The sequence below is a fragment of the Gossypium hirsutum genome, chromosome D01, assembly GCF_007990345.1.
Source record: "Gossypium hirsutum isolate 1008001.06 chromosome D01, Gossypium_hirsutum_v2.1, whole genome shotgun sequence".
Lineage (NCBI taxonomy): Eukaryota > Viridiplantae > Streptophyta > Magnoliopsida > Malvales > Malvaceae > Gossypium > Gossypium hirsutum.
The window spans coordinates 61,477,492-61,547,478 of record NC_053437.1 but is presented as its reverse complement, the minus strand read 5'-3'; the positions used below and the strand labels follow the sequence as shown (position 1 = coordinate 61,547,478).

Genomic DNA, 69,987 nt, shown 5'->3' with positions numbered 1-69,987 from the left:
GAAGCATGGGGCGTGGTAGCTGACATGGTGGTGTTCGGCGCAAGTGGGCAAGTGGGGGGTAGGTGGCTAGGGTTAGTGGATTAGGGTTTCTGAATGCTGAGTTTAGGTTAATGGCTGGGGTTGTTGGGCTTCGGGTTTAGTTGTTTAGGCTTGGTTAGGATGAGATGGGTATGGGGTTTAAGTAGGTTTACTTATGGGTTTGGGGGTGGCCCAAAATTGGCCTGTACAGCTGCCCCTCTTTGCTTATTGTCGTGTAACGGAATGGAGCAAAGACATAATGAAAGGCCAATTTTGCCTGGTCTTGCTGGTCTTGACTTCATTGGTGCTCTTCTAGTTCAAATAATCTTCTTCCAGTCCACTGCATCTTGTAGCTTTAGATTAAATCCACTACATCTTCTGACATATGCCTTGTAGCTTCATCTACTCCAATGTAACTTCAAGGATATGAGATTTGTGGCTTTGATCTGCTTCCATGTAGCTTAAGTCTTTCACAACTTCAATCTTTATCTCATATGTGTGATCTTGAGCCCAACTCATTTCTCGCAATATGAATTGACTCTTAAAAAGACATAAAAACAAAAACTAAAGATATCTCACAGTGAACTGAGGCTCAACTCACTTTTCAATAGAGTTGATTTTTGACAACAGAAATTGAATTACCTCAGCGTGTCCTGAGGCTCAACTCATTTCTCACAATATGATTTGAATTTGAAAAGCAAAAATTGAAATACCTCAACGGTCTTGAGGCTCAACTCATTCTCGCAATAGAGTTGAATTTTGAAAACAGAAATTGAAATTACCTCAATGTGTCTTGAGGTTAACTCATTTCTCGCATATGAGTTGATTCTTTCAAAAACAAATAATGAAAAGAAATGGAAAATACCTCGGTGTGACCTGAGGCTCACTCACCTCTCGCAATATGAGTTGATTTTTTTAAAAACAGAAATTGAAATTACCTCAGCGTGTCCTGAGGCTCAACTCATTTCTCGCACTATGAGTTGATTTTGAAAAGCAGAAATTGAAATACTCAACGTGTTGAGGCTCAACTCACTCTCGCAATATGAGTTGATTTTGAAAACAGAAATTGAAATTACCTCAATGTGTCTGAGGTTCACTCATCTCGCAATATGAGTTGATTCTTTCCAAAACATAATAATGAAAACAGAAATTGGGAATACCTCAGTGTGACCTGAGGCTCAACTCACCTCTCGCAATATATTGATTTTTTTGAAAAACAGAATCAAAAGGCTAATTGAAAATACCTCGGCGTGTTCCTATAATATGAAAAATAAAAACAAAAATTAAAAAGCTCAACTCACCTCTTGCAATATAGTGATTAAATTAAACAGAAATTGAAAATTACCTCACGTGTCCTGAGGCTCAACTCATTCTCGCAATATAATTGAAAAAAATACCACGTGGTTTGAAGTCAACTCCGAATGAGTTGATTTTTAAAAACAAAATTAAATGAGCTCAACTCACCTCCGTACAATTGAATCAACTTGAAAACATAAAGAATAAAACAATGTATCGGGTCCTGAGCTCACATTTCTCGCAATATGAGTATTTTTGTCTCAACTCTGCATTGAGTTATTGAACAAAATAAAGCTAACTCTCGCAATATGAGTATTAAAAATAAAAAAATAGTGCACCACTCATTGAATGATTGATTTAAAAAAATTAAAAACTCACGTGTCTTGAGGCTCAACTATCTCTCGCAATATGATTGATTTCCTGGAAGCATGAATTAAACATCAAAATACCAAAACCAGTCCTTTGGTAGAACTCGGGTATCTTTTCCTTGATTAGTGCGACTCTCATTCAAGATTCTTGCTTTACTGGATTACCTGTATATGCCATGCATGATGTCATCATGATATGCACATGTTGTCTTAAATGCCTTTATGCCTACATGATTAGCAGTGCTCCTTAAGCATATGTCGTATGTCATTTTCGCCATGATTGTTGAGGATCTGCGTTCATCGTTTGATTCTCGACCTTCTCTTCAGGCCTCATACCTGTCTTCGAGCTTTACGAGTAATCGACGTTTCTCAGATATCACCCTTTTGCCCTTGGTTAAACTTTGTTATTGCTTTGAAGATCTTGCACTTATCAAATTCTTATCCGGGTAATGCTTGACATTCTTTGTTTAGAGTATGTCATTTCACTATTTATCATTAAATAAACACATAATGAGATGCATGAAAATGGTCAGGTAGGGACAAAAAGGATATCTCATATCCTTTATTTCAAATGTGGCAAACAAAGAAAGTTAACCAATGAGCGTAAAAATGTCAAAAGAAAGAAAAGGTCGTATTCAACGGATACAAATGCTCTAGATATTCAACACATGAACTCTTCCACGTTCCTCAATCAATAATCTTTTCGAGCATGGATTCTTGCGTAGAAAATTTCGAGCTTTCAGAAGTGCTTCAAATACTGTAGTCTCACTACTTGACCTATTGTTCGACCGCCAGGTTTTTCATTAGGAGCCCTCGGGTTTTCATCCTAATCTTTTGTACTAATCAAGACGCCTTTTTGGGTTTTCGCCCTGATCCTTTTTTTTAGATGCCCTTTCGGGTTTTCATCTTAAGCATAATATTTCTTCACCGCATCTGAATTCACCGGATTCGGTGACTCCTTCCCATCCATTCGGTAAGGATTAAAGCTCCTCCTGAGAATGCCTTTTTTACAACGTATGGTCCTTCCCAATTTGGTGCCCATTTTCCTCGCAGGTCTTTTTGTATTGGGAGAATCTTTCTCAGAACGAGTTCTCCTTCATGGAACTCTCTTGGTCGTACCTTCTTGACATGGGCTGCGATCATTCTCTTTTGGTACATTTGCCCATGACAAATTGCCCTTAGACGTTTTTCTTCAATGAGGTTCAACTGATCATATCGAGCTCGAACCCATTCTGCTTCTTCTAACTTTGATTCCATCAATACTCGCAGAGAGGGGATCTCAACCTCGATAGGTAGCACAGCTTCCATTTCATAGACTAGAGAGAAAGGAGTTGCTCCCGTAGATGTTCGCACAGATGTACGATATGCAAACAAAGCAAATGGAAGTTTCTCGTGCCAATCTTATATGTCTCAGTCATTTTCCCAATGATCCTCTTAATGTTCTTGTTAGCTGCTTCAACAGCCCCGTTCATCTTTGGGCGATAGGGCGAGGAATTATGATGCTTTATTTGGAACTACTCGCACACTTATTTCATCATCTTATTGTTCAGATTCGTGGCATTATTTGAGATGATTCTTTCAGGCAAACCATATCGGCAAATGATTTCCTTTTTCAAAACTTGCACACTGCAGTCTTCGTCACATTGGCAAACGAAGCGGCTTCAATCCATTTTGTGAAGTAATCGATAACCACAAAAATGAATCGATGTCCATTTGAAGCTTTTGGAGAAATTGGCCCTATGACATCCATGCCCCACATAGAAAAAGGCCACGAAGAAGTCATGACATGAAGGGGTGAAGGGGCTACATGAATTTTATCGCCGTAGATTTGACATTTGTGGCATTTTCTGGCAAAATTGATGCAGTCACTTTCCATTGTCAGCCAATAATAACCGAGTCTCATGATCTTTCTGGCCATATTGAAACCATTGGCATGCGTTCCGCAAATTCCCTCATAGACCTCTTCAAGTATTTTTCTGGCTTCAACATCATCCACACATCTCAAAAGCATCTGATCCTTTCCTCTTTTATACAGGATATCCCCATCAAGAACAAATCTCGCTGCCATTCTTCTAATTGTTCTTTTATCGTTCTCATTCGCTTGTTCGGGGTACCTTTGATTCTTGATATATTCTAAGATATCATGGAACCAAGGCCGTCCGTCTACTTCTTTCTCAATGCTACAACAGTGTGCAGGGACCTCGTATATGCTCATTTGAGGGGCATTATTTCTGCTTCTCTACTTGCTTTGACCATTGAAGCCAAAGTGGCTAGGGCATCAGCCAGTTGGTTTCTTCTCGTGGGAAGTAATGAAAAGTTATTTCTTTGAATTCCTTGATCAATCCAGCCACTAAATCGCTGTACTTAATCAATTTTGAGCCCTCACTTCCCATTCTCCACGGATTTGGTAAATCACTAGGGCTGAGTCCCCGTACACCTCCAAGATCTCGATGTTTTGTTCGATAGCTGCACGAAGCCCCATGATACAGGCATCATATTCTGCGATATTATTGGTACGAAGAAGTTCAGTCTTGCAGTGAACGGATAATGATTCCCGTCTGGTGATACCAGGATTGCTCCAATTCCATGCCCTAAAGCATTTGACGCACCATCAAAGCACATCTTCCATGACTTCTCTTTTGATGACTCGGATTCTATTTTTGTGATGCACATTAAGTCTTCGTCTGGGAAATCGGATCTTAAAGGCTCATATTCCTCTGTCGTTCGAGTTGCTAAGAAGTCAGCTATTGCGCTCCCTTTTATTGACTTCTAACTTACATAGGCAATGTCATATTCCGAAAGGAGGAGCTGCCATCGTGCCATTCTTCCTGATAGTGCCGGCGATTCCATCATGTATTTTATTGGGTCCAGCTTTGAAATTAGCCATGTCGTGTGATACAACATATATTGTCTGAGTCTCCGAGCTACCCAAACCAGAGCGCAACAATATTACTCAATGGACGAATATTTTGCCTCATATTCAGTGAACTTTTTGCTGAGGTAGTAGATCGCCTTTTCTTTCTTTCCTGACTCGTCATGTTGTCCCAGTACGCAACCTATTGAACTTTCAAACACTGTCAGGTACAAAATTAATGGTCTTCCCGGAGTTGGCGGTACTAGCACTGGAGGACTGGACAAATATTGTTTTATCTTATCAAAGGTCACTTGACATTCCTCGTTCTATTCTCTCGGGTTATGTTTTCGAAGAAGCCGAAAGATTAGGTCGCATTGGTTGGTAAGTTGAGCGATAAATCAGGCGATGTGATTTAATCTCCCTAAAAATCCTCTAACTTCCTTTTGCGTGCGCGGAGGTGGTAATTCTTGGATGGCTTTTATTTTATCTGGATCAACTTCGATACCTCTTTCACTGACAATGAAGCCTAGCAACTTTCCCGAGTTAGCCCCTAATGTACATTTGGCTGGATTAAGCTTTAGCTGAAACTTTCTCAGCCTTTTGAACAACTTCTTGAGGTTCATTACATGCTCTTCTTCTCCTCGAGATTTAGCAATCATATCATCGACGTAGACCTTTATTTCTTTATGCATCATGTCATGGAATAACGTCACCATAGCCCTCTGATATGTTGCCCCAGCATTCTTTAACCCAAATGGCATCACCTTGTAAAGAACGTTCCCCACATTGTTATGAAGGTAGTTTTCTCCATATCCTCAGGGGCCATCTTGATCTGATTATACCCAGAGAATCCATCCATGAAAGAAAACAATGAATGTTTTGTTGTGTTGTCCACCAACGTGTCAATATGTGGCAAGAGAAAATTATCTTTTGGGCTTGCTCGATTCAGGTCATGGTAATCCACGCACATTCGTACTTTTCCATCTTTCTTTGGTACCGGGACTATGTTAGCCACCCATTCTGGATATTTGGAGGCTTGTAGGAAGCCAGCGTCAAATTGCTTCTTGACTTCCTCTTTTATTTTCAACAGTATTTCGGGCCTCATCCGTCTTAATTTTTGCTGGATGGGCTTGCATCTGGCTTTAATGGGAGCTTATGGACCACTAAATCTTCATCTAGCCCTGGCATGTCCTGGTATGACCACGCGAAAACATCTTTGTATTCGCGGAGTAAAGTGATCAAACTATGCCTGGTACTTTCTGAAATAGAAGTCCCAATCTTCACTTCTTGTTTCCTCTCTTCAGTGCCCAAATTTATTGTTTCCACAGATTCTTCATGAGGCAGAACCTGTTTATCCTCTTGTTCCACCATTCTTAACAATTCAGGAGACGAGACATAATCTTCAGCATTTTCTTCGGCTTCAAATTCTGCTAAGCAAACAGCCTTCTCAAAATCAATTTCAAGATTCGTAACGGGCTTATTCATGTCGTCAATATCTGAGCACCTGAAAGTTGAATGGAAAAGGAAGCTATCGGGGGACATCCAAGTATTGGAAACAACAAACAAAATGTTATGTCATGGCAATGAGGCAAATGTAAGGATAGGCTATGAAATGAGAAAATGATTATGAAATTAGTGATAATGCGAAAAATCGTGACAAAATGCATCTTCATTGATATTCACTTAAATGATAAAGAGCGAATGCAAGCTCCTACAAAAGAATTCCATTATATCTAAGGACACAATAGAAGGTTGATGTTTAGCATTACTCTGAAGGCTTATAAACTACAAGAAGCTCCTCAGCAATCCAATTGTTCAACATGAAACCAGGAGGGCAATGGCGTATCCTCGAGACATCTTTACTTGCACCAGCTTCTTTGTCAATGACATTTCTACTGACATTCTGAAAATCCCTTTCAATTAATCCCAGCATGTTTCGTGGATCATCTTGTCCAGGGTACATCATTCCCGCAGATGTAAATATTTTTGACAAAGGAGGGTACTCTATTGGTTCCCATTCTGGTTCTCGGCCCAAAGTTCTTGCAATTCTTCTCTCTTGATCCTTCTTCCACTGTCTTCTTCTTTGGCACATGTCAGGCTGGAACCCCAAACCGTATCGGGCCTTGTGGTGCACTGGCTTTAAAGCCCTCACTATTCCTTGCAGATGTCTCCCTAAACCTCTTCTCGCACGAGCTCCCCTTTCTACGGTCAACTTGATACCCATTCTGGTATTTCTCGACAGTTTTGGCATCGGAATTCTATTTCCCTCAGCGACGAAAGTGGCATTGATGAATTCAAGGGATCGAAAGGAACATTCCACTGCGTCCTTGCTTACTTCTAGGTATGGCGCATCAGCAGAGATAGATGCGACGATGTCTTCTTCGCCCTCGACTGTGACCAAACAGCCATCCATGATGAATTTCACCTTTTGATGGAGGGATAATGGGACTGCTCCAGCAGAATGAATCCAAGGTCTTCCCAAAAGGCAGTTATAAGATGGTGTAATGTCCATGACTTGGAATTCGACCTCATAGATGTAGGGGGCCACTTCCAAAGGGATTTCGATCTTTCCCATGACTTCGCGCTTCGTCCCGTCGAATGCCCTTACCATGGAATGACAGGGCTTTAAGTAGGACAAATCTATCGGTATTCTGGAAAGCGTAGCCAATGGCATAACATTTAACGCTGACCCATTATCGATGAGTACGTTCAGTATTATGTAGCCCTTGCAGCGGGTCGTGATATGCAGCGTTTTCACCGAACCTCTACCATTTAGCGGTATCTCATCATCACTAAAAGAGATGAAGTTATCTGCATTCAGATTGTTTACCCACCTATCAAGCTTTTTGACAGATATGTTGTTGGTCACGTAAGCTTGATTTAACACCTTCAATAAAGCGTTCCGGTGTAGCTCTGAATCTAACAGTAGAGATAGAACTGAGATTCGTGCTGGCTGCTTGCTCAATTGTTCCACCACACTATATTCGCTGTGCTTAATAAATTTCAAGAATTCTTGAGCTTCTTCCTCATTCACAGGCTTTTTAGTTTCTTGCACGGGTGGAATTTCTTGCTCGACTTCGACCTCGTGCATCACTGCTTTTCCTTTTTGCTTCGAGTCACTACTTTTCTTTACCGGTTCAACTTCTTTAGAATAGCATCGTCCACTTCGAGTAAAATGACCTACCTCCCCAACATCTTCAATTATGGCTTTGGACTTTTCAACTTCCGGTGTAACGATATTAACATCATATCTCCACGGTACTGTTTTGTTGTCCTTATACGGGAAAGGAGATGGTACTTCAATTACCATCTGTGGTTTCAATGGCTCTCTCATCGCGTCGTAATAAATTACCAACGGTCGATCAGCACTATAAGGGGGCCCTGATGATTGGCTATCAGAGACGCATACTTCTCTTTCGTTGGCATCTTCACTCTTGTTAAGGGACCTTGATCTCCTTATTATCCATCCGGTCTTGAAGTAACCTTTTAAAGTCCTCACATGACTGAATGTCATGTCCAACAATCCCATGAAAATTGCAAAAACTTTGACCTTCTTCTCCAAAAATTCTATCAGAGTGACAGAGCAATCCTTTCTTAACCAATACCTCCCAGATTTTCTGCAGAGGCGTCCTTATTTCTGATACACATCTTCTGATCTTCCATTCATCCTCTTTCCCCACTGTGCTCACATTCCCTTCGGTATGGTTAGGGAACGGGTTCCCCGTGGCGTTACTAGCACTATCGAATCGTAGGATACCCGCGTCAATGAGTCCTTGAACTCTCCTTTTGAAAGCGAGACAATTCTCAGTAGAGTGCCCTTGGTTCCCTGCGTGGTATGCACAACTAGCGTTTGGATCGTACCACTTTGGGTATGGAGGTTTAAGGGGTGCCATGTAATGGGGAGAAATTAGCTGTTTTTCTAAAAGTTTTGGGTACAATTCCCCATACGACACAGGGATGGGGGTAAATTGCGGTCTCTCGGGATTATGCCTTGATGGTCTTGGTTCGTTTCTGGGTTGGCTTTGGGCGGGTACCGTGTTTTGTGAGAAAGTGGTGACGGGTCTTTGGTTGTTCGTGGCGTATACGGGGCAGGACGGATGTGGTGCTTGGTAGTAAGGGGTTTGAGGGGGATAATAGAAATTCGATGGTGGATAATTTCGAGGTCGGGGTTGGTTAGGATACGAATTGAGAATGTAACGACTCCCAGTTCCCACCATGTGGGCTTCTGGCTCTTTCTTCCTTAAGGGTGCTGCTTTTCTTGAGCCTTCTGATCCTTCCATTCTACCGCTCTTGACGGCATTCCCTATGAGTTCACCAGATATTACAATATCCGCAAACTCTTTCGTGGCACTTCCCACTAATTTGTCATAAAACGGCGCCTTTAAAGTATAGATAAAGAGAACGATTATCTCCGTTTTTGTTAATGGGGGTTCCACTTGAGCTGAGACGTCTCTCCATCTCTGCGCATACTGTCTAAAAGTCTCTGATGGCTTTTTCTCCATCATTTGCAAGGTCATACGGTCTGGCACCATATTCGATACATGCTTGTACTGCTCGCAAAATGCTGACGCCAAGTCCTTTCAGAATCGAATCTTTTTTCTACTAAGTTGATTGTACCACCGAAGAGCTGACCCTGTTAGACTATCTTGAAAGCAATGTATGAGTAGTTTATCCTCATTCACATAACCGGTCATTTTTCGACAGAACATAATGAGATGTGCTTTTGGGCACCTTGTCCCATCATACTTCTCAAAATCAGGCACTTTGAACTTCGGAGGCAAAATTAGATCAGGTACCAAACTAAGTTCCTTGGCACCTAGTGCGGAGAAGACTTCAGTGCCTTCTATTGTTTTGAGTCTTTCCTCTAGACTCCTATATTTTGCGTCATGGTTATCCAATTTCAACTTGGCTACCTCTGCTGGGTCATCCAGATCTGGAACTAGTGGATTAGCAGGACTAGCCCCTGGGTTCGATGCTAACATTCCTTGCCCCAAATTAGTGGGTGGAGCAGGTGGCATAGGTCGATGTTCCAAGCCAGTGGGTTCCTCTTGAGTATACCCTCTTTGTATTGTATATGCGGGCGGTGGAGTGAATCTCGGGGGATAGAGTGGATCCTGATCATGGTGAATTCTTGATTGAGGTTCCATAACATCGGGGTTCTACATTTTTCCTTTGGCCAAAGTTGTCATCATCTTCATCATTTTAGCCATCTGATCTCTTTGCTCGAGAGATTCCTCTCGAGATCTCACCATTAGGTCTCTCGTCTCTTGTTGCGATTTGGCCAGTTGCTCTTGTAATTCCTTTTGAGCCCTTTCCATCCTTTCAATTCTCTCATTGAATTCATCCTCCATTACTCTAGCTTGTCGGCGCGTTTTATACGGATGACGTGGTTCCAGTCTTGAAGTCTTGCAACTGCGAATTGTACGTTTTAACCTCAGCGAACGAGTATGGGATATGCAATGAATGAATTGATGCATGAATGAATGCATGAATGTCAAATGAATGTCAGTTATGAATGAAATGCAAGAAATTGGTGTTGATTTCAAGATAGCCCCATATTTAGGCATTTCATTTATCAACATAGTCTATTACACAAAGTTCTCATTTTTCCAACAGTTACACAAATTTCCTAGCCACATTGCCTTGTTTTTTCACTTGCTCTAAAAACTCTGATATGCTCGATCTTTGGTTCAGAGGGAATTGGCAACTGAGAACTTCGGCTTCATCTGATAATTGAACAACTTGCATAGCCGCTTTACGAATTTCATTGATCAAGAAGTCAAGTTGCATTTCTTTTTCTTTGAGAGTTCCTTCATACGCGTGAATGTCCCTATCGTACTGCTCACTCTTTTCTTCTAGAGCCTTCAAGAGGTTATCTAATTGTTGTTGACGAGATTGCAGCATATTTTCTAGATCTCGTGTTTTCCTTTTTAATTCTTGATGTTTAGACTGACTATTCGCCAATTTTGCAGTCACTATTTCATACTCGGCGTTCTTCTTTCTTAACTCTATCACAGCGCGCGCAGCCTTTTCCTCCACTTTCTTTGCTTTTCCCTTCCAAAACTCCATTCCTCCCTTGATATTGCTAATTTCTTCCTTCCATTCTGCTGTCGACTTGCCCAACCCACTATTCTTTATAGTGTTTCTTAATTTCTTGTTTTCCAAATGAAGGTCCCTTAAGTCGTTTCTCACAATCTCGGCTTCTCTTTGTACTTTTTCAGTCCTGGACCTTTCAACCTGAACTTCAATCTTCAGTTGATAGTTTTCTTCTTGAAGGGCACTAAGGTCTCGAGACATCTTGGCCTTTTTTCGTTCGAATTCTTGTCTTGCCATTTCTAGCTCAGACGGCGTTTCCTCCGAGAAAGAATTCTGGATGGTGTAGTTTGTTGATGAGATTTGCTGACTATTTACCCGTTGCTTCCTCCATATGTCATAATCTTGGGTAAGGGTATCAGCATACAAAGCTAATTCCATGAAATGAATTTCCTTCCAATACTTTGCAGTGTCTCGGACTCTCTTCATATATCTTTCACCCGCGAAAGTGAACTCGAACTGTGCTAATCCTCCAGTTGCGGGGAGGAATTGTCGCGAAGAAAATTGCCTTTCGACTAATAGCGTGGCATATCCAACTCCTCCCCATAACCCGAGTAAAGGTACCCAATCTTGGCTTCCACATTTGTATAGCAGAACTGAAGGACGGATCCAGGGTGCTCTCCATGTTATATTCTCGGCGCGAAGATTCTGAAAAACTGATACCCAATGTTGCTCAGTGACTTCCTTCGGCCATTCTTTCTTGAGATAAGCTTCTAGCGGGGAGAATGTTTTAGAAAACATATGGAACGAAGTGCGCTCTACCTTCCAGAAGTGACTCAAAATCTAAACATTGAGCAACTGCGCGCATCCGATAAATCGTCCCTCCCCTTTTCTTCGACAACTACTCAGGGACCTGAAGGTCTCGGCTAGGATGGTCGGGACAGGGTTGATTCCTTGTTTTAACCTTTCGAAGAAATCAACTACTGCAACTTCGAGATGTCCGAGAACTTTTGGGAAAATGACCAAACCATAAATGGCCAAAGCGAATAGATTTACCCTTTTCAGCATGTCGGGATGGTTCAGAGCCAAATCTCGTAGGGAGGACCATGGAATGCAAATGGTTTCATTCTTCTTCTTTATCTGTTTCTCAGCCCATGCATCAATCATGTCTGTCAGTCTCACTAACTTTTTCTTGAAGGTCATCGGCTTAGGCTCCTTCACATATATTTTGCCGAATTGTACATTGTCGATGTGGAGTAAAGCAGCATACTCTTCTATGGTTGGAGTCATGTCTTCTTGATTGAAGGTGAAACACTGATAAGCTGGGTCCAAGAACTGAACCATGGCTTGAATCAACTGTTCGTCTACACGGATGGTGATCAGGTGAGCTATATCTCCATACCTCTCAGTGAAAATGTCTCTAGTGTCTGAATCCCACTGATTCCAAATTCGAACCAAATCCTCAAAGTTATTTTGGCGAACATTTACAGTTATATGGTCGGGAAAATTGGCGACACACCCTTCCACTAGACTATCCCCCTTTTCTCTCTGAATTTTTAGAGACCAGTCCCGAATCACGACATTCTTCTCGGTTATTTGTGTAATTGACTCCTCTATCAGAAACCCGTTTTTTGGCAACCAACTTTTAATCAACACCTTCCTAATATGATGCCTATGATGCATGATGAAAATAAAAGTAAAAACCAACAAACTTGGTTAGTAAACACAACAAATATAATTTGAAAAACAAATTAAACTACCCAATCCAATTATTTTGCATAAACAGTGTAAATGAAAGGCAAAAGGCATTTTCCCCGTGTACTTATTTTGGTGACTATAAGCGGACAGAGGTTCGGCATGGCTCTAGTTAGGTGGCTCGTATGGTTCATTATATGCGGTTTTGGTTCTAGATAGGTACTCGAATTGCCCGTACTATCATCTGCTAAGATTAACACGGAGCCTCGGTCATAGCCTATCACAGGCTTACGAGATCAATTCGAGGGATTACATTTACTTATGCCTATGCGGAGGGACAAGTTAACTCACGAAAGCGTAAGTCATATGTAACCCGAAAGTATTCACTAGCCTGTGCGGAGGAACGAGTAAACTCACGAAGGCGTAGCGTTTACTTTCTCTTAACAGGGACGGAGCCCGAGTATAGAGCTCATGTTATGCAACAAAAATGCACGTGCACGGTGTGTGGGGAGAAACTTGTAAACCTTTACGTTTTATTTAGAAAAACTAAACCAAAACTAAAATCGCAAAAATTTAAAGCTGAAAAACAACCTGATAAAACAAGTTAGAATATATACAACACGATGCAAATGCATGATTTTTTGAAAACAAAAAATTTAAGGATCACGACTAAATGTTAATTTGAACAAGAAACTTTGAAAATTTTGACAACGCGAGTTTAATTCGACTCGACTCTCAAAAAGGGTCCCCAGCGGAGTCGCCAGCTGTAGCGACCTAAAAATTTGGCGATAGGCGCTAGTCGAAGTGATTGTTGAAATTTGAAAATTGAATCTCGATTTTATTTGAAAAAGGAGTCGCCACCGATCTTTTTTCTAGGTGTGATCGGACACCTACAAAATTCTCCTTTTTTAGAAAACTTTATTTTTAAGCTTTTCTAAAAAGAGGTAATTTTAGGTTTGCGTGAAAATCCAGAGAAAATTAGGGTTCGGGAGTCGGTTACGCGCGAGGAAGGTATTAGCACCCTCGCGACGCCCAAAATTGGTATATCGTTAAACACATGTTGTCTTCATTTTCAAAAATACGAGTTCAATTTAATATTAGTCGTGATCCGATTAAAGCACGGAAATTTTAAAGCACAACAACTTTTCCTTTTTTTTTTGAAAACACAAAATTTTTTAAAATACAAGCATTTTAGAAACACAAAACTCTTTTTTTTAAAAAACGAAAATTTTGAAACACGAGATTTTTTAGGAAACACGAATTTTCTTTTTGAAACACGAAAATTTTTAAAACACAAATTTTTTTTGAAAACATAAAATTTTTGATAAAATACGAAACACGAGGATTTTTTGAAACGCGAAAATTTATGAAACACGGTCAATTTTTTTTGAAAACACGAAAATTTTTGAAAGACGAGATTTTTTGAAAACATGGAAATTTATGAAACACAGAATTTTTTTGAAAACAAGAAAATTTTCGGAATACGGGACTTTTGAAAACAAGGAAATTTTTTTGAAAACACGACAATTTTTGAAACACTGGAATTTTGAAAACACGAAGATTTTTGAAACACGAATTTTTTTAAATACCGTATTTAACACAAATCGATGATATTCACCCCGACATGGCGATGAAATCGTCGAATTAGTGTCAAACCGATTCAATTTAATATTTAATCGGGATTCTAATAAAACACGAGAATTTTATTAAAATACGAGGAATTTCGAATATTTTCGATTGTTAGAAGGGCGTCCCGTATTTAACACGAGCTATCGATATCCACCCAACATAGCGATGAATTCGATGACTCGATGCTAAATCGGTTCGTTGCCTTATGCATTAAAATATTATTATTATTTTAAAATATGGAATTAAAATATCATAATAATATTTATAAAAACTATTTTTAAACATACTAATTTAAATTAAATAAACACCATTTAAATACATTAAATAAAACAAAATAGATGAAAAAAAAATTACCAAAGCCCAAAGTTATGGGCTTGAAAGACAAGCCCTTTCCTTTTTTGCTGCGAATTGGGCCTTAGTGGGCTGCCAGAGACTGGGTCGAATCTGCTGGCCCGCTGGTACCGGTCTGCTGGGCGCAGGACTTGACTGGGACTTGGGCTCGGATTGGGCCTACTGCTTTGGCCTGCTACAGATTTCTTCTCTTCTCTATCTCTTTTTTTATAGGCTTGTTGGGTTTGGGCTGTTAAAGCTATTGGGCTGCTATATTTTTCATTACTTTTTTTATTTTCTTTTTCTTTCTTTTTCTCTGTTTTCCTTTCTCCCTTCTTCTTCTTCCCTTTTCTTTTTTTTCTTTCAAACCCAAGCCACCACCGTCGGTGACTCTTTGCTCCGTTGTCCACTGCCGCCGTCGACTCCTCCGTTCGGTGGCGCTAGTCTCGGCGTTCTCTTCTCTTCTTTTCTCTTCCCTTTTTCTCTTCCTTCTCTTCTCTTCTCCCTTTGACTTTCTCTCTTTTCTTCTCTTCTCCCCTCTCTTTTCCTTTCTCATTCGCAAGCCCGGAAATTAGAGGCGACGCCGCCCCTCTAATCCGCCGTTCGTCACTCGATCCTCTTCCGCCTTAAGTGGCCGTGGTAAGGGGTCGAGATCCCTTGCTATATTTGTTTTTTTTTTGCCTTTTTTACTTTTTCTTTGCTTTTGGTTGCTTGTGACTTTTCAGGTGGTGGGGCAAGGGGACGACAACGGTGGCGGTGGTTGAACGACGGTGGTGAGGGCTTTCGCTTGCTGCTGCTTGACTTTTTTCTCTCCTTTTTTTTTGCTTTTTGGTTGCCGAAAATGAGAACCCCCTCCCTCCTCCTACATTCGGATTTGGCCTTTATAGCCATTTCTATACAACATTTTTTAAGTTTCTGGCCATTGCTCCTTGTCGTCTGTTCTGTCTTGGTGTTTGTTTCATTTTGCAGGGTATGGAGGACCAGACGCGTGCGTGGAGAGTGGTGGTGGTAGTGCGCAAGGTGGCCAATGGTTGGCCATTGGTGAGAAGCGGCGGCTGACAAGATGGGAGCTAGGGTTTGCTGCTGAAATCTTCTAAGCAAATGGGCTATTAGGGTTTTAAAATTTGGGCTCAGGTAGTTTTAGGATTGGGATTATTATGTAAATGAACATTGGACCCTTTTTATTTGGGGTTTTATTATTTCATGGACCTAGGCTGAAATTGGCTACAGAATTGAATTTCAACAACTATTTTCAATTTAATTTAAAAAATTATATTAAAATCCAATTTAACATTGACTGAAGGTATAACTCAAACTTTGAAGAAAAAATATTACCATTTAAGAAGTATATAACAATCAAGGTAAAAAAAAGTTATTCCACCTTTTTATAATGCAAAATTAGATAAAGGATTTAGATTTTTAAATACAATAAGGACTAAATTGTAAAATTGAAAAGAATACAACTGTGATTCACAGATGTAAAGCCTGTTAACTAATTTCCTGACTTGATTTATTCATTTATGTTGTGGTTGATAGTCACAATGGAGTTATGGTTTATGGTAATCTAACTTGATTTTGGTGGTGGAATCTAACATGATCCTATATTGGGATGGGATGGCACCCCTAAATCCTTGAGTCCAACATGATCCTATTGGACCGAGTTATGGATTTAGGTATCACTTAGATGAAAATTGAAAACGTTTTGGGAAGCCATGACAGCTTAGATGAAAGAACTGGTAGGCAAATTAGATGATAGTCACCGCTGACCGTTCACTTTCATCCTCCATACGGCCATTGCTTGTTTACTTAATTACCAGGCTTGCTTCTTTACTTTCAACTTCGGCTTATTCCTGTTTTCTTTTTTTGTTGTTGGATTTCTACTCTCAACAAAATGGGTCTTTTTGTTGGATTTCTATTTTCTAGTTTTTGGAAAGCATTGATTTTTTTTAGCACATGCAGAGCATTATTCTTGGTTCTTGTATTTGGCAGTAGGGATAAATTAACTTAGTAGTTGGCAGTAGCCATGTTATTAGGTATTCTTTGAATTTAAGAACTATACTTCGATGTTTTAGGAACAGAGCTTCTTAAGGGTGCCTTTTCCTGGTAATTGGTGTGCTTAGTGAGATTGGTTCTGGCTTGGGATATATATGATCAAGGTGATTATTAAATCAATTATTATTTGGGAACATCTTTCTTTGTTATATGTATCACATAGAAAGTCTTAAAGGACGACTGTTGGGTTCGTCTTTAAATCTACTAGGGACAAGTTTTAGACTTTAAAGGATGATTTTAATTGTTCCCAAAGCTACTAAAATCCTGCAGAGGACCTTAATGTGATTTTATTTCAATGTTTCTAGTTATTATCTTTTTCATGCAATGGCTTCTGTAAAAGTAGAATGTTGGTAATGACAATATATCACAAAGAAAAAAGAAATAAAAATAAAGAACACACAGATTTTTACGTGGAAACCTTTTTGGAAAAAAAACCACGGGCAAAGGAGAAGAAAATTCACTATGTCAAATTCGAATGATTACAAGAGGAGTTTCGACTACATCTATTTATAGGTTGAAAAACTTAATTCTAATTAAAGTCAAATATATTATGTTTTTTTTTAATAAATTGACTAGGATATTATTAATAGAATAGAAACACCAATACTACAGCCCAAAACAATGCCTCAGATGTGCTGGGCTGGACTGAAAAATAAAACATGGGCTGCACATTAAATTGAGAAGCCCATTGAAAGTCAATCTAATGAAATAAACAGAAATTTAATCCTAAAGAAAATAATAGAAAAAGAACCGACAGTCATTTTCCAGTCAAATCAAAACAGCCTAGACGCCATTACTATTTCCAACTCTTCATTTCAAAAACGTCAAGTCTGTTCAGAGGATAGCAACTTCCAAGAAATTTTCTTTATTTTCTATCTTTGCCGTTTCATTTCGCCTTCAACAACTCTCTTCAGTTTGGATTTTGTGGCCATCTTACTTCTGGAGCAGTTTCGTTCAGCGTCTCCCTCACCAGGTACATCTCTTCCCCTTTTTTTAACGTGTCTTTTGCTAGATTATGAGCTTGAAGATTATCTGTTCTTTGGATGAACATAAAAACAATTTCATGAAAGCGAGATTTGTTGCTCTGGATATCTTTAATAATCACTCCAATGATCGATTTATCCCTAACTGTCGTTTGGCATTTGTTGATAACTGTTTTCGAATCCCCAATAATCGTAACTGAGTCTAAACCCATGTTGATGCCTAACTTGGTTGCCTCTAAACATGCATATGCTTATGCAACAAACGGACATGAAACGTTGGAATGAAGAGTCGACTTTGAGACTTTAATCACACCATTCTGATCCCGATCTACTATTTCTGACGCCGATCTGAAATTACTGGTATCAAAGGCTGCATCGAACTGTATCGTCTCCCTTATTGTCTCTCTGTCTTGTCCTTGAGTTCTAATGCGCGTAAGGGTAAGCTTTTTTCCTCACACTCCTTCAAGTTCCATTAAGTAGCTCTGTATTTTATGTGAGAGATCCCTTCTTGATGTGAATTTCCTCTCATGGATCATCTGATTCCGCGAGCCCCAAATAACCCATAAGGCGCAGCAGAATAATCGGATCTGCTCCTTTTCACCCTTGCCAAAGACCCAGATGAGCCATGTCCATACATTTTGATCTGCATATTCTGTTACCCACGTCATACTAAGACTAATCTATACATCAATGCTTGTAGGACATTGCCGAAACACGTGGTAGTTGTCTTCTTCTTCAGAGTAGCATCGGAGACAACTAGCATTTGTGATCACTCTTTTGTATCTAAGATTAGCTAGTGAAGAGATATAGTTCCAGGAAATCTGCCATATAAGTATTAATTTTTTTATGTTAGTTGTAAATTCCATAATTTCTTGGTAAATTCCATAATTTCGGCCTGTAATAAATAACTGTTAGGATCCAAGCTAGCCTCTTGTAATAGTTTGTAGGCGCTTCGAACTGAAAACTCGCCAGAGTGGTCACCTTTCCACACTTGCATGTCCTCACAATCTGTTCTCGCAAGAGGAATCTGCAATATTTTTTGAGTGATATCTATTTGGAAGGTAGTTGTAATTGTCTCCGTTTTCCACATCTTAGTTGTGCTGTCAATTAGGGCTGATACTAAATCTAACTCACCATTGCCTCCTCTGTTATGCCATGTCTCAGGTTCAATCCTTGGTATCCATCGGTCAGTCTAAATAGATATTGCATTTCCTCTCCCAACTCTCCAGTTTAGTCCTTTAAGAAGGAGTCCTTTCGCTGCCCAAATGCTCCTTCAGGTAAGAGATAGTAAGTTTTCCAACTATGCATTTAGAAAACTAGAACGTGGATAATATTTGGCTTTAAGAACTCTGGCTAAAAGAGAATTTGGATAATCAATCGCCAATCCTATTTGGCTAACAACGCAATATTAAATTGGCTAAGATTTCGAAAACCCATCCCCCGTTTTCTTTCAAAAAGCAAAGGTTTTTCCAAGAACACCAGTGAATACCCCCTTTTCCACGACCCTTTTGCCACCAATATTTTGCAACAATACCCTCCATTTCTTCACATAGAGGCTTTGGGAGTAAAAAGCAAGCCATTGAGTATGTCGGTATGGCTTGTAGGACAGCCTTTATAAATACATTTTTTCCACATTGCGATAAAAATTGAATACTCCAATTTTTAATACGTTGTTTCAATCTATCTTTTAAAGCTCAAAAAGATTGTTTCTTTTTTCGACCAACCATGTTTGGCAAACCTAGATATCGTTCTGGCTCATCTGAGCTCTGAACTCTCAACAAATTGACAACTAATTGTCTTTCTTCCTCTAGCGTGTTTTTACTAAAGAAAACAGTTGATTTAGCGAAATTCACACAGTGACCCGAACATCGTTTATACTCACTTAGGATCTCATTAAATGTTAAAGCTCATTTTCTTGATGTTTCTCCGAATAAGATGCAGTCGTCTGCGAATAGTAAATGTGTTACCTGTGGATCGCTTTTGCTTGCCTTGACTCCTTTTAATATTCCTTCTTTTGTAGCTATTCTCATGAGGCTAGATAATCCCTCTCCACATTAAAAAAAGAACCGAACTCAATGGGTCACCTTATCGAATCCCCCTTGTTGGACGGAAAGTTTCTCCGATACTTTCATTGAGCACAACTTGATGAGAAACAGTAGACATGCAGTTCATAATAGAAACAACTCATTTTTTAGCAAAACTCATCCGCAACATTATCTCCTTGATAAATCTCCATTCGACCTTGTCATAAGCTTTACTCATGTCCAGTTTAACTGTTATATAACCTTTCTTCCCCATTCTCTTCTGTTTAAGTGTATGCAATAATTCATAGGCTAGCAGTACATTGTCTGAGATTAATCTTCCTGGCACAAAGGCACTTTGTGCGCTGTCAATGCATTTATCAATAACACCTATAAATCTGTTTACTATAGCCTTAGCCATGATTTTATAAATAACATTGCATAAACTAATAGGCTTAAAATGTGTCATATTAGAAGGATTAATAATTTTTGGGATAAGAACAATATGTGTTGAATTAATTAAACTGACCTCCATTTCTCCATTCAAGAGGTGTAATCAAAAAGCAACAACCTCCTCTCCAATAAAGTGCCAACATTTCTGATAAAAAAGAGCAGGAAACCTATCTTCGCTAGGTGCCTTCGTGGGTTGCATTTCAAGCAATGCCTCTCTAACCTCTTCTTTTATATATTGCTCTGTAAGCTTTCTGTTATCTTCCTTAGAAACACACTGATCAATTCCTGAAAGCAAATGATCATAGTTCTCTTGATTCCCTAAAGTGAATAAATTCTGAAAATAGGATCGTGCAATACTTTCCATTTCGTAAAGGTCGTTCGTTTCCCATCCGCTATTGTTTTGTAGTTTGTTTATTAGATTCTTCCTCATTCTCTGCTTTGCTTGGCTATGGAAAAAAGCTATATTTCTAGCACTTAGTTTCAGCCAGTTCAGTCTAGCCCTTTGTTCCCAGTATCTTTCATCTTTTTCGATTTCAAAGTTTAGCTGAATCTTCATATCAATCATCTCAGCCAAGCTGATATCGTCCATTTCGGCTTCAATCAGTTGTGATAATTTTGCTGTCAAAAATTCCTTTTTCCCCTATCTATTTTTTTGTGCTTGTCTTGCCCAATTTTCTAGGCCTTTTTTTAAAATTTCCAATTTCTTCAAAAAATCTCCGGATGCCATCCCCTATATGTGTTTAGCTTCATCAACGAATGAGTCATTCAAAACCCACCAGGCTTCAAATTTGGAATGACTTACTAACCTCCGTTCATCTTCCTTATTTGTGTTAATTAAAAAGGGACAATGATCAGAAAAAGAGTACACCAGATGCTGAACTTTTACCTTAGGAAACATAGAAATCCAATTCTCATTTGCAACACCCTTGTCCAGACGTTCTTGTATGTTTGTTTCCAGTAAATTACCTCTCCCAAGTAAACCATTTGCCAGAATATTCCATATCAGTCAAATGGCAAAATTCTAAAGCTTCACGGAACATCTCCATTCTTCTTTCATCTCTATGCAAGCCTCCTTTTTTTTCAAAACCATACATAATTTCATTGAAGTCTCCACATACAAATCAAGAAATATCTTCATCCTTGTGGAGATTTTTCAAGACTGCCCGCCCATGAATCTTCTCTATCTTGCGCATATTGTGTTCCATAAAAATCGGTAAATCGCCATTTGACATCTCTTTCATTATTAGCCACCACCACGTCAACGTGTCTTTTAGAAAAATTATGAAGCGTAACGTTGATATCATTTCGCCATGCCAAACACAAACCTCCTCTAGTGCCTTCCGAATCAACGTCAATGCCATTCACAAAACTACAACTACGTCGAACTCTTTCCACCTGGTTTTTACAAAGCTTAGTCTCCATAAAGAAAACAATTTAGGGATTATAAGTCCTCAGCGAGTGCTAAAGTCTTCGAACTGTCTGTGGATTTCCCAATCCACGGACATTCCAATTTAGAATTTCATTGTGCCCGATCGACTTGCCATTTGGCAGTCGCCGATGATAAGTGATTAAGATCCACCATTCTCCTACTTTTCGCCATAATATTACCCATCTCTTCTCTTCTTGTTAAATCTTCAATTTCCCCTCTAGATCTCTTCTTCCCCTCCTCCCCTACAAGAGCTACATCCTCCAGATCATGGTCTATCACATTTGAGGCATGATTCTCCTTTCCTTGGCCTATATATGATGAACCTCCTTTCAAATTAAAACCAAGAACTGGATCAACAGGCTTCCATATTTTAATTTCTAACCCATCTTCTGTTGGTCCATTCTGAAATCTCTATTTTCTTCGCCAGTTCCTCCCTTATCACTATCACCTTCCTCACGTAACCAAACACTATTCATGGATAACGTTCTTCGATATTGTGCTCTTATAAATAAGTCTCAACCCATTTTCGCAATTTCCACTCCAAGATTCATTTTCGCTTTACAAAATGAATCATTATGGCTCAATCTTCCACAGTAAAAGTAGAAAAGTAATCATCGTTCATATTTGAAAGTAACATATGAACGTCTCCCACCAAATAAAATTTGTTTCTTTCTTTTCAAAGGAAGCCTTATATCAATTTGGGCCTAATTCGCATAAAATTTTTATTTTCTTTCCTTAGATATGAGACATCATATTCCATTAAATTCCCCAAGAAATTACCCAATTGCGTTGCCAAGTTTTCAAAAAACAGACCAATAGGCACATCATGAATCTGAACCCAAAAAGGTGTCAAAACTAGAGGGACCTGTAACGGATCCTCCCCCAATTGCAATTTGTAGAGTATCAGCAGATGATTATTAAAAGTCCAATGGGAACCCTTTAAAACCCTATCCATATCCATAGCGCGAAAGAATTGAAACAAATACCTTTTTTCCCCCAGATCTTGAATTTGAAATCCCCGAACCGGATGCTACAAATTCGCCATTGTGCTTTTCATAGCTTCTACTAAAATCAAAACCCATCTTTCATGTAAGATTGTAAGAAGCCTCTTATATTATTTATGTAAGTTTGCAATTTAGTGAAAGTCTTTCTTTCAAGTTAATAGTACATATTTGAAAATCGAAAGTCAACTTAGTACTTTTTTTTTGGGCACTTGGCTAATAAGGTTAAAATATATTGACGTGATATTGACAATCGATAGCAAGATAACAATTTTATAGTTTCCCTAACAATTAAGCAATTTCAATTATCTCAATAATTACAATAGCAATACAAGTTTAATAGTTTAATTGAATAGCATTATGTTAACCAAATTAATCTGTGTATTAAGTTATTTCTTTTGCCCAAGTAACTCTAGTAGGGAAAACCTTTAAACACACAAGTGTCCAATCGAACTACCATAATCAAATTATTAAGGAATGACACAAGTAGTAACAATGGCAATACTCTCGTACACAATAAACGTAATTTTACAAAGCCAACCAAAACATTAAATGTGCGAAACGTAGCAAAAACAATACTTCTAGATGCTCAATGTTGTTCATGCAATATACAATGAAAATAATGAGACCTTTACATTCTACAACATGTCAATTATATCCGACGAATTCTAACTAAATTTATTGAGCATTTTACTTATTAGCAATTAAGCAATTTGACGATAGAATTCCAATGTGAGCAATTAAGTTAAACTAACTAACACAAGGTAAATTTTAAATGAAAAGAATCACAAAACCGAATTTTTTAAGCATTTGATGCTTAGGAATGTTCATTTATTTCGTACAATGTAGTTAAGATTTTAGTGAAAAAATTAGTTAAAATTTTAGAAATAAAATTACTCTAAGATTTTAGTTAAACTTTTAGAAAAACTCAAGAAAAAAAATTAAGTATATATTTTAAAGAAATTTAAATTTAAAAACTTAAATTAAAAGTTGACTCGAGTTAATCAAGCACTGACCAGAGTTTCAATGATTTTGACCAACATCGAATGATGTTGATTGAGCATTAACTAGACATTGACCGCATTTCAATCACTGTTAACTGATAATAGATCAAAGTCTTGTCAACGCTTGATCAATGTCAATCAATACATGTCAAAGTTAATCAAATTATAGCCAATTCTCAGTTACTTTTATTTTTTAAAATTTTTTAAGTTTTTTTAGAATATATATTTTTATTTTTTTGAAAATTCTTAAAATTTTAACAATTTTAACAATTTTGATTTTTTAGAATATATATTTGTAATTTTCTAAAATTTTAATTATATTTTATATTTTTAGATATTTATAAAATATATATTTTATTAAATCTTAAAATGTTTAAATATTTTTTAAATTCTTAAATTCTTAAATATTTAAATATAAAATAGGGTTTTAAAGCAAATGAATGCCACATCATATAAACGTCATCTCACGCATTTTGATAGACCATGTGTCCTCTTTTTAACACCATTTTCTTCAAGAGCTAAATCACTAGGGATAAAAATGGCATAATTGGTTAAATCGTAATTAAATTATTTGTAAATTTATTTTTTATTCATTCAATTTTAAAAAATTATAAAAGATTATTAAATTTTCAAAAATTCTCATTTAAGTCATTGAATTATTTGAAAGTTTTTATTGAAGTCACTAGGCTATTATCATTTTTTAAAGTCTAGCTAGCAAGCTCTAAGCAACAATTTCAACAATCAGTACGATGAATCAGTACCCATCAGAGGAAAAACATAACTTAAATCCAAATTGGTCAATGTTGAATATCAAAGAAGAAAGTTGTTTGGATTTTGACTCGCAAATTCTTGACGTTCATAAAAAAAACTGGATTGTAGAAAAAAAATGAATGAGAGCTTTGGGTTGATACAAATGATGCGAACAAAAAAAGCTATACAACAACAATTTTAACAACCTAATGACTTAGATGAAAACTTTTGAATAGTTTAGTGATATTTTTGTAACTTTTTGAAGTTAAGTGGCTAAAACATAAATTTACTAATAGTTTAGTGACCAAGGATGCAATTTACTCTTAATTATAATCCAAACCCGAGAACCCGCTACGTTTCAATCGGGTTTTCTCTCTCGCCTACAATCCCAAAACCTGGTGTGTTTTTTAGGGTCTTATTTCCGATCGAGTCCACTGCCGCTTTCCCTTCAAAGCCGACTCCTCACTCTCGCTCTCGTTCTCAGCTTCATACGCAACCAGTAAGCTACCGATCTCTCATAATCTTATTCTTTAAAATTTCAGCTTCTTTTTCCTTTTTCTTTTTAAATTATTTTTTCATTTGATCTTCATGGTTTTTTATTTGGGTTCTTAATTCTCATTTATACTAATGCATTTTCTTTGTTGGTTTTTGTTTGGATTTTGAGGAAAGTCCTAAAAGAGAAGATCTTTTGAACATGGTGGGGTGGCAGAGACATTTACAATGTGCACTTCGTCAAGTTGGGAGAAGATTAGAACATAATTATACTCATTCTACCAACTATTCTTCTGTTTCTCGCTTAAACTCCCCTGTTTTACCTCGTTAGTTTCTCTCTTTATCCCTCTTTTCTTTTATTGGATGATCATAAAGTTAAATTTGGGATTGATACTGAGAAAAAAAACACGGTATTCTTTGTTTTATGTCGAAAAGCTGAATTTTTAACTCACTTGGCTGTTAATACTTAATATACTCAGCTTCTTTAATGCTTAAGGTTCCTCTCTTATACTTCAGTTACTTTTATTTATTGTCTTTCTATTGCAAATGTATTTGTAATGTTTATGCAGGTGAACTGCCTAGTTATCAGAAATTGTGGAAATCTCCTGCTAGTATGTCACCGGTTTTATATCGATATTTCCAGCAGTTGGTAATGCCTACTTGTTCTTTTCACTTTGATATGATTTTGATTACCGTTGTTGTGAAATAACCTGCATTTGATAATGCCCTTGTTTTGTGGTGGTTTCAACTTATTGAAGATCAATAGGATGCTTCTAACTAATGAAATAACAAATTCTCAACAATGTTATAAGCGGTCCATAAATGAATCATCTATATTTTCTTTGTCCCACATGGTTGTATTGTTGTGTGCTCTTATAATATTTATTCCAGCTGGTCGCATAAGATTAAAGTTATTTAAGCAACACTTTTCTCTGTATATCATTAACTGATCGGATCGAAAGGAGTTTATCTATCCAATAGCTTCGTTTTCTATTCTGAAATATTTGGAATTCATTGCAAACTTTTTAAAATTTCCCTTATTCTTTGTATTTTATGTTTTTGTTTCTCCTTGCTTTAAGTTGTCTTATGTTTTACTTGCATAGGGAATTTCCACTTCAAGGAAGTTACTAGCAGGTTCATCTGAAGAGACACCAATTGCATCACCATTAACCCCTGTTTTGGCAATAGATAGTGGAAAGACTGAAGAGAAGAAAGTTGTTCCCAATCGCACAAAAGTTCAAGCAGTGTTAAAGAAAATAAAACAGGTTACCTCAATAACGATTACCCAAAAATTCTAATTTTGAACTTTTTGCTTATTTCGATATTTGAAGGCAGTCTCACTTGAAGGTAAGAAAAGGGTCAGGTGATTTATGTGATGAAAATACAAAGAGACAGTAAAGTTCTGTAATTTCCATGACCAATGATCCTCTAACCTGTAATAGTTGCCAATTTTCAGTAACAACATGAAAATTTTTCCTGGCTTTGGATTTTTAATAAATGGAGCGTACTTTTCATGCTATGCCCTTTCACATGAGACTTTTTCATTTGGGAAACCACTTTCGTGAGTTATGCTTTAGAGCACACTTGAGCTGAAACAGACTTGTCACTGACTTCTGTTTTTGGTATTGTGCTTGAGAACTTATCATAGAACATCGAGGCAACTACTTGATAATTAAATGTCTTTACCAAAACTGATGGAGGCCGAATTGGAGCTATGCAAGAAATAAAAACAGAGAAACTGTTATTGCATCTTTAATATGGGTCCTTAAATTACCTTTATGATGCTACATTGACATGCTTCTGGCGTTGCTTATCTGGTAGGATTAACTTATGTGCTAACTTGACTTGTCACTGACTTCTGTTTTTGTTGTTGTGCTTGAGAACTTAGCATAGAACGTTGAGGCAACTACTTGATAATTAAATGTCTTTAGCGAAACTGATGGAGGCTGAATTGAAGCTATGCAAGAAATAAAAACAAAGAAACTGTTATTGCATCTTTAATATGGATCCTTAAGCTACCTTTATGATGCTACATTGCCATGCTTCTGGTGTTGCTTATCTGGTAGGATTAACTTATGTGCTAACTTGCTTGTTTTAGAGTCCTAAGAAGGTCAACTTGGTTGCTGCATTAGTTCGTGGTATGCGTGTTGAGGATGCTTTATTACAGTTGCAAGTGACGGTAAAGCGTGCTGCTAAAACTGTCTATCAGGTAATTCAACCGCTCTGCCCTATTGATGAAATATAGTTCTTTTTGAAGTAATTGTGTCGCTTTTGGTTGAAGTGTCTGGTCTGGAATCTAGCCAAACTCGTCCTAGTAAGCCACTATAGCTATTGGCCACTGAAGGAAACCCAGGAAAAGAAACCTAAATTTGTACCAGTCCAACTATGCAACTTGGAAAGCATTAATGGAAAAGAAAGATATAGTTTATAATTATAAAAACTTGCAATGCAGGTTATTCATTCGGCTCGAGCAAATGCTACCCATAATCATGGATTGGACCCAGACCGTCTGCTAGTTGGTAAGCAGTGAAAATGAACTTCGTTATATCACTTGGGAGTACTTGTCTTGTATTCATTCTGCATTTTTTTTCCTTTTATTTTAAACAGCTGAGGCATTTGTCGGGAAGGGATTATTTTTGAAAAGAGTTTCATATCATGGTAAAGGGCGATCCGGAATTAAAGAGAGACCCGAGTGCCGACTAACTGTTGTAGTGAGGGAAATGACCCCTGAAGAGGAGGCTGAGTTAGCCCGACTGAGGGTAAGCAAATTTCGCAAGCTTACTAAGCGCGAAAAACGACTTGTACCTCATAAACTTATCGAAACCACTCCTATTTGGAACCGCAAAGGCAGGACTCAGGAACCAAATGGTATGGCTGCATGAGATTTCTCACATCCGTAAAAGCTAGAAAGTTTTGAAGTGCTAAAAAGTTTGTAGTCTTTAATTATTTTTTCTTGGTACATTACAAATTGGAGTAGAGATGATGTTGCTAGGGTTTGAACCGTACACCTCGAGGTGCCAACAGAGACTTTTTAATCACTTGGTCCTTTGAATTGGCACATATGGGTGCTTTAATATAGTTTTCAGTGGCTGGAATTTCTATTTCATCTTTGTCCTTTATCCTTTATTTCTTGAAAAAGAAGAAAAAGAGAGAATATGGGAAGAATAAATTTTTGAATTGATGTATCTGTCGAATATTGCATTTTTTATAAAGTGAGCATACGAATATTGTATCTTAGAGCGTAATATTACAAGGATGCATGATTTATTAGAAAAGAGGTAAAATGGTAAACGTATTATAGAGGCTCTTGTATTAGAAGTTAAGAAGTTAAGATTGTATTTTATTTTCTACTTAAAAAATAGATAAATCAATCTTTATACATTTAGTTGTATAGACATTAATTATAATTATGATTCTAGTGTTACTAATAACTAATGGAAAAAAAATAAGTAATGAAAATACAAAGGGTAAATTACATCTCAAGTCATTAAATTATTAAAAAGTTTACGTTTTAGTCATTCAACTTTAAATTCTTATATCTAAGTTGATATGATAATTTTATAAAAAAATTTGAATTGTAGAAAAGAAGAGAATGGATAAGATTTGATTAGTGCAAAGAATATGAATAAAGAAAATCATTGAATAACGATTTTAAACTTAAATGAAAATTTTTAAATAATTTGATACTTTTTTATAATTTTTAAAAGTTGACGACGCTTCCAGTTATCTCTGTACTTTTTTTTAAAACATAAATGAAGAACAAGGAGATCTCGACCAAAAAAATATAAAACAAGAAGAAGAATGAGGAGGACGGTTATCTCTCTACTTCTTTTAGAAGTAGAATCTAAACGAAAAATGTACAAGACGAAGAAGCTATGCGCTCCTCTCTCCACCATTTTTCGCGGAGTTCTTCCAACAACACGCCGTTTGTCTCCTTACTTTTCAAATTCACGAATTCCATCTTTACCCTCTCACCTCCAATCTTCTTCTAGGGTTCCTCCACGCTACGCCCTCCATTTTCTCCCAAATTCAAACTTTTCCTTTCAAAATTTATGCTCTCAATCCGCCGCAAAGCTCGATTCTTCAACAAAAAGGTGTTGGAACTGCGTCGCCGACAAGACTGGAACGACGCCGTTCCTCTATTGTGATTCCTGCAGGAGCATTCAGCCCGTTGATTTATCCATCGATTACTTTCAGATTTTTGGGCTGTAAGTGTTCTTTCTTTTTTTTTTCCGCTAGTATAAAATTTTAATTTACTTTTTTGTTCCGTAATTGTTTTTTTTTTAATTTAACAGAGAAAAGAAGTATGAAATTGAGGTTGACGGTTTAGAAGGGAAGTACAAGGATTGGCAGAAGAAATTGCATCCTGACCTTGTTCATTCAAAATCCGAGGTTTGTTCATTCCAAATGAATAATTCGGCTTTGAGTACATTTTTTAGGATTATAATTATTTTCTGTATTTTTTAGAAAGAGAGAGGATATGCTGCTGAACAATCTGCTCGTGTTATCGATGCATATCGCACGCTTAGCAAGCCTTTGTCTAGGGCAATATACATCGTAAGTGTTGCTTTAAATCCTAATTAATGCGCAGTTATTTGGTTTCTGAAGTTCTATTAACACTCCTAATCCTGTTATTTTCATTTACATGAAGTGCTTGTTTTATATAGAAATGTAATCAAGATGTTTTAGAGTGAATAGTATTAGTGTTACTGAGAAAAGCTGTAGAATACAACCTTAGATCGAATAGCCTTATTGTTGAATCTTTATATTTTTATAAATTTAATAAGTTGGTTGATCTGAGTGCGTATGTTTCATGGCCCAACCAGTTTGAATTATGCTAAAAGGAAGTAATTTTTATTGATTTGGCTCTCTTTGGAACCCTTTTCTCTAAATTTTTTTCCCATATTTGAATTTTTTGTGAACTTGAGATTTGGCATTTTCATTAACAGTTGAGGCTTGAAGGAGTAGATGTTGATGAAGAACAGACGGTTTCTGATCCAGAGTTGCTCACTGAGGTAATTAAAGCTTCTTCGGAAATTATTTTATTCCGTCTTTCTTAGATGCTTAACTTTCCCTTGTGGTTTAGAAAACTAATGTATATTTTGGAGTTCTATATATACAGATTATGGAAATCAGGGAAGCTGTAGAAGAGGCTCCAGATTCACAAGCTCTAAATCAGATTCAATCTAAGGTATGATAAAGAGTTCTCAAGCTTCATGCATGTCTTATGGAATAGTTTAGCTGCATCAGCATTAGATAATCATGATGTTTCTCTCTAGCTATCACTTGGGTTGTTCATTTTTAAGCAAGATTGATTGCAGTTACCTAAATGGCAATTATTAATAATCTGTATGTTCTTAAACTATAATACTTTTGGACTACTAGAGGAAGAATGGGAGATAACAGCTAGTTCAAAAATCTTGAATGCTATACGATAAACTCATTGGTTCTTTAGATTTCCTGCATAGGACTTCTGCCTACAACTGTCCCAAAACATACTCAAATCTTTGGAGTTCTTTTCCAATATGAGTTTTGCTTTCTGCATATAACCAAATATTTGATCCGACCTTCGTTTTCTTCCTGTGAGGGGGAAAAAAGAGCAAAGTGTGCAAAGTTGGTGCCTGGCATAGGAATGCTGCTTAAAAGTGCAAAACCTTACCTTTTACAATTTTCGTTTGCTTAAACTCTATGCATCAAGCTTGGCGTTCAAACATTTTCTGTCCCATTCAAGTGCTACTTCATTGGAAATTTGTATACTGAAACAATTGTTAGCAAACTTGTGGATTTATTTCTTTTTTGGTCTTTTCAGATGGAGGAGAAACTGGAAGAATCATCTAACTCCTTTGTGAATGCATACCAAAGCAGGAATTTTGATGAAGCTGTGGCTTGTATCCAGAGGATGACTTACTATCAGCGTGCGAGTGAAGAAATTTTGAAGAAGCTTTGATAGAGGTAATTGATTCTTTTTCTCCCTTGTTTTTATGATTTGCTACATGCAGAGGTTATTGTCTACTCCGAAATTTATATGTTGTCTACTTAGATGGATACATTAAAGAAATCTCGGTCTGGGACAAAATGTCTCTTTCTTCAGGTTTTGGGTCTGATCTTCCATATTAAATGACTGAGTATTAAGTGATCATGAGATCCATGACTGAGCTATCCCTTTGAGCTTTGGTTATAAATCTGATATATGGTTGGAAATTTTGGCTCTTATCTTTGTAAACCACCATGTTCCAAGTTGTTTTGGTAACACTTCTAAGTCATTTCATGTTAATTTCAGGTTCATACTGCTCTAGCAATGTTATTATAGGGTCAACAACTTTAAAGATTGAGGCGATGACAACAGATGTGAGTACATTTTATTTTAGTTGTAGCCACAACTTGGTTTCAATATGCTCCACCTCTGCTTCTGTTCATGTTTGCTAGTTGATATGCATCTTTGTAATAGGAAGAAGGAAAAAAAAAATAAGGACTCAGTTGGCACACTTTGTCACTGGCTATAGGGTCTCATCATAGTTTAAGTTCAAAAGATTCAATCACTAATCCATTAGCACTCATCTTGCCTGAAGTAGATTGCTTATAGAACCATGTGCTGATAACTAGGTTCATGCCGCTCATCATAAACAAGAGTATTATCAGCATTTAGAATTAGTTTCTACACTGGAAATTTCCAACTCGTTTACACAAGGATAGCTGTCATTGGCCTGGCATTCATATGTTTTGCTTCTCACTTCTAATGGTTCAGTTTGATAATTGATTATTTATGATTGATGGATTTTTTCAGGTATGATTTGATTGAACATCTGGTTGATGACTCCTTGATGCTATGTAAGTTAAACACATATGCACACGAAGAAAATAAAATATAAAGGCCAGGTCATGGTTGATTGATTGCTATTATAGTGGATAGTTCAGAGCTGGACTAGTTGATTAGGTTCTTGGTATTTGTTTGGCCTAGCAAATATCCAAGTGCTGAGAAGTGCTTGTGACAGTAACGGATAATTTCTTGGAATATTTTAATGGCTTCATCTACTTTGCTTAGAACACTAAAAATGTTATTACTCCCTTTACAATTTTACTGAGCTCCTTAATGAATATGTTTTACAAGTTGATGCGTGCCTAATGTCTACTTTATCGTCTTAATTGTGTTTGTTTCTTTTAGTTTTTAATTAGTTGCTAGCGTATGGCTGAGTAAACGCTGTCATTTTAAGTAAAGGCATGCAATTGAACACTTTACATGCTTCAGATATATGCTTTGGGCAAACATGACTGCCACCATGGCCATTATTGCAGCATTATGAGTCTTCTAGCAACCGATGACCTTTGATGAGAAGCTCAAAATAGTGTGTCCAATGACAAATGTATATATATTTTTCTATTATTATTAAAGCCAAGAATCAGTTTTAAGCTTTCCTGATTCTTATGATTTAGTCATAGTGATACTTTTCGAAGTTAATTCAATTGGATAATACTGTTAAATCATAGATCTGGATATCTATAATTCAATAATTTTTATGCAACGCACTAATAAAAATCAACAACTAATAATTTATATGCAACAAACAAAATTGTAATTTAAGTATGTGTGTATGGAGAAGTTCAAACTTTAATAAATTAAAGTATAAAGAGATGACTTTTAATTATTGGTTGGTATTAGTATTATTATTAATGTCGTAGTAAAAATATATTTATTTTCATATTTAAGAGTTGAAGAGATGTTGTGGTTAATTTTAAGCAATAAAAATACCTAGACATACTATGTGTACATTAGTGACTTGTGGCTGTTGACTAATCGAGAAAATAATTAAAAATGTAAAAAATAATAAAATTATTACAAAATTATAATAATTAATAGTAACATATCTTATTTCATTTCCCCTCTTCTGTTTTCTCAGGAAAAGCACCCAAACGCTTAATCTTCTTATCTAAGTAAAGAATTTCTTCTTCGATCGATTACTCTTCTTCACCACTAACCGAAGCCAAGATTTGTTCTAATTCCAAGAGAGTTTTCAAGTAGCCAATCATGAAGGGTAAGGTTTTACAGTTCCAGTGGCTAAACCACTGATTGATGCCGTCGCTGCCTTTACCATCGCGTCGGATTTCGGCGTCTTCTCCGGTGAATAGCACCTCTTACGATTCCTCGAAGCTCAAAGCCGGAAAACCCTTGAGTTCCTATTTGCCACCATTTAGACCGCCGCCATCCGGCGAGCTTCCATGTTTTTTGCTTATCTGCCGCCATTTACATCGACTTTCATCAACTCGACTCAAATAACTCGTTGTCAGGGGAAATTGCTCCAAATGTGCTGCAATTTTTATTTTTGAATTTAAAGCTGACTTTGGTTTTGATGATAGTGGCATGAGAAGATGAATTAATACTAGCCAATTTCTTAGCTTTTTCCGAAAAATGGGTATCGAATTGGGAACATCAATTCCTTTAAAAGAATCGTTTCAGGTATCAAAGCCATAAGAACGATGGACTTGAATACTGGCCCAAGTCTTGTAGAGAAACGATGGACTTAGCAAAAAAAAAATTGTTTTAATTTAATTTTTTATAATTTTCAAATTTTAATATATATTTTTTTAGTTTTTAAATTTTTACTACTTTTTAAATTTTTTATAATTGTTCAATTTTTCAAAATGTTTAATATTTTTACAGTTTTTTTATTATAATTTTACGATTTTTAATAATTGTTCAATTTTTTATAATGTTTAATAAATTTTACAATTTTTTCTGCAATTTTGCTCTCTTTTTTTACAACTTCGTAACATGTTATTGCAATTTTTTTTTATTTTTTAGAATTTTTAAAAATTTTTGTAAATTTTTAAATAAAATTTACATTTTCCTTAATGATTTTTTGACTGATGAACGCCCAGTCAACGGCCACATCAGCAGTCAATAGCCACATTAGCGGTGTAAATGTGGCGTGTTCTGATTGGATGATGATTTTTTTCCCGCATTCAATGGAACAAAAGTTCAAGTATCAAAATGGGACAAAAAGAAGTTTAAATACCAATGTGAAAAAATGAGTATAGTTCATGGGCCAAAAGTGAATAAATCCAGAAAAATTCATTTACAAATTTGAAAATCGGGCCAATTGGTCAAAACAAAACCGGAGAATAGCAAGTAGCAAGTACGAAATTGTTGGGCCAATGCCTTTATCCAAAATCTCAACCATTCAGGCTCTTCAATGGTCCGGACCATATTATTTTTTGGGCCGGTCATCACCACATGCCACAGGGAGTATAACAGTATCGCTTTCCTTGCCGCAAAGGAAACGTAACAGCGAAATATATAATAGTAAGGTCTAGAAACAGCAACGCACAATAGAGAAGAAAGATAGAGAAAAAAAGAAAATGGGTTGGGTGTGGAAAGATGAACCAAATGACGCCGTCGAATCCACTGCTCGCGACGGTGATCATTGCTCTACCAGAAAGGTGATCCAATCGAAGTGCAAGACCGAAGAAGTCGAGCCCGGAAAGTTCGTTCGAAAGTGCGAGAAAACTGAAGAAGTTCTTAGAGAATGCTTTGGAAGGTAAAACCAATCCCAGCGTTTAACTTATCCTTTTTCTATTTGATTGTTATTGCAATTTTTTTAATGTAAAATTCTCAATCTGTTGTAATCATCAGAAAATAACCCTAATTTTACGTTAATTAATTGAATTACGTGAACTTGATATGCACAATTATTGTAATTATATGAGGTTACGTTTGAGATCTTGGATTTTAAAAACTAGCGAAGTAGTGCGATAAATATTCCAAATATTTGTGTTCTATTTCATTGTAAATTTGTTGGCCTAGAGAAAGATGATGATTTGCTTATAGGTTATGATTATAGCATTTGCTATCATTCCAGCTTTTTTATCCACGGAAGAGGAAGAAACAGGGCAGTGATAGAAAACAATGAAAAGTTAAGTATATAAGACATGTCTAGAAGGAATTATAATGATGGGTTGATTACCATATTATGTTAAGTTGATGGTACATTTTTATGTCAAGCAGCTATTCCTAGTTCAATATGAAATTGAAAATTACTTTGATTAAGAAGTTCAAGCTGTTTTTATTCTTAACTGGTTTCTATGGTCATGTTTGTTGTTCCAACTTTGGAGTTAAGACTCTGTAAATTCTAGTTAACTTTTGTCTAACAATTGCTTTACATATACCTAAGAGATCATCTATCAGAGAATGACCTCTCAACCAGTTTTTTCATCTGTTGAAGAGATGGAGGAAAAAGAAGAGGGGGGAGCAGCATGGAAATTTTAACTGTGTTTAGTTAATTGACACCTTTAATGCATGTGTACCCATTCATCTCCACCTAATTAATGATGCTTCGAAGTAGATGAAATGCAAATATCTGGTTTCTTGTTTGGTTTATTTAACTTATTTTGTGATGACAGTAGATGCTATTAGTTCGTGTCCACTACATTCTTTCTTTGCAAAACTTAATTGTTCTTTGTGGAGACTGCTGCAAAACTTCAGTGGAAATGGCTAATATCATTTTCTTTTTCTGTAGTAACGGTTAATATCCCTTTTAACTACTCCATCCTGTCGTTTATGTTATACAGGAACTTAGAATATTCACTGCAACTCTTCCATTTCCGTTTTGGATTGATCACCGAATGTGATTTCTTACTACATTTTTGTGTATTTCTGTATTAGGCCGGTCGAAGTGCTGCAATCAACCAAAGAGTATACTGAAGACGATGTCACAGAACAAATGCTAAAAGGGAGTTTCTCATCTGGATCACACGTAGAAGGTTCGTTTGATTTTCCCGGGCTACGTAGTGACATGGAGGCAATTGAACGCCAGTTCTTTGGTGGGATAAACCGTTTCTTTGATGCTGCTGAGGAGATGAAAAATAATTTCTTCAACATATTTGGAGATGCTTATGGCAGAGGATCTTCATCAGCACCATCTATAAGGCGAGGAATACCCATTGAAGATCACAAACAGAAGGAAGATTCTCCTAAACCAACTGAATCTGGGCATATTGATTTGTCGGGTTTAGCTAAAGATATTTGAAGTGGTTTCATATTTGTTGTCTTCAAAATTTCTTCATTAGAAGTAGCATAAAGAAGTGGATTTTGATGTTTTCTTATGTAGATATGGATTGGTTACAGAGGGAGTTAGCTCTGTATGCATTTGCCTCATTCCTCTTATAAATATGCATACTTTTGAGCTTTATCATCAATGGATTTAACCAACTCTGTATTTTCCCTCCACCTAAGCTGCTGGTAAGTGGTAATTTCATTCAGGCAAAATTAGATCTGTTCATGGCTGGACAGGCCAGTCTAAATAGTGAGAAGATTTAGATAAAAATATAGGCTCGAAAAATAAGTTTAGGCAAAAAAATAATATCCGTTTAAAAAATGGGCCAAGCCTTGGGTAAGACATTTTCTGTTTTGAGTTTAGCTCGGCTCGAATTCACAAAAGGACAAAAAAATATCTGTTATTTTTTTGTTGTTTCAATGCTATTTTCTTCTTGTTTTAATGTTATTCTCAATTTATTAGGAAATATTTATTTAAATATTTTTTTGTATATTTGATGTGTTATATATATTTAAAAATTATATAAAAATTTAATACGGACGAATTGAGTTCGAATTTTAACATTTTTATTTAAGTTGGACTTGGGTAAAATGTTAAGCCTATTTTTTGAGTTGGCCCAGGTTAGCCCAAAGATTTTGGTTGAACTTGGCCTGGCCCGGCCAATGAAGACTTGTAGGCAAAACCATTAGTTGATTAAACCCATATACAATTTCGAAAGAGAAAAAACCAACTCTGCATTTTTCTCTTCATCTAAGATGGTACATTTGTCGGGGCCTTGTTGTGAAAATCAGCTGTTTAGTAGCTTATATGCAATATTAACCCACATCAACTTATATGCAGGTAATAAATTAGTAAAAATCTTATCAACTAATTTTTCAATTCTAGTAAAGGAATAACTTATAATATGCATTTTAGTTGATTTTAATTATAAAATTAGATGTAAATTGTAAAACTAATTTAATATTAAAAAAGTTTTAAAAGGCCTTACAATATAGATTGGCCACAAGTAAAATTTTTTTTTATCTGATCTAATTGCATATGTAAACTTTTTATACGAAAAAAATATTATATTAAAAATCAATAGTATTACATAAAATTATTTTATATTATATTATAGAAGAAAATTTTAAGTTACATGCATGAAAAAAATAAAATGCAAAATTTGTCTTTAACGTTACAAACTTACAATGGTTTAACTTTTTTAACGCAATGAAAAACATTAATACACCAATTAATGTAATTATATCCGTTTAATTGAATGAAAAGGTAAGAAAGATACTAAATTGTTGGGTTGAATTTGAATTATGCAATGAACACAAACGAAAATCGAGAAAATTGGATATAAATATTTACGTGAAAAACCCTTTTTGAAGAGGATAAATAACCACGAGCAAATAAAACTTCACTAAAACGACAAAAAACTGAAAAGGGGAGTACAAAACAAATAAACCTTAAACCCGAAATACAAAGATTCCCTGAAATTCTCACAAACTCAATTTTGTTGTTATTCTCAACCATCTAGGGTTGCTAAAAGGCCTATTTGTAGGCTGAATTTTGTGTACAAATATTACGAAAATATCCCTAGAATAATCAAAGCTAGAATGAGAAAATATAATATAGTTTAACTAGGAGAAAAAACTCGGTTGAGTGGGGAACACGTTGTCACGTCATGACGTCGTGACGTCGTAATCGCGTCGTCAGGGCAATGACTCTTCTTCGTCACGATGTCAACTCTATTTCGTCTGAAATACGAGGCACACTTCACAAATCTCTTCATTGACTCATATTTTCGAAATATTTTTTTTCTCGAGCCCCACCAAGGGCCTAACTCTATCTTTGTCGAATGCTTATAAAGTCCAAATAATGCCTGAACTTAGAAATTGGAAGACTCTTCGTCATCATGTCTGCTGGATTATTCTCTACGCCAATTTTGAGAATCTGAACATCTCCTTGCGTGATCACCTCTCGAATAAAGTGGTACCGAATATCTATATGCTTTGTTCTTTTCTGATGCATCGATCTTTCGTAAGATGTATGACACTTTGACTATTGCAGTATACGATAGTTTTATCGTTTTTATCAACTAGCCCCTTCAAATAGACCTTTCAACCAAATGATTCTTTCATAGCTTCTGTGATTGCCATGTACTCAGCTTCGGTAATTGATAAAGCCATAGGGGCTTGAAGGGTGGCTTTCCAACTAATAGTGCAATTTTCGAAGTTGAATAGATAACCTATAAGAGATTTTCTTTTGTCTAGGTCTCCGACATAATTTGAATCTACATAGCTGACTAGACCTTCTTAACATTTTTCGAATTCCAAACAAGTATTAGAAGTCCCTCTTAAATATATTAGAATCCACTTAACATCTTGCTAGTGTAATTTGTTAGATTTGTCCATATATCTACTTACTACACTAAAAACATGTGAAATATCAGGATGAGTACAAACCATTGCATACATTAGGCTTTTGATTGTACTAGAATAAGGAATCGAGGACATGTACCTTTCTTTGTCTTCAATTTATGGTGAATCTAAAGTTAAAAGTTTGAAATGGGCAGCTAAAAGAATACTAATTGATTTACAATCTTGCATTCCAAACAGCTCGAGAATCCTTTCAATGTATTTTTGTTGTAACAAAAATAGCTTTACGGAGTGTTAATCTCTCGAAATTTCCATCCCTAAAATCTTATTGGTTGCTCTAAGATCCTTAGCCGTTCAATTTTGGATGGATCCTTAGCCGCAATTAACATATCATCAACATAAAATAGCAAAGAAATAAATGAACCATCATCTAAACGTTGTAAATAACACAACTATCATACTTATTTCGAACGAAACCAATACCTAACATGAAAGAATTGAACTTCTTGTACCACAGTCGTGGAGACTGCTTCAGGCAGTATAATGATTTCTAAATAAGATACACACGATCTTCCTTACCTTCAAGCCTGAAACTTTCAAGTTGCTGCATGTAAATGTCGTCGTCTAAATCCCCGTGAAGGAATGAAGTTTTCACATCTAATTGCTCTAACTCGAGATTGTTTGATTCAACAAGATCTAACAATATTCGAATGGACGTATGCTTCACAATCAGAGAAAAATATCATGAAAATCAAGTCCCTCCAATTGACTGTAGCCCTTTGCGACCAACCCTGCCTTATATCTTGTGTCACCTTAACCCTAACCTTCAATCTTTTTGAACATCCACTTGTAACCAACTATTTTCTTCCTGGTGAGTGGTTTAACAAGTTGTTGTGTCTTATTCTCATTAAGAGACTCCATTTCTTTTTCCATGGCAACAAGCCACTTGCTAAAATCAGAAGCTCGAAATACCTCTAAATAATTCGAAAGGTTAGCTAAATCGATGCTCTTTGCAACACTTAGAGCATATGCCACGAGATTTCCTTCACAATATTTTTGCGGTGGTTTGATCTTTCTCATTTTTCTATCTAGGACTAGCTTATATTTTTGAAAGGTCTTTGATTGGGATGAGGAAGCCTCAGAAACCTTCTGTTATATCGAGGAAACGTAGGTTTCTTAATTTCTGCCTGACGGCACGACGTGGTGATTCTCCTTGTCGGGACATCACCCCTTTTCGTTATGTCATTGCAACGTTATGCTCCATCATGTTATGACGTCACCACTTATTTTTGTTTTTGGCTCTACCTTACTTGAAACACTCGACCTTTCGATGTTGTTTTGACCCGGTGACCCCATTTTAGACAAAATCATCATTGTTTCATCAAATGTTAGAATATATCTGCTACCTCATTTGGAGACGACTGGAGCCGAACCTTATAAATCAGAATGAATGTAATCTAGGGTCCCTTTTATTCCTGTACACTACTGAATCGAAACTAACTCGGTCTGCTTCCTATAAATGCAATGTTCGTAGAAATTTAACTTTTCAACTCCAGTGCCTCTAAAAAGACCTCTTTTTCTCAAAATGGTCATACATTTTTCACTCATATGACCAAGTCACATGTGCCACAGCTAGGTTGATTTAGAATCTAAAATGAGCGAATTTTATCACGTCACCGCGACGTCAAGGAAGTCCTCATCAGGACGTGGTGACGATTTTATCCTTTCTTTCATAATTGCAACCGAACTAGACATTGTTGCACCTTGTAGAATGTATAAGCTACCAACTTTCTGCTCTCTCATCAACACTAGAGCTCCACGACATACTTTTAGTCTATTTTACTCAATGACGATTTTGCACTCATTCGAATCTAGAATACCCAAAAAGACGATATTCTTATTTAAATCGGGCATATGCCTGACATCTAATAATGTTCCAACTATCTCGTCATGCATCCTAATCTGAATGGTACTAATGTCGGTTATCTTGCAGGGTAAGTTATTTTCCATAAGCACAACTCTATGTTCAATTGAGTTGTATGTGGAAAACTAGTCCCTGTTGGGACACATATAATAGGAACACCCCGAATCTAAAATCCACAATAATGTAAACTTAGACCTTTCTGTCGTTGACACCAGAAAAAAATTATCACCTTTGTCATTGGCTACACTAGCATCGTCTACATTAGCTTTTTGCTTGCCTCTCTCGTCATTTTCGGCTGCCCTCTTAATTTTATTCCAAAGTTTATAACATTTTGTTTTGATGTGGTCCTTCTTTTTTGCAATAGCCATATTTTTTGTCGCGATTCCTTGACTTAGATCTTGCCATTGATCTTTTCTAAATCGAATCCTTAGATTGTTATCTTCCTCTAGCAACCAAAACCGAGGCTTCCCCATATGACTTGTTCTTTGAGCCTAACTCATTGCTGAGTTTATCCTTACTTAAAAGATTTCCCTCCACGTCTTTAAATGAGAGTCTCTCTCTACTGTAAATCAAGGTTTCCCTGAAAGTTTTGTATAAATAGGACAAATAACAAAGTAATAACATAACATGATCTTTGTCGCCTATGTTGGCTTTAACATTTTCAGGTCATTTAGGTAAGTTACAAATTCATTGATGTGAGCCCTAATAGACTCACCTTCTGTCATGCGGAACGTATATAATCGTTGTTTCAATACAAAGCGATTTGTGAGGGACTTTTTCATATACAGGGCTTCCAATTTTTTCCATAGGGTTGTTGACGTCTTCTCCGAAAGTACTGTAACAACTCATTTTCAGTGAAATCAGAACAATGGTATCGGGACCACAAATCTGAGTTAGAAAAAAATTTTATTTTAATAATATTACATGGTCTGCATTATGATAGGGAAGATGTATGAAAATTTTGATAAGAGAATTTTACCGATTTTATATTTAATTAGGAGGAAATGACCAAATTGCATAAAATACAAAAGTTCAATTCTAGTAGCTATATGTAGTAAATAACTATAGAATTCAAAATTTGAGGTCCTTATATGGCAATTAGACCATTAAATGTAGTTAGTAAAATTACTTGTATTTGTTCTATAAACTCTAGTAATGTTTTATAACTCTGTTCCAAAGACGGAAATGGGTTAGGGATGTTACAAGTACCTCCTACAATACATTATTAGTAAGGCACCCTGATACCAATTTCTTGGGTCAAACCCGAATTATGCAACGAACACGAATGAAAATCGAGAAAATTGGACACAAATATTTACGTGGAAAAACTCCTCTAAAGAGGATAAAAAATCACGAGTAAAGAAAACTTCACTTAAATGACAAAAACCCGAAAATGGGAGTATAAGATGAAGAAACAAATAAAACCCTGAACCAGAAATACAAAGATTCCCCGAAATTCCCATATACTCTTAATTTTGTTGTTGTTATTCTCAACTATCTAGGGTTGCTAAGAGGCCTATTTATAGACTAAATTTCGTATAGAAATATTACTAAAACATCCCTGGAATAATCAGAGTTAGATTGAGAAAATATAACGGAGTTTAACTAGGAGAAGAAACCCGATTGAGTGGGGAACACGTCATCACTTCGTGACGTCACTATCAGTTCATCGAGACGTCCATCTTCACATTATCGCGACAAGGCGTTACTTCTTGTCGGGACATCGTAATCGTATTGTCGGTATGACGACTCATCCTCGTCACGACGTCAACTCTGTTTCGTTTGAAATGCGAGGCACACTTCACAAAAATTAATAAAATTAATGAGATTTTAACTACAATTGTTGCCAAATTTAGCATACAAAATTACTTTTATAAAACGAAATCAAATTTTAAATAAACTTTAAAGGGGGCAAAAGAAATTAAAAACTAAAACAACTTTGGGGCAAACTATAATTTACTGTATTTTTATATATTTATATTAAGGACATAAATTAAATTTAAAAAAAAATTAAAAGATCTAAAATATAATTTTAAAAATTCGAAGGGTCTGCATCCCTTAATTCTCTTTTTAAGTACGAAGACAAACTAGATAGAGAGATTAAGTTTTCAATTTTTTAAAGTAGACAAATGCAATTAAATTGTCAAGTTATTGTCCTTGTCTTTGTTATTTAGGCCTTGCATGTTAGTGTGATTAGATTTAATGTATAAATTAATTTAATAACTCAAAATAGATGATTGAGTCTTAATTCAGTTAGCATCGACATTATTGTCAGTATAAGAAGATATGGGTTCGAGTGCGCTGAAGCGTATTATCCTCTTATTTAAGTGTCAGGGATGGGCTATAAATAATTCTAAATATTTTAAATCATAATGCTACACTCATACAAAAGGAAATAAATAAATAAAAATCTCAAAATATTAAAATTTAATGATGTGGAGTGTAATATGATCATGTCTTTGTCAAATTAAAATGTTGTATTTATGCAAGGTTAGTGTGATGTCACTTTCGATTAATTAACATAATAATGAAACACGCAAATTATTATGAGCTTTTAATTGAAATAAAGGATTGGACAACCATTATGTATGTCTTGATTCCTTCTCAAAATAAAACACTGCTAATAATCTCCTCATAATTAGGGATTATAAATGATTCGGTTGATTTTAAGTAGCCTATCACCATCCATTAATTTGGATCATTGGTTAGGGTTTTCTTTTTTCTTCTTTATTGGGATCCAGTTTCTCTGGAATTATGGAAATCACCAAATGTATAAATGGGATTTTGCTTTAAGTATGAGAAAATAATATACTAAGAAAATATCTCTTTGCAAAAGAAAGGTAATTTTTTTCTTAAAAAAATAAATATTTAAAAGATACATCGCGTTACAAAATAATCAGATGAAAAAATAAGCTAAAAAAGAAAATACAGATAACAAAAAGGTAAAAGTTAATGAGGTCATAGCTCAATGTCCAGCTTGAGGTCTTAGATTCAAGTCACATTTTATGTAAATATGTGAATTAGTTTGAACTGAGTTGTTAATTCAATTTAGTACTTATAATGGTTGATTTTATTGGCACTATTGTGACTTTAAAAATAAGTATCCTATAAGTTATACCAAATAAATGAAGACATAATTGCATATAGAGAATGTTAGACTTTGTGCCCTAAGTGTTGTAATTTCATTATATTCTATGTAAATTACTTTGAACATTTAAAGTGATTATTCACCAGAATATATGCATGCTATTTAATAATCTCTATGCTAGTATGTTCCCAGTAGCTTGCATGTAAAGCAAATGGTATAAACAAACCAATTCACTGATTATCTATGTTTAACTGTGAGAAAGTGTTATAACAAAAGAGTTTGTATGCGAAAGACAACTTTCCATGGTTGGTAATCTAAACATTCCTGTAGTTTATGGAATTACAATGAGCAAAAAACTCATATAAGAGCTATTATATTGTCTAAAGCCCCCACGGGAGATAGTTGTTCCTTGTTATCCAAGTAGGGGAAACTTCTAAGTAGAGACATAAATTCATTAGCCTAGATTGATAATATATTGGACTAGACCCAAATTGAATGATCTTGAATCCATTTGTTGATCAATTCACTTGTGATGTTTATTGTGTGTCTAACCTTTATCTTAATTACGTATGTGATTACGTATATATAACTTGTATATTTTTATGTATTATGAACCAAAACATCCTCAAAATAGTAAGTATGTTTGCACGTTGAATATGCAACTTATGCATGGTGTAGATTTATTTATAGATATGAAATCATAACTCTTATCAAGAGCCAATGATATCCTCTTAAAAGCATTATATGGTTAATGTAAATGGAACTTGGCTAAGGGTTTTGTCATAATGTCTTAAATCATTTAGTGGGTGAATGATCATTTACTTCATAGTATATATAAGTGAACTTTAAGAAGAAGAAGAAAAACAAGCAAAGTTGGTAAATGAATAAATTCTAAAGGGATCATAAGTGTCTTAGGAGGGTTACACACATATGACAAGATCAAATTGACAAAGTGTTGAATATAATTAGGAGTTCAGTCTTAGATCTTTAATGTACAACATCTAGGCTACTAACATTTTAATTAATGGATGTAAAGTTGGAACTCAATTACATAAATTGTAATCCAATTTATACATGTTAATTTGATCACTCCACTCGCTTAATATAACTACTGACAAATTATGTTTAACACAAAAACTTGCATTGAATCGTAAACTATTGAAAATTAAAAATTTAGTTCAAATGGTAAAATTGAGATGTTAAATGTGTATTTTTTTTAGTTTTTATAACAAAATATAAAAAGACAAAAACATTCTCATTGTAATATTTATTATTTATAAAAAATATTTTTTTAATAATTTTCTAACTCAATTGATAGAATTAGTATCCAATTAACGGATGAAATCAATTATATACTTGAATAATATGTGTTTAGATTTATTTATCAAAATAATAAGAAACGAATCATTTTTTTCATAAATTTAATATCATTTTAATGTAATTTTGGCCTCAAATTATGGTGGGGATTAGAGATCTGGAAATGACATGTCAGACATCGATTTGACAAGATAAAATTTTTTTGTTATTTCGAAATTTAAAGATGTTCAAAAAAAATATGTTATTATTCAAAAAATAATATTTTAATAAATAATTGAAGGTCATGTTATTTTAATAAATAATAAAATAGTAAAAAAGCGTTTGTTAAAGAAAAAGCGAGAAGCCGTTGATTTTGTTTATTTTCTTGTCTTACGATTAAATAAATAGACATTATCGAAAAATTGCATTGGATTCTCAAAAAGATGATAAAAACAAAATTTTAAGTAAATCCAGAGACACGGACAAAACCCTTCACATGCAAATTGCAAACACACATATAGCGCGTGGGATACACGCGTTATAAACCAACACTTGAAGGCCGACTCCCCCTCTTTCGGCCCCGACTGCAACTCACCACCTGCAAAATCCTACACATTAAAATATATATAGAGAGAGAGATTTAAAAAAATTAAAATTGAGTTTTGGGTTGAAATGCACATGTTAAAATTTTATTTTAGCTTTTAATTTTTAATTCAATTATATTTATTACTAATTTGATTATGTTTGTAAATTTTTAAAACAAAAAAAAAAATCAAAAATGAAAACTTTATTAATGGGAGAGGCTATGATTGAGATTTGGGAGCGACCACCAGCATTTAATCCTACGGCTAAGATTAATCCTTTACCTTAAAAAAACAGATTTAAAGAAGCTGTCCGTCTCTCCAAACAAACAAACAAATCTTCATCTTACCATGCACGTTCTGTGACAGCTGTTACCTTAGGTGCATCTGTTCCTCGGTCTTGCCACGTCATCTTTCAGATTATTGTGGGTCATACCCCGGCTCTTTTACTTTTAGTTGCACACCTCTCCCACCATTCCTCCATTTCAACTTACATCGTGAAGTTGAAGGGGGGAGGGGTGTTCTGTAATTGTTTTGGGAACTTTCCATGTTGTTCAACGGTGCATTGTGTTTATTTATTTATTTTCAATTATTGGGTTGGTAGTGAAATGACATTTTTGGGCCTTAAATCCAATTTAAGCAATGAATTTTTGTTTCTATTTGGACTAAAATGCCTTTGCTTAAGGCAGTAATTAAGGACAAATTTAGGTGTTAAAATGATATCAATACCCACTTAATTAATAAAGATTAAGATAGGATTCTAACATTTCAAGTTGTGGTTGGTGAGTTAGGTCATTTGGCTTAGATCTTGCTCAACCCATCACCTTCATTTTTCAACATTCTTTCAATTTAATTTTATTTCAAAATTCTCTACATTTTCATTTTTCTTTCTCTATGTATCTTCTTAGTCCTTATACCTCTTACAAAACTTATGATTTAGTCCTTATAATTTAAAAATTACAAATCCTATTCTAATCATAAATACAAATAGTGTTTTCTGTCAAATTTTGTTAATTTGGATATTTATTTTTTGTAATAATATATTAAGTACAGTTTTATCAACATGTTAAGTTAATCGAGATTGAATTGGGGGGAGGTTAAATCGAAAGAGTAAGACGAATTCAATTTTAACTTTTTATATATAAAGATTAGATCCCAAATTTTGTCAAAATACAAAGACTTAACAATATATTTTAACTTTTTTTTATAAAATAAAAAATATTGAGTTTTTTATCCACTTGAATGTCAACGCTCTTTACTTAGATAAAAGCTTAAACTCATTTTTTGGGGTCTGAACTTTTTTTGTCCAAGTTAGTCCTTGAACATTGCATTTGTTTTCGTATTGAGGTTTGAACTCTTTATGTCCAAGTTAGTCTTTAAACTTAACAATTATTACCACAGTGGAGCCTAAACTTTTTTTATCCAAGTTAGTCCTCGGTATTTCTTTGAAAACCCTAAAGTTCAAGCTCCGATGTGGAAATAATTGCCGAGTTCCACGACTAACTTGGACAAAAAAAAATTCAAGCCCCAATACGAGAACAATTGTCTAGTTCAGGTCCCAATATGGGAGAAATTGTAAAGTTTAAGGACTAACTTGAACAAAAAAAAATTTTAGACCCCAACAAGGGCGAACACAAAGAGGGGCAGGACCCTCAAAAATAGAAAATTAGATTTTATCCCCTTAAAATCATTAAATTATAAATTTATATATGGTAAAATTACACTTTGACTTTCAAAATGAAAAAAAAAATTGATTAGTCCTTTCAAAAAAATATGAAAGTATAAACTAATACATGATAAAATTATATTTTGATCTCTCAAAATTTTATAATTCAGTCTCGGTCACTCCTAAATATTTTTCTAAATTCCCCTTAAACCACGATATAAGAGTTATTGTCAAATTCAAACACCAAATAGTGATTTAATACTCGAATAATCATAGAATGGGGGCAAAAAAAATTGTCCAAAACTAAAGACCGGACATTCATTGATTAGCACCATGCAACATTGGCATTAACACATGTTAGATTGTTGCCTGAAACTTCCCACATCTCCAACACCCTTTTCTCACAATAAAACTTGACTTGTCATTTTCTAACCCAATACTTCCAATCTGATTTCAGACCTTCATTTATGGAGCTCCTTTTTTGACCACTTCTATTTACATTTAATATATTCCAGAATTTGTGTCCTTCATTCTGACGATGAATAATAATTATATTATGGAAGTATGATAAATTAAAATTTTAAATTATGAATAGTTTTTAAATTAATGATTATTGTTTGTGGTAGTTATTTTTTACTTTTGATAATTTAGTGTGTGATTTTTCTTAATGGTTAATATTTAATTCTTTTTAATATACAGATCAATGATGACATTAATTCAGACAGAGGCTTAAATATAAGTAATTTTATGTTACACCGATTATGTTGGTATGTTGGCTAACATCTGATTTGTCATTCTCCTATTAGAAAGAGACATGAATGACGTAAAATCACAGTTTCATACAATCATTTCTCCTTCAATTTAGTTTCATATCAACATCGTATATATTATGTTTTAATTATGTTAAATATATTTATAATATATAATAAATATATAAATAGGTTGATTAATTGATGTAACTGAGCGAATCAACCATTGTAAAGTTGGTTCAGTTAGATTGAATAAGACGAGTATATCAATTTGGTTATAGTAAGAGGATGATGGTAAAGAATACTATTAAAATTTTAAATGGTATGTAATTATTTTGTTTATTGATAATATTTATAAAAGAGTAATGTATTAAATATTAAGCTGATTAAATAATTGAAAAATGGTGACAAAATGAAATGTGGTGTCCCAAATTTAGACAAATAATAGACCCAACATTTGGAAATTACCAGTTGTGAAACACAACAAAGACTTCATTTTTATGGACATCAACAACAGATTTTATTCCCTCCATTATGATTTGTAATTTTCGGAAAAGGGCAAGTTAAAATCTTTGAATTGGGAGCAAGAAGCCATCCAAATCCATGGCAATACGGTCATTTCATCAACCTTTCTATCCAGTTCATTGAAAAACTCGTCCTTTAAACTCAAAAAATATACACAAACAAAACACACAGCTCTCTCTCTCTCTCAACACTACGTAAGCCACTTTGTATGAATTAAGCCTCTTAAACCAAAACCCAGTTTGGATTTCTAGCTTTTAGTTCCAGATTTTGTCACTTCTTTGTTAATCCTTCAAGTTCCTTTCTTTTATTGTTTACTTGTTTTCAAATTCAGTGCTTTCTTCGTTTAGTCTTTGAAGCTTTGCGTTTCAGTTCTCTTAAGTCCAAACTCTTGTAAGAAAGGTAATAAAAATTACTCTTAATTTTTGTTTCTCTTCTTTTTGAGTTTATGGCAATTCTGTCTGGTTATGTTCATTAAGGTTTAATTTTTGATGTCAGGGTTGTCTTATGCTTTTTTTTTTTGGCTTGGAGAGTTTTAATTGTAGAATTTTTAGTTGGATCTTTGTTCAATTCTGAGATGATTCTCATATCAAGTTTTTTATTCAATTTGATCAGAGTTTGTAGTGTTTTTTTAGTAGAGAATGTGAAAAGGGAACATGCTATTTAGATTCAGTACAATGATCACTCATTTAAAGCTAGATCTTGGTTGAATTCTGTAGTTTCATAATCTAATTGAGCAATGCCATTGATTTAACATTCTTGCGAGAAAAGCCTTCAAGTTTTTTGATGTTTTTAAGTTGATGCCGATGGTTATCACTTGTAATTTTGCAGGACATGGAGTCTGAAAATTGGGTTACAGTGGAGGAAGAGATAATTGTGAGTGAAAAAACAGATATTGAAGAATCTGCTACAGAAGAAAAGAAAAAGGTACATGATGATGCTGATGCTGACATTAATGGTGAAGGGGATTCAAATTCGAAGCAGCAAGAAACAAAATCTGAAGGCAAGACAAGTAAAGCTCCTGCAAATGTTTCCAAAACTCAATTGTCAAGAACCTTAAAGGTGCCATATGTTTCATACATTCAAGCTGTTCTATTTATATTGATCACTTGCATAATTTCTTGTTTGTGTATGTGCCTATTTCTATGTATAGGAGTCTGGTAATGCAAAGAATAATAAGGTGACAAACGATAAACCTAATCTGAGAAATGCAGTTCTGATTTCTCGTAACCAGAGGCCTGTTCTGTCTCAAAGTCTTTCATTTCCTGCAAGAAGAATCCATGGGGATGGTCTTGTGAAGAGCACTGATCTCAAACATTCCCAAGAGAAAAGCTCAAAAACTCATGCCCCTTCTTCCAATGGATCAGCTCGTTTGAGTCATCCCAACAGGCGCGGATCCATCCATGTTGATACAAAGCCGGCAAATGCAAATGGTGGTGGAGCTTCTTCTAGAAGGACCACTATAGCATCTTTGCCTAGCAATAAGCCGGCAAAGTCCGGTCCTGGAAATACGGCTGCTAAGCCCTCTTCATCATCCGAGTAAGTGTCTTAGTGACCTATCATCACTCAGCTGCACACTGTTAATATCTTATACCGTTAATGCATTTATATTCAAAGCCAATAGATCTCAACAAATCCTGTATGATTTCCAGATCAGCTGATTCAAAGCCAATAGCAGCTACAATGCAGAGCAAAGAGGACGATGATGCCCATTCCACTACTTCGTACTGTCATTACTTTAGTTTTAACTTCCATTTGCTATGCAACTTGTTTTATTAATCATTATCGTTTAATCAATATTTCTGTGTGATTATTAGCAGTGCCACCTCTCGTAGCACTAGGAGGAGTAGTGGGTCAGGATTCACCTTCAGGTTGGAGGAACGTGCTGAAAAGAGGAAGGAGGTTGGGAATATACATCAATTCATTGTTTGCCGATAGCCCTCAACTACATTAAGTTTATAGTAACCCTTTCATGATTTTTTTCTCCAGTTTCTTTCAAAGCTAGAAGAGAAGATCCATGCTAAGGAAGTCGAAAAGAATAACCTGCAGGCAAAATCAAAGGTCTTGGCAATGACTTTTCAATATAACCATTACACGAACGAACATATTTCTCTATGTTCCCTACTTTTCTGCTTCATTTCATTAATTTTGTGGTTTGTTGCGTTGTGCAGGAGAACCAGGAGGCGGAAATCAAGCAATTAAGGAAGAGCTTGACTTTTAAAGCTACACCAATGCCGAATTTCTACAAGGAACCTCCTCCAAAAGTTGAACTTAAGAAGGTAATTTGATGGTTTTCTTTTTTTCTTTATTACTATTTCATCCTGGCTTGTATTCTTTTATCAGATTTATGCTCTTTTATACCACACCCGCCTTAGAATGTTTTGGATATGCCTATTATTGGACCGTGTTTAATCATTGTCCATATGGTGTGATAATGGTAACTGTGATATCTATAGTATGAATATTGAATTGTCTTACTGGGACACCATGAACGATTGGGAACTACAGCCTTCTCGATCGTTAATTGATTTTCTGCTTGTCCTTGACATATCAGTAAAACGATGCATTTTCACAGCAAACTAGAGAGCTTTATCTGATATCTATTGTAATTGTCACAGATACCAACTACGCGTGCAATATCCCCAAAGCTCGGAAGGAACAAGAGTAATGTTGCTGCAACAAATAACCCTTCGGAAGTTGATGGTTCTGTTGTTCGCCCGTCCTTGAACCAAGAGCGGAACTGTTCAACCAAAAGAACCCAAACCAACGGTAATGAAGAAAATGTTGCTTCCAAGAAGACTGTAAAGAAACCCCAGCCTAAGGTTCAACCTAAGGAGACCACCAAAGCTGAAGAAAAGCCCGGAAAGTCAAAACCGAAAACAAAGAAGGCGGAGAACCCTGTTCAGGATGCTTGTGTCGGGAAGCCTGAAGAAAACCCGAACAAACCAATCAACCTTCCTCAATCCAAGGATGCCATAACTGTATCGGGCGAAATAAACCCTGCTCAGAATGGTGGACCAATTCCAAGTTTGGCCAACTCCGATACGATGCCCCGTCAAGTCACTGTCGGAGGTTGAAGATCGTGATTCTCAAGCCTTGTGTTAATAGCTTCATTTTTTACTTATTAATCTCAAGTTTCATGTTGTTGTGAATAGTATTTCTAAGTTGATTATGACATATTTTTTTGGAGGGTTATTATCATACACATTATAAGTTATATATGCATCAACAGGTAATTGCAAATCATATTTCCTTCATTAAATTCTACTGCAAGTGTTTGCTACTGTTCTCTTTCTATTTGGATTGTTAGGCAATCTGTCAGCGACATGAACATAGCCGGTAACCGATATCTAACACACGAGTCAAATGAATTAAGCTTCAGGTTTATTGTATAACTTGTAATTGTTATCTTCAGTTAGCCATAGGCATAGGGGGACTGATATTCTGGGAAATTCAGGATCCTCGTAATATTTTCCTTCCAGGATAAGACAATGCACAAGTTGGTGCCTGAGATAGAGACAACTTGTGCAAATTTTAATGGAAATTCAGCTCCTTTATATATGTGTGTGTAAAAATCAAGGAGAATGCTTGCTGGAGAATCAATTATTGAATTATAGGTCCCTTCCAACTACAACTTTGATCGCAATCTATCCACTGCTACTGTCTTTGTCTTCATCTTTTTTATGCTAACTGTAACTATCAGTTACAGCTAATTTAGAAATTCGTGTATCATATCGTGTTCAACTATAGATTTAAATTTTTTTATCATACATTCAATTATATTATTATTTTTCATCGGAACATTTAACCTTTAATTTTTAACATTTTATTTTAACTTGAACATTATTTTTTTCTAAATTAATACCCTTGGATTATATCAAACAATTTAATTCCTTTTTATAACACTATTAAAAATATTATTTAAAAAAATAGTAAGTTCATCTTTTCAATTTAAAATTTAGTTAATAGATAAAACTTAGGGTGTTTGAGTATCTTTCTTAAATTTAAATTTAAGAATTTTTTTATCAAATTTTAAGAGTTTAGGGTTTACTTTCGAAATTAACAAGAATTAAATTATTCCAATTTTTTTAGAGGGACATGACAATTTTTATTAAAAATAAGCCATATAAAAAGGAAGAGCTTAAACCTGTGTGATCCCACCAGCAAGATGATATGTACACTTTACCTACATGAAACATAATATGCAATGATGAAAATCTCAAAAATATGGTATTAGGAAAATTTCACATTTTGGTTGCTTCATCGTCTGTATATCTAATACTTATATTAAGTATTTTATCAAGTTGGTATCATCCTTAATTGAATTATCAACTCAGTTATGAAATTATATAAACATTTATTCTTTTAAATTATAATTAAGATTATTATGGTGACACTTTTGTTTTTTTATACTTTTCTTTTATGATTTTTAAATAAAAATATTAAAAACTATAAATCTAAAGATTAAAATATGTGCTTGAAAAACTTTATTGAACTCAAAAGATGGAAGCTTGAAGGATTCCAAAAATGGATCAATTTACAATAAACCAAAAAATTAAAATAAATATGCTTGGGAAATTTTATGGGATCTAAAAAGTGAAAGCCTTTTAAAACTCGAAAAATAGAAGATACTTAAAATGAAAGCCTCAAGAAGCCAAATATTGAGGAGACTCAAAAAAAATAAATTTTATGAAACAAAAAATCAAGGAGGATCCAACAAATGCAGAGCTCAACAAAAAAAGAGAGAAGAAAATGATAGATCTTGACAAGTTGGTAAGATTAAGCCACGAGTTTTTGCTCGATTCCCATGGATAGTGTCAAATGTTTGTACATTTTTAATTATGGATAGCATTTGGAGGTGTTCTTGGAAGAATTTGTAATTGTCATGGGTGAGAATTCTCACAGAATTTCTCTAAAATACCAAAGTATAACGAAAGCAAACTCAAACAAAAGAACAATGAAGAGCAAAAAAGCCATAGGAAAATAGCACGGCAAGTGTTTGAGTAAATATTCTCAAATATATTCGCAACTATGAATGGAATGAAGTTATTACAAATGAAGGGGGAGACCTCTATTTATAGTTGAGCTCCCCCAAATCCAATGATACAAATTGAGTTACATCGACAGTCAAGATTAGAGCCTATATACAATTGAGAGTCCTATGGGGTGCTTTACTATTTACCCTGGTAACTCTAGTTTTACTGGAATGTTTCACTAGACCATCAAGGCTTCAAGTATATGGGTTTTTTCACAGGTTCCACGAATCAGGCCAGTTCATGTTAGTCAAATGAGCCTCATTTAATAAGTTGACCTCTATGAGGCGTTCTATGCATAATAGTCACGGGCTTTAATCTGCAGCTCGTGAAATTCTCCCCTACCCATTCTCGCAACACCCTCGTGCGTCTTTAGAATGGAACTGGTTTAACTCGCCTCAAAACTCTCTCAATGCCTCGGTCAATTCTTGACAAGTCTTTCTTTTAGGTAATCCCACCCCTCGGAACACTTGTCTTGGCTTCCGTCATCTCTTAACTCAAATTGTTTCTTTCCTTTTTGGTACATCTCGTTCGCAAGAGCCTGTCACTCTTACTCGCCCACATTGTGACTTGTCTCGGACAGGATCCCCTTGACCCGCACAAATAGGCTTTGGCATGCCCACATTAAAAACCAAGTTAACTTTGAGTATTCTCGTTAACTCTAGTTTGTAAGCCCATCGGCTTACCCACTTTAGAACTCTAAAAAGGCTCCTATGTTTGCCAAGCCAACAAGTTAGAATTAAAAACGCTACCAAAGTGTTTGAGATGCACCTCACTCATTGCATTTACTCGTCTCAACTACCCAGTTTACATCGCCACTTTTCCCCCAAAGTTCGATGCACAACCCACCTCTCTCTTAGGTGGTAGCCCCGTTGATAACTCAACAGACTTCATATCAGTTTGTTGCCCCTCTAACATTTCCAAGATGGTCTCTTTAGCACTCTAATATACCCAAACGATGTTCTTCCCATAATGAACATCCTCAATTAGTTGGATTATCGATAATACCTTTGTTCCTCTCCTCATGTCTCGACTCATCAACACAACGCATTTTTGTTGTCAAGTATCTAAGATGCATATACAATTGGCAAAATGAACTAAAAGAGCATTAACCTTGTCAAAGAAATTTAATCCAATAACAAAGTTGTAATCATCCAAGCGAATTACCTTAAATTATTCCTTCCTTGCTTTTTCATTGACCGGTTTGTAGCGCAACTCCTTATGCTACTCCCATAGTTAGAACCTCTTTGGAATTAACAGTCTTGACCTTCTTAGTTGACTTACTAATTGAAAGACCAAGTTTACCTACGGTTTTTTCTAATATGAACAGGTTTGATGCCCTTGTATAAAAAAAACACTCTTATTCTGACCTGCGATGTTGATGTCCACATACATCAGCCCTTTCTGCTTGTGATCCCTCTTTGCTTTCGCAGAATTGAGTATCATTGATCCAAGCTTCAAAGTCTCACTTTTTGGCTTCGCTTCCACTCCTTTACTGATCACGGAAGTCTTGGATTGTTCTGGATAATCTTCTCATTCTAATTGCCCCTCTTGGATTTGAACCCACGCACAACCGAACCAAGTCTCATGGGAGATTTTTCTGGCTCATCATCCTATTTGATGACAAAAAACACGGATTGCTTCGAACAATTCCTTACTATATACGTACATTCACAAAAGAAGCATTTCAATGACCCATTCTTCTTTTCCCACGACTTTTTGGGTTTCTTTTTCCCATTTTGTAGTTTCTCAATACCAATATGGCCACCATTATCGTTGTTAAAATCAACCTGTCCATTTTCATCTTCCCCATCACTGCCCTTCTCTTTGGACTCGGAAGGCTCAAACTTGTATTTCCTCAGAACAAGCTTGATTAAGAACTCTGCCACGATTATGACTTTCAACAGTTTTTGGACCCCTCGACATTTTAATTCCTACTTAACCCAAGACTTCAAACCATCCATGAAAAAGAAGAATGCCTCTTTCTCACTCAGATCCATGATTTGGAGCATCAGTTTACTAAACTCCTTCACATATTCCCGAATTGTGCCTTTTTTGTGAAAATCGACACAACTTAGCCCAAGCCTTATTCTCGGCATATTGGGGGTAAAACTTCTCATTAAACTCATTCTAGAACTTCACCTAAGTCCTAATCGTAACCTGACCACACTTTTTATCTGTGGACCTACGTCTCCACCAAAGAAGAAATCAGTAAAATATTGAGCATTAGTATTTACCTTAGCATCATCATCCTTTATGTCCACAACATGAAATTATTGCTCCACCTCCCACAAGAAGTTGTCCACTCACCTTCCGAACCTTACCTCATTGATACCAACTGTCACGGGGTTAGACCTTTTATCTAGCAATTAGCACAGCCTTAGGCGATTTCTTTACTTCAAATGTGCCTAAGTCAGCCTAACTCTCTCAAATGTGAGAATTCTCGTAGAATTTCTCTAATGCACTAAAATATAACGGGAGTAAACTCAAACGAAAGAGTAACGAAGAACAGAAAAGCCAACGGAAAATAGCATGCCAAGTGTTTGAGTAAATACTCTCAAATATATTCACAACTATGAATGGAATGAAGTGATTACAAATGAAGGGGGAGGCCTCTATTTATAGTTGAGCTCCCCCAAATTCAATGGTACAGATTGAGTTACATCGACGGTCTATAGTAGAGTCTATCTACAATTGAAAGTCTTAAGGATTTAAACTTTATAAATCTTATCCCTTTAGGATTTACACTATTTATCCTGATAACTCTAATTTTACTAGAGTGTTTCACTAGCCCATCATGGCTTTAAGTAGATGGGCTTCTCCACGAGTTCCACAAATCGGACCAGTTCATGTTGGTCAAATGAGCCCCATTTAGTAAGTTGACCTCTATGTTATTTTTTAAATAATTTTAAGTTTTTTTTATCATTCTAAATATGTAATTAGGGTCAAATTAACAGAAAAGATGAAATTTGAGGACTCGATTGTTATTATATCAACTAAAAAAGTAACATTTAACAGTTAGGTGACAAAAAAATAATTTCAAAAACTTTAGTGACCAAATTGTAACTTTTTTTAGTTAAGTGACCAAAATGAAAGCTAACCAATGTCGTTTACCCTTTATATATATATATGTATGTATGTATGTATGTATGTATGTATATATGGGTTAATATATACATAGATATCTGAACTTGACTACTTATACTTAGTATCTAAATTTTTTTTTAAACCTAATTGATACTTGAACTTGGAAACCGTAAACCAACTTAGTATTTTTTTAGGTACCTGACTAAGGTTTCAAAAGTGTTTTTTCCACCGGAGAAGTAATGAAAAACACTTGGCTTTTGGAGACAAAATTGTAATAGTAAGTGTTTTTCCACCCAAATACAAAAGTTGAATTTAGGTGTTTTTGGCTTTTGGATTTTGGCTTTTGTGTTTGGAAGCAAAAAGTATCAAAATACTCTAAATTATATTAACTATTTAAATATAAAAAATTAATTTGATTTATGTTTTATGTTTTATGTATCATTATATTAAATTATTTAAATGCCATTTATTATTATATTTAAGGTTTTAAAATATTTTATATATCATTAATTTTACAAATAATTTTTATTAATGATTTAAAAAGTATTTAAATTTTTTACTTCATGTATAATTATATTAAATTATTTAAGCATCATATAACTTTCCACTCTCATGTCCAAAAAATATATTTTAACCTTCAACCACAATTTTTTGTAAGAAAATACTCAAAATTAACAAACCACAATTTTTAACAGCATTTTTTTCCCGCACTTTTCAAAAATACTTTCTTCTAAAAGCACTTTTTAACCACAAAAGCAATGAAGAATTAAGTCTAACACTATTAAAATATAATAACGTGACATTGACGACCAATAGCATAGTGGCATGTGGTAGCCTCACATTTTTTAATAAACAAGTGATCTAATTGATTTTTCTTATAGAAAAAAAAAGGAAATTTTTTATATAAGGTTGTGCTTGACATATTTATAATTTTTTTTTATTTTTGTCACATGTCGAAATGTGAGGTTGTCACGTATCACCATACGTTATGTTAACATATTTTAACAATATTAATCAAATATCTTTAAAAAAAAAAGTAGGATGTTAATATGTCAGTACATAGATAAAGGGCGAGTTCGACTTAATACACCAAATTTCTTTAATTTAAAAAAAAAATCATTTAGATGATATTAAAAACCTGGTTTTCACATCGTCAAGTGTTAATGTTTGAAACGGAACTCCAACCCAAACATTTGGGTCGCACAGTTGTCATTTGCCTAATGAAGCTAATCCAAAAGCAAAGACATAAAAATTTCAGAACCCTATGCCAAAGGGGTCCCCAATGTCATAGTCCACTTCTTACATGTTAAAACAGAACCATGTTTTTATGACATCAAAATCAGTTAATAAAATCCCAATTTAAAACAATATTTAGTCCAAATATTTCTTCTTCTTTTTAACAGTTATTTAATTCTAGGTGAATCACCTTCCCTCTGAGAAGGACTTCTCCAAAACCCGGCGCCATAAAACCTTTGCCACATTTCTTTTTCCAGTTCATTCACAGCCTTTTCAGTTTCTTCAGAACCATTCACAACTGGGAAAATTTCCTCCACTGGGTGAATCTGGAGACCCTCACATCCACGGTGGTCCCACGTCTGAATCAACCCTTTTTTCACCAACTTACGCCGCTGCCTCTGACGAATAGCACGGCGGCATAACCCTGCAGGGATCTTGTACATTGCCAAAACTAGAAAGTTGGCTATCCCGAAAGGGGCACAGCAACAAATAGCCGCACACTCAGCTGTGGCACCCCCACAAATCTCCCCGAAACTGGCACTGTCCATTGACCGGCTCCTTCTGCTATTGTTGTTGCTGACACAGCCGCCGCAGTCGACGATGTTAGAGGAAGAAAGGGAACGGCTTGGCAGCCGTGATCGCCTCCGTGGTTCGGTGGTTTGGTTCATTCGGATTACAGGGCTAGACATATCAATCAAATAATTAAAAAAAAATGGTGGAATTGTGTTGGATTTATATGTTTGCTGTGACATGTTTCAGTTACGATTTTGTGCTGTCTTTCTTGCAATAGTGGAACAGAAATAAAATGTTAAAAAAAAAAGGTAAATTCTAATAATTAGAACCAAAAGGGACGTTTTTAATTTCTTAATTCAACCAAAATCTCTAATTTAGATGATTAATGGTGTTGTGGGCTGTCATATCAATATGTGCATAAGTATTCCGTTACCAACAATAAATTCATACCACCGACTTTAACTGCATTCCGCAAATCTTAGTTTGGTTATATGAATTGTTCTATTAATATTTTTAATTCATTCAAACCATACACCCTATATATAATTTAAAATATACTAACTCTATCTATCAAATTTGCATTTTTAGAATATAGCAATATGTTTAAAAATATCATAAAACACATAACTATACCATGGTAATGTCATTAATCTCGAGTTAAAATCAAGTTAACTTGTGATGACGACTCAATCAACAATATTATTAATATATTCGATTGATGAAGGTAATAAAATGTGTATATTAAAATAAAGCTTTGGTTAAATGCTAAATTTAATGTTTTTCTAAGCATTTAACATAAGTTAAAATCCCTTTATACAAAAGAATATTTTTTAATTAAGGGCTTAAATAATAATATAGATAATAAGTATTACTAGATTTATTACAAATCTAAAATATCGATAAAAAATTATATAATAAATATTTTTATTAAAAATAAAAATGCTCTGGTATTAATTAGATATGTTCGTAGCCCGAGTCTGGTCAAGTTTAGGCCTTGTCAAAATTTTAGACTCGTTTGTTAGGTCTGACTTGAAAAATAGGTCTAAAATTTTGTACAAGCCTAGCCTAGATAAAAATACTAATACATGAGTCTAACCCGGCCTGTCCAAATTGAAAATAAATATTTTCCACCAAATTAAAAATAAATTAAAAAATATGTATATTTAAATAACATAAGTGTAACTTAATAAGCAAATATTTTTAAAATAATAACAAAATTAACAATAAAATAAGAGTTATACAATATCTAAATAAAAATAATAAAATAATAGTAATATAATAATGAAATGATAACAAAACAATAACAAATAACAAGACAATAGAAATTTTATTTTTTTATTAATTCGAGTCAAACCGAGCTCAAGTACAAAACCCTTATTTGAGGCCTATTTTTTTACCCGAATCTTTGGTCGGGCTAGACAGGTGTGGTATTAATATTTGTTGATTTGTAAGTAAAGAAAATTATTTTAGTAATATAACTACTGAGATGATGCTGGCTGAATTCCAGATTTAATATAAAATAAATAAAAATAGATTAAAAATTTATTTTCAAATTAACAGTAATCTCCAATTAATTCTCTGAATAATCCCCGGTCCATATAAGAATTATATATATCATTATAAATAAATAACACAGAGAAGGTGAAGGAAATGTAGAAGAGAAAATACTCACGTTGGTTTCACAATCATTTATCAAAAAAGCAACATATTGAATGTTAGAAAAAGACGATAATAGCTTAATAGATTAACCGCGAATTTCTTCAATTTCATAAGCGAAATAGAAATTTTAAAAAAAAATCAATATAACTCATTTCTTTCTTTAATTAATTTAATATAATTAAAAGATCAAATCTAAAATCTCAATCATCAATGGATCAGATCAGTTTCGTAAAAACTTCAATCATATTAAACAAGAAAGAAAGTACAACAAATAATACATAATAGATTTTTTTTTAAAAAAAAAGGAGACGAAAAGGAATCAAGAAGTGAAGAAGAAGACAGGGTGAAGGAAGAGATGAAGAAGCTTGAAGCAGGCGCAGGAGAAGGAGAGGAACACCACCCCGTAGACGATCCTCAGCCCCATTTGATTTGAAACTTATTTTCCCTTTTCTATGTGGGATTTGATCTTAGATCTCCTTCTTCTTTGTTGGGCTATTTAAGATTGAGGGAAAAGAAGAAGAAAGGCAAAGCAAGTGGATTGGATAAGATATGATAGTAACTGCTTTTTTTTTTTTGAAAGAATTGCTTCGAAATAACGTTACTCCAAAATTGGAATACGTGCGTTCAACTTATAAGCGACGTGTGGGCAATGAGTACAGCGTATCGATGAGTTTTTTCAAAAATATTTCCGCCTCCAATTGGTACATATCGACTTTGATTTTTTGAATTTTCCTTTTCCATTTTATCATATTTTTTATTTTTTATTTTCACACATATAATATCTATCTATATTATATTTATATATTATTTTTGGGAAATTTTGTTTTCATTTGCGATTTTAACTTTAAAATATTATAATTACACTTAAAGTATGAGCGTTCGATCGAATCAAGTGAAAAAATTTCGAGTTCATAAGTCTTATTTTATCATCCTAACTCAATTTAAAAAAATTTCGAGTCGAGTCGAGTGAAATGAAATTCTAGTTGAGTCAAACCAAATGAAAAAGTTAAACATATCAAATAAAAATATTGTTACAGTATAACTAATTCCATGTTAAAGCCCATAAATTTGAAACCATATATGTTTGAAAATTTTTTCGAAGCAAAAAAATAATAATAATATACTTTTGAGTATTGATAAATTTGAATCATTAATTAGGTCCCAAAATTATTATTTTAGAAAAAATATAAATTTTTAACTTTTTATATATTTTTAAAAAATTTTAAAATTTTTTAAAGAATTTTATAAAATGTAAATTTTAAATTTTTTTGTAATTTTTATCGAGAGAGTGACCAATTTGCTTATTTTCAAAGTTGACAGGGACCAAAAGGGTATTTACACCAATCTATTATTCAAATTATTCAAATTATTCGAGTTATTTGAATTTTGAAATTCAACTTGACTCGAACTCGAATCGAGTTATTCGATTTGGCTCGAATAATTCGAATAACTCAAATAACTTGATTTGATTAACTCAAAATTTAATGTTTTCAAATCGAATAGAGTTTTGCTCACCCTTAACCCAAGGTCATTAAATTATTAGTAAGTTTATGTTTTGACCAATCAACTTCAAAAAGTTATAAAATGGTTGTTAAACTATTCAAATGTTTTTCATTTAAGTTACCAGGTTGTTAAGTTTCTTTTACAAAAAAGTCCAACTAACGAGCTCCAAGCAATGATTTAACGACCGATATGATGGATCAGTACCCATCAACGAGTAAAAGAATATAACTTAGATCCAAGTCGATTTGATGGTCAATTTCGGAGATCGAAGAAAAAAATGTTTAAATTTTGGTTCACAGATTTGTGACATTTAAAGTTGTTTCATGGAAATTTTTTAATTGTAAAAGAGAAGAGAAATGAGATCTTTTGATTGGTGCAAGCGATATGAACAATGAATGTAATACATATACAACAAGGATTTTGTAATTTTTTTTTAAATTAAGTGACCAAAACGTAAATTTACTAATAGTTTAATAACCTAGGATGTAGTTTATCTTTTTTAATGTTAAAATTTTACCATTTCAACCAAAACCATATTTAGTTATTATATTATTACATAAATTATTTATCTTGAGTGTGTCATAATCTAGTTTTTTTTAAATAAATATGAATATAATATTTTAAGATTAACTTCATATATCAAAGGGATAAATATCAAACTTATATATAAACTTTGGTCGAATGTGTAATTTGACACATGAATTTTGATTTGGTGTAATTATATACATGAAACTCTAATTTTGATTCAATTATAAAAATTATATCAATAATTATTTTAGTAATTTGTAACAATTAAATTAAATCAACATTTAGTATATAAAATTAAATCAACAATGTTATTGTGATAGCTCGCATGAAAGTCCACATATACTTCATTGCTACCATAAATAGTGAGAATGATAAATATGAAAGGATACATCACACAACAATATTGATAAATAAAGGAATAATAGTTAACGCATCGTTGGTGCATGAGCCTTATGCACTATCACTAAATAATAATACGGTGTCTCATCATTATATAAAATAAAAATAATGGAGGACTTATAAATAAAAACTAATAATTTTATTTAAAGATCATAGATTATAAATATGATTAATAAATACTAATAGCTTTCAAGTCTAGGGTTTAGGTTATCTGATTTAAAATTGAGTCTTGGTTTTAAGGTTTATGGTCTCGAGTTTAGAATTTCAAGGGCTGGGAGTTAAAATTTAAGACTTTAAATATTTATTTACAATTAATTATTACTTAATTATGTTTAAATAAAGTTATTAATATTTATTTACATGTCCTATCTTGTTTTTTTTTTTAGTTAGTATTTATTTTTATTTTATTTATGCATCGACGGTGCATTCTCCCATCAACAAATGTCAAGTCTTATACAATTAGAAGTGATTTGAAGATAAAGGTGTTGTTTGATAATGTGAAAAATTTAGTGTTGAATTTTCAGTACTGAATTTATATAAAAAAAATTGTTTGGTATATTAATAAAATTAAGTATTGAATTTAATTATGTTGTTTGATAAAATTATTTTGTTTTTTTAAATTATTTATTTATTAAATTTAATCTTATTAATATTCTTTTTTGTATATATTTTTATAAAAATTAAATATAATAATCATTTTTATAAAAAGAAAAAGAAAAGAGAGGGATTATTCAAAATAATATCAATATGATTTAAGAGAAAATATCAAAATAAAAGAACAAGAATGAAAAGGAAAGGCAGAGGAAGTGGATAGGATAGGATATGATCGGGCAGGTTGAAAATTTTTTAAGGGAATGTTTAAAGGCTTAATATATAGATTGGCCTCTAAACTTGGTAACTTTTTTAAATTTAGCTCCTAAACTTTTTTCTTGGATCACATTAGTCCCTAAAGTTAGCATCCATTTCACCATTCGGTCCCTATGATTAACACTGTTAGTTTTTTTAAGGCTTAATATATAGATTGGCCCCTAAACTTGACAACTTTTCTCACATTGGCCCCTAAACTTTTTTTTGGATCATATTGATCCCCAAGGCTGGCATCCGTTACATAGATTGGTCCCTACACTAACATAGTTTTTTTGAAGAATTTGTTGACGTGGACAAGTATAGAGGAGACACATGGAAAAATAAGGGGATGGCACATGGATTTATTTTTAATCATTGCTACAAAAATTTTAAAAAATCTTAAAATTTTGAAAAAAAAATTAGAATTTTTTAAATATTTTAAGAGATATTATAAATTATAAAAATTCAAAAAATTAATATATAAAAAAATTAAGTTAAAATTTAACATTTAAAGCTCACTCTTTAAATATTTAAGTTTAAAAAATAAATAAAATAAAATCTAAAAATATATGACAAATAAAATAAAAAAAATAAAAAATAGTCAATTTTTTTAGAAATTTACAAAAAAATGAAAAAAAACCAAAAATAAAGAAAATTTGATCAAGCGTGAAGTTAATCGAGCTTGACTAGCATTGGCCGATGCTGACGAAGGGTTGACCAACATCAACCGGTCAATTTTTGTTTATTTAATGTTTAAATTTTTTAAATTTTTTTAAATTTCTTGTAATTTACTAAAAATTTAACCAAATTTTTTATTTTTTATTTTTTGAACATATTTTATTTTTTTTTGAAATTTTAACTAAATTTTTTGTTTTATTTTCAATTTATATATTATATTTTTTTATTTTTAATTTATATATGTTCTTTTTTTAAAGTTTTATAATTTATATATTTCTTATTTTTTTAACAATTTTTAAAAAAATTCAAAAATTTAAAGTTTTTTTAAAAAGAATTTATGAACAATTAAAAATGAGTTCACATGTCGTCCCCTTATTTATCCACGTGTCAATATCATGATTGTCCATATCAACAAATTCTTAAAAAGCAAATGGTGTTGGTGTAGGGACTAATCTATGTAACAGATACCAACCTTAGAAACCAATATGATCTAAAAAAGTTTAGGGATCAATATAAAAAGATTGTCAAGTTTAGGGATCAATTTATATATTAAACCTTGTTTAAAATAATAAATTTGTAAATTTGGAATACGTGTTTAACAAACACCTTTAAGCTATTGGAATGTTACTGTGGGGCTTTGCTTGATTTGACTGTATGATTTGACTGGACCGGTGGTGGATTAAATTATTAATTTTTTATTCAATTAAATAAGTTAATAAAAAATTTAAAATAATAATACGAAACCTACCATTTTAAGTGATGTTGATATAAGAGAGGAAATACTGAGGAGAATGTGGTGGAGCAAGCAAAGCCAGAGAAAGTAGGTTAGGTAAGGAGGTAAAGAGGGTTGAGTGCCGAGAGCATTTTTTAATCGTTTTACAGGATATTTATAAAGAAGGAGATTTTCTGCTCAATGAGGCCGCGTCATCGGCAAATTTGAGACATGATGATCGTGCAGTCAGTCAGGTAGTAAGGTCATTATACGTGGGTTGTCTTCATTCATGTACTGTTCTTACATTCTCTTGGTTAAATTGGCTAAGGTAGTACGAGGTCGTTACGTTCAGTAGTCTCTTGATGATCTCTTCTTTAAAGGTGGATGTGCACCCACTCAAAACGGTGGCATAGAGGATGAGGTGCTCGGCTGGTTGGATGGTCACCCAGTTATTAGTTGGACGATAGAGGACTATCCGAGTGCTTAGATAGAGAATACACCAAGTGTTGTATGTCGAGAGGTACACAAAGGACCATCCATGAAAGTCTCTCAAATGCCTTCCTATGTTTTCATGAATCAGATGTATAACAATTGAAATATTTTTAATAAAAAGGTAAAGACCATTAGATTTGAAAGTTCACTTAAAAAGCTTCATGATATTATAATTTCGCAATATTTTAGCTAGCAATTCAAAAAATAATGGGATAAATATCTAACTTATACATTAACTTTGGTCTAATGTATAATTTGATGTATGAACATTGATTTAATGCAATTATATGTATGAAACTTGAATTGCGGTTCATATGTATAAATGAAACTTTGATTTTAATTCAATTGTACACATTTAAATAAACAAATACGTACATTTATTTTTGTATTGGATTAATATAATTGTTTGTGTATGAAATATATCAACGTCAAATGGTGCTAATTCGATAACGTTGTTAGTGATTTGTGAAAATTGAATCAAATTAAAATTTTATATATAAAGTTGCATAAAATCAAAGTTCATATATAACATTACACATTAAATCAAACTTTATATATAATTTTGATATTTACTCCTAAATATTTTGACGAAAGGTTATTTTCTTTCAATAAAAATCTACTCTATTGCAAGTGATGAACTAATATAACCCAAGTTGCGATCTTTAGCATTAGTAATTAATATCGAAAGGCTCTATCTTAAATATGATTGTCAATAAAAGTAACATGGAGCTTCTTGTATTAAGAGTAAGATTATATTTTGCTTTATTTACTTAAAAAATAGCCCAAATGGTCCATATATGTTAGATTAAAGAGCAAACTGGTCATTTTGTTAAAAATTACATTCGTTTCTACTATTAAAAACTGATTCGGCATACGAGGTACACATGACATCACTTTTTGGTTATTCTATCAACCACACAAGTTTTTAACAATACAAATGGATGAATTTTTAACCAAAAAAAACAAATTTGCTCTCTAATCTAATGTATAAAGACTAATTTATCGATATTTTAAGTAGAGTAAAATGCAATCTGACCCCTAATACAAGTTTAATTTCTTTTAAGGTAAAAAATCAACATCATATGCCAAAGGATTCACTAACTTCAGATTACTAATTATCCACCATGCACATGGTTAAATTCATCACATACGACACATCATTGTCAATTTCTTAAGGTAAAAAAGAAAATGGAGTTGAACCCCATTTTGCAATCTCAAGCTTCTTTTTCTTTTTCATTCTTGGAAATGTTGGTAGTATTACACTATTACTATTATCTTTTAAGCTTCACAATGAAGTTGCATTTTACGCAATGAAAGGTAAGCCAAGAACCGATACCCGAAAATCATTGCAACCAATGCACCCACTTCCTTCAACCCACTGTCTGTTTTAATCCCATTTACTGTTGGCATAATGTCTTGGTATTGTACCTTGAGAAGAAGCTTGTATGTGTGATAATTGAATGACATGTATCTGATCCATGATATGAACACTGGTACTTTCTGCAACATTGAACATAATATAAGTATAGGCAGGCGGCTAATCGATGGTATTGTTCGGTTTGAAACGAAAGTAGCTTATACCTTTACAAAATATCCACCGGCCAACATGAAGGTCATCACAGTTACTGAAGCTAAAGTAGTAGCTCTCTTTAAGTCCATTAGTGTAGCACCAATGGCTAGTCCAAGACCCTGCAAAAGCCACCCAATGTCATCCCTTGAAGTTTAAATGATATGTTATGGTTTCATTCGGTTGCAAATGGACGTACCTGGGCCGCAACGATGCAGAGGAAAACTGTAAGCATACTGAGGAAGAAATGACTAGCACTTAGTTTTAGTCCTGCCATGAAATAAACTACTAGAAGGAATAGTACTGGTAATATCAGATCAAGTGGTAGGTCACTTGTAGTTCTAGCTAAAAAATACGCACTCAATCGATACATGTCGGCGGCTCGCTCTTTGCCTAGCATTGCTCTTTCTTGTGGAAATGTAAAGATTGCAGTGAAAACAGGAAAGAAACCCCAGAAAACAGCAATGAAGAACAACAACCCTGCCTGATCTTGACGGCCTCGAATCGTTTTACTATCTGATTGCCACCATAGTAATCCCAAGATGATTGCTGTTGAAAGAACTTGTGTGATCCTTAACCAACTAAAGTAATCATGCTTTCGTTCTTTGATCCCTCTACAGAACAAGATACAATATTGTTGCCACCAACTCGCACCCCATTGTCGCTTCGAAGATGACACTTTTGATTTCAGTTCTTCATCTAGTGGAAGAGGAGCCATAAGTTTCTTCTTTTCAGTATCTGCAACTCTTGATTCATAAGCCTCCACTAGATACTGCTTTCAAGTGAATGAATATATATATATATTAGGCAGATTAGTACGTTATTGTATTTACATACACTACAAAAATGCAGTCCATTTACCTGTGATTTTATATTTGAGTCATAGAGCTCCTCTTGTACTGTAAAAAGATGAGTCAAAATCGAACATTACCTCGTGTACAACTGCCGGTGGAGGCTTCCCATTTCCGGTTTCAGTTTCCGAATTCTCCATTTGAACTTTGTCCTCAAGCTCTGATGGCACAGAAATATCCGTCAAGTTCCCATTTGCAAGGTCAAGTAGAAACTCTGCAGGGTTCATTGCAATTAGAGGCGAACACCCGATGGACGAGAAATAAACAATAGCTTCTGATGCTTTCCCAAAGTAGAGTAAACTGCCTTTTCCAAGAAGAATCAATTTGTCGAATTTGTGGAACAATCGACTAGATGGTTGATGGATTGTTGTTATGACTGTCTTCCCAACCTCAGCAATGTCTTGTAATGTTTGAATAGTTCTTAAAGCAGTTGTTGAATCCAAACCAGAGGTTGGTTCATCAAGAAACAAAAGGGAAGGATTGATTATGATTTCATTACCAATGCAAACTCTTTTCCTTTCCCCACCCGACACTCCTCGAACGAACGATCCACCGATCATAGTGTCTTGACATCTGCATATCATATTACTTCAATAACAAGCTAAGTTGACATGAAAACAGAATTCGAGTTTTACCTCTCCAAGCCTAATTCATAAATCACATCGACGGCTCGTTTTTCCTTCTGTTGCCTCGTTAATACTTTTGGAAGTCGTAACCGTGCGGCATACGTCAACGTTTCTTTCACCGTAAGGTGCGGAAACAAGACGTCATCTTGAGTCACGAATCCTATCCTGTATGATTAATGTTAGGCCTCTCTAGTTTAGCAGTTTTCGTGACTCCTAAGTTTGAGATTGCTAGCTGTTACCTGCTTTTAAGGAACTTGGAATAAGGTTGATCATTATACGTAATCGAACCGCTGACGGTGGATTGAATTAACCGACCGCCGAGCAGATTAAGAAGAGTGGTCTTCCCACTTCCAGAAGGTCCCATAAGTGCAAGAACTTCACCAGGATTCACAGCACCAGTGATCCCATTCAATATATCCCTCTCTTCACAACTTGTCATCCCTTTAATAATCACTTTATAAGTCACATCTGTGAACTGCACTTACAAGACATGAAACAAAACCTTGATTCAGCATATCATAATCATTCCCCCCTAAGTTCACTAAAACATTATTACAATTTTTCCCCATCAAAAGAAATTTAAACATAAATTCATACCCTTCTTTCCTTTGTGCTTGTAACTTTACATGTCCTCATTTGGCCAAATGAGCTAAAGACATAGTAAATAAACATGACTTTCTAAAACCCTAAATCCCATGTCTTTATAAAATATATGTTTGGTTTCATTTGTTGGAAAGAAGGGGGGAGAGTCTTGTCCATGCAAAGATGAGACTAAACTCCGTACAAGACAGAACCTGACAATGTTAGCCATGTTCGTTGATCTTTACACAATTCTCCATCTCTTGCCTGTCCAAATACATATGGTACCCAAAATTAATCCATGCACCATTAACAAGCACACACGTTATTTTTTTTTTTTTTTTGCTTTTCAAGACCTGAAGATTGTTGTTTGCAGATATAACTAAATGATGATGATGAACCAGAGAACAAAACATCACTCATTAGTTGTTTACCTTAAGATATATTGGCAAAGTGGGTTCTGTCTGAAATTTCATCTTACAGGTTCTAGCTTCAACATCTTCAGCTGCAAATGAATATTTTAACTACTAATTGTTTTAACTGTATCTATATCCATAAGATTAAAAACACATAACATCATTTTTTTTTTGTTTCGCTTTATTATTTATAACATGAATGAGAAACCAGATTGAGGCACCAAAAATAACAAACAAAAATATGCTCTTACCATTATTATTAATAACTCTGCTCATACTGGAAGAAGATTTTTGCAGAAAGGGTAAAACAGAGAAAGTGAATATTAAAGAAGCAGTAACCATTTTTCTTCCATACAAAACACTTCATCAGTCAAGCCACTTGTTCATTTTAGTCCAAAACTATCAATTCATGGGTATTATTTCTCTAAAAGTGATTAATTTAATGATATGACATTTTGGAATTTTTCCTTGGTAAAAGGTTTACCATAATGTAGCACACTAATTCCTTTGAAGCTTAAAATGTTTAAGAATATGAATTAAGAAGGTAGAAATTGCCATCAAAGAAGCAATATTTCAAAGACATGGGGTCCATTTGTTCCATCAGATGGTTAATGTAATGGCATCCACAATGAATATTTCAACCTTAGGTTATGAATGTCCCCCATTGATGATGAGTTTGATGTGACTCAAATTAAGCCTTGAATACTCTGATTTATGATCTTGTTTTAGAGTTACTTTCAAGTTTGTTAATAATTGATTTTTAGGTTTGGGATGTAAGGGTCTGGTGGACATCCTTCCTGTACTTTATTTTATTCCTAATCTTCACTGTTTCCAATTTTATCTACAAATAAATGGTATCATCCTAGTTCACTTGCCAAGTCTTTTAGTATGTATAACATAATAATTCATTTAAAAAATATTAAAATATGTTATAAGTTTTTATAGTTTTTGTAAATTTGTACTTTTATTTCTATGAATTTAGTTTCTCTACTTTTCAGATTTCAAAATTCAGGCCCAACTATTATTACTGTTAAGATTATTTTGTTAAATTCAGATTCATTATAACGCCATTCTTTTAATTACATTCTACCAATTGAGTTTTTTTTTTTCAAAATGTCACACCAACAACTTTTTAAAAAATTATCAGCAATTGAATTTGAATTTTGAAATCTATAACGTAGGAGTAAACTCTTAAAAATAAAAAAAAATACGGACTAAATACAAATTTATAAAAAGTACGAAAACTTATTACATATTTTAAGAAAATTGAGAGTTTTGAGAAATGATTGTATAAAATAGAGACGTCACATCATCTTGTATCCCTCACCAATTGTTTAATGGCATTTTAATATTTTTTTAAACCTAAACCCTAACCCATACCACCCTGAATCCTAGGCCCTATATCCTAAAGCTCTAGACCATGAATTCTTAACCCTGAATGTTAGATTTTAGCAAAAATATACTTTTATATTAATGTTTTAACCCACAAGACACACACAATGAGAGCTGGCATGTTTGAAATTAATTATAAAAAACAAAAAACAAAATTCTTTTGAGCTGTGATGGTTGATAAAAAAAAAAGACAAATACATCAATTCTTTTAGTTACTCCTTTTCA

General features: G+C 34.3%; 5 protein-coding genes and 1 long non-coding RNA gene across 23 annotated transcripts in view; 5 read left to right on the top strand and 1 right to left on the bottom strand.

The window, feature by feature from the left end:
* The first annotated feature begins 17,030 nt into the window (after positions 1-17,030).
* On the top strand, positions 17,031-27,514 carry LOC107928199 (50S ribosomal protein L22). Of its 8 annotated transcripts, XM_016859377.2 has the most exons (11): positions 17,047-17,248; positions 17,546-17,696; positions 17,959-18,319; positions 18,423-18,535; positions 24,328-24,415; positions 24,586-24,734; positions 24,978-25,057; positions 25,512-25,673; positions 26,507-26,617; positions 26,861-26,927; positions 27,016-27,514. In XM_016859377.2, exons 6-11 carry the CDS (start codon positions 24,611-24,613, stop codon positions 27,288-27,290), a joined length of 819 nt encoding a protein of 272 aa, XP_016714866.2. In that variant the 5' UTR covers positions 17,047-17,248; positions 17,546-17,696; positions 17,959-18,319; positions 18,423-18,535; positions 24,328-24,415; positions 24,586-24,610; the 3' UTR covers positions 27,291-27,514. The 8 variants fall into 8 exon arrangements, with proteins under 8 accessions (XP_016714867.2, XP_016714866.2, XP_016714869.2 ...); XM_016859380.2 differs by having other exon boundaries at positions 17,546-18,319; positions 24,581-24,734; XM_016859376.2 differs by having other exon boundaries at positions 17,546-18,322.
* Positions 27,515-28,090: 576 nt separating this feature from the next.
* LOC107928130 (iron-sulfur cluster co-chaperone protein HscB homolog) lies at positions 28,091-32,754 on the top strand. 3 transcript variants are annotated; one of them, XM_016859317.2, is made up of 9 exons: positions 28,135-28,616; positions 28,704-28,800; positions 28,876-28,965; positions 29,358-29,423; positions 29,531-29,599; positions 30,218-30,360; positions 30,689-30,756; positions 31,193-31,236; positions 32,304-32,754. In XM_016859317.2, the coding sequence occupies exons 1-6, from the start codon at positions 28,210-28,212 to the stop codon at positions 30,353-30,355; spliced, it is 867 nt and encodes a 288-aa protein (XP_016714806.1). In that variant the 5' UTR covers positions 28,135-28,209; the 3' UTR covers positions 30,356-30,360; positions 30,689-30,756; positions 31,193-31,236; positions 32,304-32,754. The 3 variants fall into 3 exon arrangements, with proteins under 3 accessions (XP_016714805.1, XP_016714806.1, XP_016714807.1); XM_016859318.2 differs by lacking the exon at positions 32,304-32,754 and adding an exon at positions 31,655-32,219; XM_016859316.2 differs by lacking the exon at positions 32,304-32,754 and having other exon boundaries at positions 28,091-28,616; positions 31,193-31,515.
* Positions 32,755-33,676: 922 nt separating this feature from the next.
* On the top strand, positions 33,677-35,591 carry LOC107928129 (fra a 1-associated protein). Its single transcript, XM_016859315.2, has 2 exons — positions 33,677-33,941; positions 35,066-35,591. The coding sequence occupies exons 1-2, from the start codon at positions 33,763-33,765 to the stop codon at positions 35,427-35,429; spliced, it is 543 nt and encodes a 180-aa protein (XP_016714804.2). The 5' UTR covers positions 33,677-33,762; the 3' UTR covers positions 35,430-35,591.
* A 12,004-nt stretch (positions 35,592-47,595) lies between these two features.
* Positions 47,596-50,891, top strand: LOC107928206 (protein WVD2-like 4). 6 transcript variants are annotated; one of them, XM_041087615.1, is made up of 9 exons: positions 47,596-47,842; positions 47,980-48,047; positions 48,477-48,707; positions 48,799-49,184; positions 49,298-49,369; positions 49,466-49,547; positions 49,635-49,706; positions 49,817-49,924; positions 50,264-50,891. In XM_041087615.1, exons 3-9 carry the CDS (start codon positions 48,480-48,482, stop codon positions 50,720-50,722), a joined length of 1,407 nt encoding a protein of 468 aa, XP_040943549.1. In that variant the 5' UTR covers positions 47,596-47,842; positions 47,980-48,047; positions 48,477-48,479; the 3' UTR covers positions 50,723-50,891. The 6 variants fall into 6 exon arrangements, with proteins under 6 accessions (XP_040943549.1, XP_040943548.1, XP_016714879.2 ...); XM_041087614.1 differs by having other exon boundaries at positions 49,463-49,547; XM_041087613.1 differs by having other exon boundaries at positions 47,709-47,854; positions 49,463-49,547.
* A 13,028-nt stretch (positions 50,892-63,919) lies between these two features.
* LOC107928193 (uncharacterized) lies at positions 63,920-64,479 on the top strand. Its single transcript, XR_001692571.2, has 2 exons — positions 63,920-64,093; positions 64,168-64,479. It is a non-coding gene; the product is annotated as an uncharacterized lncRNA (long non-coding RNA).
* A 935-nt stretch (positions 64,480-65,414) lies between these two features.
* Positions 65,415-69,987, bottom strand: part of LOC107928227 (ABC transporter G family member 22) — a 5,870-nt gene continuing 1,297 nt past the window's right edge. Inside the window, exons 2-9 of one of the 4 annotated variants that reach the window (XM_016859416.2) lie at positions 68,389-68,459; positions 67,973-68,221; positions 67,615-67,850; positions 67,385-67,540; positions 66,830-67,322; positions 66,098-66,670; positions 65,913-66,020; positions 65,415-65,831 (exon numbers count right to left, since the gene is read on the bottom strand). In XM_016859416.2, coding sequence (XP_016714905.1) covers positions 65,610-65,831; positions 65,913-66,020; positions 66,098-66,670; positions 66,830-67,322; positions 67,385-67,540; positions 67,615-67,850; positions 67,973-68,047 — 1,863 coding nt within the window. In that variant the 5' untranslated portion in view covers positions 68,048-68,221; positions 68,389-68,459 and the 3' untranslated portion in view covers positions 65,415-65,609. Of the gene's footprint in view, positions 65,832-65,912; positions 66,021-66,097; positions 66,671-66,829; positions 67,323-67,384; positions 67,541-67,614; positions 67,851-67,972; positions 68,222-68,388; positions 68,460-69,987 lie in introns of those variants that run through there. The other 3 variants (XM_041087611.1, XM_016859413.2, XM_041087610.1) reach the window with 3 other exon arrangements.

Excerpts from the sequence above, each read along its gene's own strand:
- LOC107928199 (XM_016859374.2), top strand. The coding sequence starts at position 24,227 with ATGCAATTTACTCTTAATTATAATCCAAACCCGAGAACCCGCTACGTT. Across the intron at positions 24,735-24,977 it reads AAACTCCCCTGTTTTACCTC|GTGAACTGCCTAGTTATCAG; the intron begins GTTAGTTTCTCT and ends ATGTTTATGCAG. Across the intron at positions 25,674-26,506 it reads TGTTAAAGAAAATAAAACAG|AGTCCTAAGAAGGTCAACTT; the intron begins GTTACCTCAATA and ends TGCTTGTTTTAG.
- LOC107928130 (XM_016859317.2), top strand. The coding sequence starts at position 28,210 with ATGAGGAGGACGGTTATCTCTCTACTTCTTTTAGAAGTAGAATCTAAA. Across the intron at positions 28,801-28,875 it reads TTGTTCATTCAAAATCCGAG|AAAGAGAGAGGATATGCTGC; the intron begins GTTTGTTCATTC and ends TGTATTTTTTAG. Across the intron at positions 28,966-29,357 it reads TGTCTAGGGCAATATACATC|TTGAGGCTTGAAGGAGTAGA; the intron begins GTAAGTGTTGCT and ends TTTCATTAACAG.
- LOC107928129 (XM_016859315.2), top strand. The coding sequence starts at position 33,763 with ATGGGTTGGGTGTGGAAAGATGAACCAAATGACGCCGTCGAATCCACT. Across the intron at positions 33,942-35,065 it reads CTTAGAGAATGCTTTGGAAG|GCCGGTCGAAGTGCTGCAAT; the intron begins GTAAAACCAATC and ends TTTCTGTATTAG.
- LOC107928206 (XM_041087614.1), top strand. The coding sequence starts at position 48,480 with ATGGAGTCTGAAAATTGGGTTACAGTGGAGGAAGAGATAATTGTGAGT. Across the intron at positions 49,185-49,297 it reads AAGCCCTCTTCATCATCCGA|ATCAGCTGATTCAAAGCCAA; the intron begins GTAAGTGTCTTA and ends TATGATTTCCAG. Across the intron at positions 49,548-49,634 it reads GTGCTGAAAAGAGGAAGGAG|TTTCTTTCAAAGCTAGAAGA; the intron begins GTTGGGAATATA and ends TTTTTTCTCCAG.